Source organism: Ambystoma mexicanum, chromosome 6q (assembly GCF_040938575.1).
Source record: "Ambystoma mexicanum isolate Mex_15411 chromosome 6q, UKY_AmexF1_1, whole genome shotgun sequence".
NCBI lineage: Eukaryota > Metazoa > Chordata > Amphibia > Caudata > Ambystomatidae > Ambystoma > Ambystoma mexicanum.
In genome coordinates, this window is record NC_090937.1 from 1,155,936,516 (window position 1) to 1,156,008,604 (window position 72,089).

Below are 72,089 nucleotides of genomic sequence, written 5' to 3' on the forward strand. Positions count from 1 at the left end.
ATCTCTCTGCACATAACCCATGTTCTGACGGGACTGGCACACTTGGTCCCTACCAACCCCCACATGCACTTCCTGTTCTTTGCACCTGCATGATCTGAATGTACCACGCCTAGCAAGATCGTTTGTCTTGTTTTCCTTATGTCTTCCACTCCCATGCATGATTGCGCTTTGAAACACGTGTACATAAGCACATTATAAATAAACAATCAATCAATCATAAGACAAATAAAATTCAAGCTGCCCGTACCTGGTGGTTAAAATGTAGAAGATCATCCAAGAATTCAAAACTCGTACATCTTGCAACAGAACCCCTACTCCGATGCAAGAACTCTATGATAAGATTGATACACCTTTCAACAAAAATAGCTGCATCAAAGAAAACCTTAACAAAAGACGCTCACACTCTTACATCACAAATGACACTCCACTGACTCCTTCCTACACCTCCTGTAAGGAGCACATGGTCATATGAATAGACAGACAAAAGTGATCACAGTTCAAGGGTGTTTATTAAACTGTATAGGTAGGGTGGAAAACGCCTAATCTAAACCTAAATCTAAGAAGGGAGCAAGCTACAACCATCAAATCAGGGAGTCCTAGTGGTGTCTTGTCAAAATAAAAGGGCCTATACTAAAAAAAAGCTATTGCCAATCCTTACAACTAAATACCAAAAAGAGTGTGGCATAGGATTCACAAGAAAGAATTAAGTATTCACAAATGATAAGTAAGGATGTGCTAGCCGGGGGTGTCCCCTCCCAACGTTTTAAGCCCGGGACAAGGTGGGACTCCTGAGCACAGCACGCGCTTGGGCTTTCCCAGCACAAGACAACAGTTCTGCTTTAGGTATTAGTGCCGTCATTGGTTAAGTCTCTTTTCTACAAAAGGTCTCGTGCCTCCGAGGACCTGATAGGCTCCAAAAATAACAAATAAAAAGTTCCTTTCAAATGTACACTGGGGGATGCTTTCACCCCTGGGTCGCCCTCTTCTGGGCTCACACCCTTCTCGACTGTTTGCCTCCCTCCGTCAGGTTCACTACGACTTTTCACAAATCAATTCTCTTTCGGCACTCACAAATCTTAATGTCTTTTTAAACAGCTCACCATGGACATCCCTCTGTCGGGTTCACTTTTGTCAACACACTGTTCCTTAGGACTTTAGACTTTGCCCCTCTTTATTGACATCCCTCCGTCAGGTTCACTCTTGCCATTTCACAATTCCTTTTACTTTCTTCTGATGCAGGATTCACTTCCCTTGCATTCTCAAAGGTTTGTCGGTCGAAGTCTTTCGGCTGCACAGGGATTTTGCTAGACCCCTATATTACCACTTTGACCTTTTCCTCGCCGCTCCCCTAGGGCCAAATGGTATCAGTAGTTCATTCAACGCGGGACCAACTAGATCCTCTCGAGGGAGCACCCGCGTAGTTATGGACCCCTCTGCAGCTGGTCTTCCCTTAACAATGTACAGTTCTTTGAACTTTCCTCAATGTGCCACTTTGAGACTTTCATTCAACACAGTTCGGTTTCTTTATCGGTTCCCCTTCGACTCACCGACTGTGATGAACTGCTTGGATTTTCAGAATATCGGGAGTCAAGGCCAGTCCAATGGTAGCTGGCGTCTCCCTCTGTCCTGCTTATCAGCGTAGGCAAACTATGTGTACCGTTGACATCTTCTGTTCGTGGTCTTACGATTCCTTCCACAGAGGTCTCGCTGGTCTGGGTCGGAAAGGGCAAGGTTGCTTCTCTCCTTGTGAGCCTTTCGATTCACGCCACCTTTCCCCTCCTCTTGAACTACCGTGCCTGCATAGCTGTCTCGTCATGCGGTCTGCCTTGCTCGTAGTGTGCTCTCATGCTCCACCTTTTTTCCCTGTGGGGATGGGAAAGGGCCATCAGATGTGTGTGATCCTGGTCAATTGCCTGACTTTACCTGACCCTTGTGCTGGGACATGTCAGGTAAATGGCTTTGGTGTTTGTCCATTGTCTTTCGTGGTGTGCAAAAATGCTTGTGTCTGAAAGGTGGGTGTGGGGAAGAGTTTCTGAGCTTCCTGTATAGCAGGATGGGAAAAAGGTATAAGAAGAAGGGGAATACCACGTCTCACCCATCAGTGTCCCACTTCTACTCCCCGAGGAACCCCCATCTAGGTGATCCTTCCTCACTGGTCCACCCCCAAGAACTGGATCCAGTAGCAATGGCCGTGTCCTAGCCACCTGGATGACAGATCCCTGGGGACTAGTCAGGGAGTCACCTTCAGGTGTCTCACACTCCTCTCCGACCTCTTTCCACCTTCTCTCTGCAGAGGATGTACTCAATAACATTAAATCATGCAACCCAACCGGAGTGCCAGAGGTTATACACTCTATGCCACATCTTTCTTTACTTAGGATTCACCCACAGAACCATGGCTAGGATTTCACTAGTACTATCCAGACTAGACTATGATAACAGCTTCTCACCCAGCCTCCCTGACTAACTGACGAGGAAAATTCAAGAGTGCAAAATGCAGCGCATAACTACCCCTCAGAATGAAGAGATACAAACATATCACGCCTGCACTACATATTCTCCACTGGCTGCCCATCGAAAAGGGATAAATTTAAAAACATTGTTTGTCGCTCATCAATACTACCATGGAAGAGGCTCCCTCCCATTCAGAGGAAAGTTCAACATCCAGAATATTAAGGTCCAGAAATACTGCACTAGTCCTAGTGCCTAACTTCAATAAGAAATGACAAGGGGGATCCTCATTCTTCTTTTTGGACACAAAACTATGGAACAACCTACCTGAACATATCTGCCTGGAAGTGAGCCATCAGATGTTCAGAAAACAGCTCAGGACTTGGCGGTTCAACCAACATGAAAGAAATTGAAGAAAAGGGGAAAAAAGAAAGAGTTGTTGAATATTTATGACCCTGGCATCACTGTGAGTAAATGTAGAAGGGGTCCAGCACGTTGTGCAAACATGCCATATTGTGAAGGCAATTTCCTTTCTACCTCCTGTTAGGGAAGAGTTTTCACAAAAAACTCCTCACTGCTTAATATGAAGAGGTGCTGTGCTATTTGAAATTATAATACCTCAATCAAATATTACCATTAACTTTTTAATTGAAATTCTTTAGGAATCTTTTTACTGTAGGTCGAGCAACGCAATCCTCTCTTGATTGCCATCCATGAGATAACCAGTGGGTTTGCTGGGCCCCTGGAAGCGTGGCATTGGACTGCGTCGAAATCTCTCAAAGAAATATACAACCAAGAACCAGGAAGCGACAATATTGTAACCCCCCTTCTCCACCCAACACACTCATCCCTCAACTAACTCCTCATTGCAAAGATCTTCCACCCTTACACTCAAGTCCTTCAGATGGCGCACTAGGTCCTACCATCTTCTATCAACAGCCACTATCAGTCAATGTGTTGCATCTCCGGATCCCCGGGCTGTGATTATGGCTAACCTGCACCAATCTATACCTGTCACAAAGAAAACAGATTTCTCATATCGGCACACAGGTAACAGTAATGACATGCACCCATCAATACCAAAGGTCTTCCGCATCTGCCTTCCCTCTAAGTGACTAACATCCACCAACCACTTTTCTTACAGAGTCATATGCAGCAAGGCTAACATTATTAGAAGGGCGCTACATCAAAACACTTACATAATTTTACACATGCCACAATGTCCTAATTCTTTTATAGCAAATCATGGCGTATTCCAGGCCCATCTACCTTGCCCATTTCCCTGTGAGCTATAACGCTGCAGCCTCTATTTAGTCTCCCAATCTGTCCTTGTTTTTAAGGTAGGGTTGCTCCCCTTTGTCTGTTGAACAAAACAGTGCATCCGAAGTAAAAGGAAAAACTGAGTTGACCTTTCAAGGCCAGTAGTCTATGAGACCAAAGGCTTCGTGGTTTGCCTAGATAACAATATTTATGGAGGTGTGTGATGTCTTCTCTGTTTCTGGACCTCTGCAATATACTATACAACTTTTCAGTGAGCTAGAGATGTGGTACCGCCTTCTGCAGTGTTCTATGGGTAACCTTCAGGTCAAAGGCAGGGCAACTCAGCCTTCTGAGGTGAGTTATATGAAGGTACATTAAAACAGCACAATTAAATGGATTGAAGAATATTATACGTGTAAATCTTCAGTCCAAAACTGTTTTTTATATGAGGGGGGGTAAATCATTTTACAAATAAGTGGAAAAGAAAGCACTTTATTATAAACTTGTATAGGAAAAGTAACTACAAGTTACAAGTATATGCCACTTGTTTTTAGGAAAGGGTAAGAAACTTGTGGATGATTTAAGTCACGATCATGACAAAATCCCCAAAATAAACACCCCAGTTCCAGAGTCGCCAGCACTCCATAACCTCAGGCCTACGCTGAGTACATTTGATTTAAAGTGCATTATGGGTATGAACATGTGTTACATTATCAAATTGTTTAAATGTAAATAAGTGTAGCCACATATGGCATTAAATTAGAAAGGTGAAATCAGGAGGGAAGGCTCAATGTGCATTATGCAAAGAAACTTCGAACTAACTCATTCTAGCTGTCAGTAACCAGAATAATGGTTGCAGGAGTGTAAGATGGGGAAACACCTTCATGCGTACACACGCACTGAGGCAGATGGGATATGTCGAAGGGAAAGCAGATAGAGAGTGGCGATATAGAGGGGTACATGAGTGAGTATTAATGTTAGGACTGATGAATGAGAACGAGAGGCAGGGCTGGACTGGCCTAGAGGGAACTCTGGAGATTTCCCATCAGCCTCTGCGTCCTGGTGTTGTAACCTATTATATGTCCACATTTTCCCATGGGAAAAGGGTTGGGCCAGCTGAAAACATGTAACATGGGGGCCCCACTTTGAAAATGATCTTTTGGTTTCCAGTCCAGCCCTGTGAATGAAGGATTACGAGGATAGATTAATGGGAAGGGCTGTTGGGCCAGAGGGAAGAACGACAGAGGCTGAAGATAGAAACATGAATAAAAGCTGGAGGGCATATTCAAGTGTGGATATATATTGAAAGATAACCACATACATGTGATATGCACCGATGGATACAAAAGTGTGAGTAACGGTGTATCAGTGAAAATCTGATGCTTATGAAATAATCAGTGTGATAACAGCAGTGTCAGGCCCAGAGCAAGGCAGTGTCGTGTGACCCCACTGTTTACCGTGCAGTAGTCATAGCAGAGCTAGTCCCACTCTGGCCTGCCACAGAAACCTTTCTTGCAATATATTCACTCGCAGACAATTTTATTATTGTGGGAGAAAACAGAGCACTTTATTCGGGGCCAGCAGTTGCAGTATGAATCACTACTGTCCACTCTCCATTGCAACCATTAATACGAGGATGAAAATGGATGGCAAATATAAATAAATACAGAATTACCGGAAGTGTTTGTCTGCAATAACACAGGCGGTAGTCCACAAATATCGTTTTGAGTACCACTGGGCTAGTGGTATTTCTGTGACTGTGAGGTATTCTGAAGTACCTCTGCTACGGAATTCATCCAGACTTTAACGAGGCCCTCATGAAAATTGCACAAAATATTCTATGAAGCCACATTGACTACGCAGCATATTTTATTTTAGAAAAAAAGGGAGCTCAATTTGATTCCTAAAGCAACCGAAGCTAGGACTGTGCTAAACAAAAACATACTCTAATAATAATAGTAATAGTGGTAAAAATACTACTGCCAGTAGACACGTTGTTCTGCAATTGCAGCTGCGTGAGCCATTCTGCTAGCACGAAATAAAAATATCGATGGCATTAAAAATAACTGCCAGCCGTAATATATGTCACCTTTTGTGCCATGAATAGTGTCTCTGTACCTTATGACATCCCTCATGCCACCCTTCCTCATATCACTTTGGCTTGTCTAGGTTAGGCAGGCCATTTAAAGTAAAACAAAAGAAGGACAATCACTGAGCTCCAGTCCCAGCTCTCACTACATTTCAACCTGCAAGGGGCCAGGTAAGGTGCCAGCACCCACAAGACCTTGTTTCTGAAACTGCCATGCTGTGGCATCCTTTGCTACAAACGCTCTCCCAGTCCTCCCCACAACAAATTGGCATTTTTTAGAACCACATAGCAGCCTTGCCTGGGCAGCCAGCAAACAGCAAATATTGTATCCACGCCCTGCCACACACCATGGCCAAGGCTTTCCCACGATCATGCATGAGAAGATGCCCTGTTGTGATTTGCTCTCTCGTGTCCCACCATATTTTGTGCCCTACTGCACATTTTCTCCCTGGTGTCCCACCATAATTGGTGACCTAATGGAAATTTGCTCTCTGGTGTACTACTGTGATGTTTATCCTTGGTAGTCTCATCATTATTGATGCTCTACTCGGATTTTGCTCCCCGGAGTCCCACCATTATTTTTGTGCTAGTTTGATGTTGCTCTCTGGTGCCCCACCATAATTTGCACACTACAAAGACTTTTCTACCGATATCAAACCATCATTTGTGCTCTACTGTGATTCCGGTCTTTTTTGCCCCACCCTTATTTGTGGCCTGCTATGAATTTGCTCTCTGGTGTTTCACTGTGATTTTCTTCCATAGAGATCCTCAATAATTGATATTCCACTGTGACTTTGCACCCTAGTTTCCCACTTGAAATTCTGCTACTTGTGGCGTACCGTAATTTGTGCCCTATTGTAATTTTGCTCCTCAAAGCCCCATTATAATTTGTTTTCTACTGTAATTTAGCATCTGAGTACACCACGATCAGTTTTTCCTTTAAGCTATTTGTACTCACTGTGACCCACCGTAATACACACCCTACAATAAGTCTGTTCCTAGGTAGCAAGATAATTCTGCCACCTGGTGCCCCACAGTAATTTTGCCAGGGGTTCCATCATAATGTTGCTCCCAGATGTCGCCCCATAAATTGTGAGTTGTTGCAATTCTGCTCCCTGCTGCCCCACTTTAAATTATGCTATACTGTGATGTTGCTCCCTCTGCCCCACTGTACTATGTGTCCTACTGTAATCTCACTGCCTGGGATTTCCACTGTAAATCATGCCCATTGTCTTTCTTCCTCCAAGTAACCCAAAGCAATCTTGCTCCCAGATGCATATTGTAGTTTCCCACAGCACCTCAGTTTACTCCCAGCTGGTGGACCATATTTTAATTCCATTTGCCCCCCTGTAATCTTGCATGAACTTATTCCATCGTAAGCGCACCCGTAGCTGGTGTTCTCCCTCTCCCAGGAGTCCTGCTGTGAACGTACCTTCGAGCCCAACCGTGTTCTGCTCTTTGGCATGTTGTTTTCACACTTGAAAATCCCATGCAAATTTTTGACCAAAGGCAAATCTGCAGTCTGGTGTGTAACACTTTTGATCACCTCACTACAAGTGCCCCACCCTGCCATTCCCAAGAACCCCTCCCCCTCAATACTCCATCACGGAGAGCTGCTATCAAGTCCTTGGTGTGCTAGCAGGACTGAGAGCCACCTAACAGACTAGAGTTGTCTAGCAGTACTACATACATTCAGCTTCTGAATGATCCACCCAAGGAAAGGCAGCAATCAAGAAGGGAAACATCAAGAACTAACTACACCACTATGAGAATCAATGTCAACAGAGTACAGATCTTCACACCTACTCAGCTCCTAGCAAAACACTGCCCTAGGAATACATGGGGGTAGGGGATTTCAACTAATGTTGAGACCGAGAACTCTTTTCATCTTGAGCTACCTCTTAACTTCACAACACGGTCTACCCACAAAGCAACGAGGAGCCAAGCAGAATGGGCACTGAAATGGCAGCACAACCAGGAGCAAGAGGAGGAAATGAATGACCCACACACACTACATCCTGAATGGTACGTACAAATACAATTCTAGAACATCCACCTTATCCAGTGAGTAACAGACACGTTTTCTATCTACAAAAAATAATAATTACAGGACACAATGAGAAACAATGGAACAGAACAGTAGATAAGAGAACACATCAACCCAATACATAATATACTGGAAAGGTTCAACAAGGAACCTGCCACTAAAGAAAATAGAGTCATCAGACCATCAAGCTCTGGTCTAGTCAAGAATGTGTACACCAAGGCCAAGACTCAATTCAAGAGCAAGAAGAAGAAAAGACAATGGGAACAAAAAGACATACTCCAGCGGAAAATACGATACACTGCTACATAATTAAAGCTTGCTTTAAGCTGAAGAACAGAAATCCACAAGCTCCTCAATGATGGAGGCACAGACATACACTTCATCATGTAAAGATGGCTTTCAGAGGATTACAAGGTGATAGCACAAAAAGCCATACCAACCAACTTCAATCTGTTCCATGACAAGGGAGGTGAGAGAGAAGGAGGAATTAATGTGTTACATAAGGATTATGTCAAGGTACCAGCACCACTACCCACAGGCTTCTCAAAATCTTAGTCACTCCTCATCCACCTAATCCAACCACCAAACACATGTATCCTTCCTGCTAATATACAGACTGCCTTCACACAACCTCACCTTTGACGAAAGACTCACAGACACTTTTATCAACCGCATGTTGGAGCACAAGCTGTCAGGTTAGTGGAAGAAAATGAAAGTCGTACCAGGCTGCTGAGATTCTACCTGGCTAGCCATCACCCTAAAACAATGGTTAAAAGGGCAACATTCTTGGTGCAATTTTCAGCAATGTAGGCCTGACTACTTCAGCAGAACCAATCTTGTACTGTGGTGTGTCTACCTCATGATACCATTCATGATCTATGGCACAGCGCTTGTTAGGGAGAATTCTCCAGAATGGCTAATTTCCCTTACCTACTGAGTCCCTCAGCAGCTTTGCTGGGTTTCTAGGATTTATTTTTTTCACCTGGTAAGAGTGTGAGCCTTTTTTTCCCACTCTTACATATGTTTTGCTGTGTGTGTTTAAAATGTTTGTGTTCATAGACTGTGGACCCTCACCTACTCCATAGGTATCATCTTTTTACAGTGTGTTACACCGGACCTTCAGTGCAGTGACACAGTGCTGTCTTTTTCAAACTTCCCACTTTAAACTCACTTTTTTGGGACCGACCACTGTCTCCTAGAACATGTAAAGTTGCCATTGACTTTATTAGTCTTTTTAACATCACAGACCCAGTACAGCCTATCTTACATAGAGTTCTGGAAAGCGTTTATAGTTATCCCTTTTTGTCTGTTTCTCATGGAACATTATTTTGTTCCCTTTTCATTAAGATTTGGCTGGTGGCAGTGGTATCTACCATATTTTTCCTACTGCGGTTATTGTAAATAGCGTTGGTATTGTTTTAGGCTATCTTAGTAGCCTCGAACTTAAAGCTGCTGGACCACATTTACTTTTATTTGGTTCCGGCTGGGTTTATTCGCCATTTCTTTTTGTAAAAGTCTTTCTCATGTTTTACTCTGCATGCCAAACCAGGGTTGATTCCTTTGTTCGCCGACCTCTGGCGGGCATCTGCACAGAAGCCCTCCCTAGCACCTGAATGTCTGAGGGGGACAGGATGTGAGGGAGAGATTTGAGACTCCCTGCACAGGGTCTCCTTGGAGACCCATGTTGCACTCTGTGTGATTGGCTGTGGTGACTGTGCTGCCGGGACAGCCACCCTGCTGTGTGATTGACAGCCAGGCTGTGTGAATGGGGGAAAACTGCATAAAAAGCAGGTCCATGGGACTGAGAAGGCAGAGTCGCTACTGGATTGAGAGAACCGAAGAGAAGCTGACAGAAGAGGACCTCTACCATGACTGAACCTCACGGTGAAGCCCTGCTGCGGGTCCGAATCTCCAAACTTCGACGACAGGGAAGATCTCTAAGGAATCTTCTCCCCCTGAGCTGGTGGGGCCAACCAGTTCGTCAAACTGCAAGAAGCCAGGCCACCCTCCTCTGGTCAAATTTACTGTGCACAGCTACAGTGAACCGGATAGCCAGGAGGACCGGACCCTGCTTGGGTTTTAAGGAGCGCACCTTTTATTTGTTGCTTTGCTCTGCTGCTGGATTCTTCCCTGGGCAGTGCAGGACCCTCCAGTATTCCTACTTCGTGTCAGTCTGACAGTCGCTTCAGGAACCGTGAGCCTACAGGATCTGCCAGGAACGTCTGCCTCAGGTACATTCTTGTACTCCATTTGAGGTACTGTTCAAATTCAGTCGTTCGTTCAGTCCGACCGTGGTAAAAGTGCTTGAAATATTTTGCCAATCCGAGGGCTTGTCCTTCTCTATTCTTTAACGTAACATTTCGTCCGACCAACTTCGTTGTGAACTCTTGGCAAAGACTTAACCGCAAACTGCTCTTAACTGTGTGATCCTCTGCAAGGACTTTGGTCCATGGACTTTGGCCCAGGCCTCTTGATTTGATTTCCTCACTGTAGTTACTTTTTCTAAATTGCCCTTCTTACTTACTTGTTGGTGCTGCTCAACTTTTGTCTAACTTTGTTTTTCCCTCCCTTTTAAATTAATGGAGTGCCATTTTGCTCACACTTCATTTTGAGATTAACTTGTCCAGAATCTATTGGGGGTGGTGTAGTGTATTAAGATTGGGATTTTTCAACTGCTTGATAATAGTGAAATGTTTTATAACTGATGTGTAAATAAATGTATATTATTTTACTGCGAAACCTTGAGTCAGTGTTTGTTTGAACCATTGCAATTGCTGTCCTTTGTGTAACTATTGATACTGCCCACTTTACTCTTGAGATAAGTCTGGCTGCTCAGTCATCTCTACCACTTTACTGTCTAGTACAGGCTTGTACCAAAGATGAATATGTACTGTGACTTGTAGTCTTAATTGTGTGTGGTGTTACCAAAGGGTACTGCATATGATTCTCCCTAACAGTGCCCACATTCTACTCAACAAACTACAAGAAATCACTACTAGGAGAACTTGAAAAATCCTCAAACAGGAAGAACTTAATAAACTTATCATAGATGCCTAGCTAAAGATTACAGTACTGCATCACAATCACAGTCTTACAGAGGAACAAGCAAAGGCACTTCACATCTGGATTATGGAATCCCTGGACATCCTAACACTTATGGACAAATTCACCTGATTCGAGAAGAAATAAACAGCAAGTTCATTCATCCCTGAACTATGAACCCTCAAGAAAGTCTGGAGGAAACAGCATGACAAAACAGCGTATCAACAACAACTCTGTCACTTCAAAGGAGCAATCGTAATGACAAAGAAATTGCACTTTAAGGAACACGTCAGAACTGCATATTGACCATATAAAGAGAGATTCAAAATCATCAAGGAGATGAGAAATTCTAACTCAAACAACCAAACACTGATACCCTCTCAAAAACTATACAATGACACCACCAGCCACCTCCAACAAAGTTACAAACAACCATGAAGTCGTAGAAATAGAGCAAATCAATCAGAAAGAGGAAATATTTCACAGTGAACCCACATCATCAACCTCATCATTAAACTAATTCAAACCCATCACTGAAGAGGAATTCTCCAAACTGGTGAAGGGAAGCAACAAAGCAAACTCTCCAATCACTTCCTTCACCAAGACATCTACATAGTCATCTGCATACTCAGTAACTCATTAATGGAAACAGGAACAGTACATTGATACTGGGAACCTTGAAGACCCCACAATTTACCAACCAATCTCTGACTTACCATTTCTAGCAAAAATCCTGGAAACCTATATTCAAATTCTGGAGCACATTAAATACAACAACCTCCTGGACCACACCCAAGTACAGTGGTTCAAACAAATGTAAAAGCACTCTTAACAATTTGGCCCAAACTTAATATCATCACAAAGCCAACATCATCATGGCCCACATTCTCCTAGACATCTCAGCAGTATTTGGCACAGTAAAAAATGCATCCCTAGAGACGGGAAGAAACAGCACTGTGCAAAACTGTGCTACAATGGAGGTCAGGCTGGGGGGATAGCTTACGGGCAATGCGTTTGTCTTGGAAGAAAGACATCACATAGCAACACAGGTCTGAATCCGGTCTCACTGGTCTCCAGTGTTAAGCGCCCTATAAAAGAACAATTATAATTCATAATTTCTTACAGACAGTAGAGAAATGACCAATCTAACTCCCTACAAATCAAACTTGTGCAACGTAACCTGTGGAGTATATCAAGGATTGAGCCTATCACCTCTGCTCTGCAACATATACATGATAGCAATCATGAGACTCATCAAAGGTCACAGCCTACCTTGCAACAATACTGCAAAAGAAACAAACATTATTTTCAAAATGACAACCAGCCGAACCATAGCTGCCCCCTAACCAACTGCCTCACTCAGGTAAACTCTTGGAAGAAGAACAACAACCTAAAACCTGGAAAAGATGAAGATCATGATCTCATCAGCCAAAGTTGCGCCACAGGCAACAATCCCTTGGCCTACAGAGATATGATATGATATGATATGATATACTATGATATGATAAAAGTGTATCTTGCAGCCTAGAAAACAGCTGTTGGCGAACTGGATATATAAGGTGGTGTAATTTCTTGTGAACAAAACGTTGGGTGCTGCGAGGGGATCACTAGATCACTCAGACTGCAGAGTGTCACAGGAACTGGAAAAATAATCAATGGTTTTTAGTCATACAGCCTGCGCACCTGATACAAAAATTAGATTTTTAGATATCTTGTCAAAAAAATGTTTTTGCTTTTATTTTCTTTTTTTCAGAATCAATTCAAATGTTCTCTTCGGATTGATACTATTTGTTCCCTCAACACGTGTTTCCCCAAGTTCATTGGTTCATCAGGAGGGTGCTTTTGTTATTAAAGAATAAAGTACTTCATTGTCAAATGTATTATTCATCATATATTGTACAATTTTCAGTGAGCTTTGTGTCCCGCGAAACCAAAACTCAAAGAATGAATCGTTGTTCACCCGAAGTGGAACATTTGAATTGATTCTGAAAAAAAGAAAATGAAGGAACAAATTGTATCAATCCGAAGGGAACATTTGAATTGATTCTGAAAAAAAGAGAATAAAAGCAACATTTTTTTTTGACAAGATCTCCAAAAATCTAATTTTTGTATCAGGTGCGCAGGCTGTATGACTAAAAACCGTTGATGATATGATATGATATGATATTTATAACGCGCCTAAACACAGGTGTTTCAAAGCGCAACGGGTATCTGGCCATAAACATTGAAAATGGTCAAGACCGTAGAGATTTTGATGGGCACTGCAATAGACATTCAACCACAAATTAACGCTGTAGTAAATTAATGTTTTTACCAAGTACATTTAATCAGGCAGATAACCTTCCCACAAAGGACCCTCGACATCACATCACTGGTTTTATTAAGAACGGACTATGGCAACAGCACGTTTCTCTGCATGTCACATCACGTTACTCTGAAACTTCGGCTCATTCAGGACAAGGCTACAAGATTACTCCGACAATAGGAGGGAACAGATCACACAAGATCTAAGATCAGTCCATTTGCTACTAGTGTATGCAAGAATAAATTGCATAACACTGTGCATTGAAAACAGGGCACATCATGACCGTGGAGCTTAATTAATCCAAGATGGTCACTATATACTAACACAGGAGATATATGAGATCCAGCAAAGATGCACTCCTAAAAGTCCTGCAATATGTTAGGAGGGGACGTGTTCTTTCTCCAACTTCATAGCAACACTCTGGGATTCTCCTCCAAAGGGAATTTGCACAATGCAGGATTTATGTTTGTTGAACACTTAGATGTAAGTGCTATACACATTAATACATACAATACCATACAGTACACTGTGTTGCGACCTCTCAGTCATTGCACTACTGTGAGTTTACACCCGACAGCTAGTTATTTCACCAGGCCCTAGATACCACACTTGGATCATGTAGCAAGTGGAGTTGTTCCTAGTGACCCCACTTGAACCCGTTCCCCTTTGGAGTGAGTTTAACTCACCCTGGAAGATTTATCACCCATTGTCACCTTGCAAAGTTGGTATCTACCTGGAAACCAACTCTGCATGCGCCCAATGTCTTCCCTACCTCTTTGTATTTCCCTATTCAGATACAGGACTATCCTCTACAAGATCTATGTTGCCAGAGATACTGGCCCGCACCAGGGCTCTACAAAATGTCTCCTCACAGCAATGCTAACCCTAAAGGCACCACCACTGAGACATCGCCCAATGGGGAGGGCTACCGCAATGTCACACCAGATGAATTCTCCAAGTTCCCTACTAGGCCCTACACCCATCTCGCTTCACAAACATTCTCAACCTGTCAGTTGAAGCGCATGATATGCAGGTTCACTGAGCCATGCACACAAACACACACGCACACAAACACTGCAGTCAGACATCAAACAACATAACCAACTTACTTACCACAGCCCCATCCAGTGCCTCCTAGAGCCACAGGCACATGTGGTTCCCCTATCAACACAAATGCCTCAATGCTATTCACACAAGAAAAACGAGAGGCACACACACACACACAGAACTTGTGCACTTGCCTCAACTCAACAGCAAAGCTATCTTGCATGTTATAATTTTCCTCCTCTCACTCCCATCTCTTTCAGATGCAGCAGAGTGCCTGGGGGACATGCAAGCGCGTCAATGTATGGTATAAACCCAGTAGCATAACATAAGTAAATCCACCATCATCACCCTATTTAGTATAGTGATAAACATGGCCCATGCTAGAGCACCATTAGCAGCTTCTGGCTTTGTCCTTTTTAAATAACATCTCAGAGCATATCTTCTATTGGTAGTCATTCTAAGGATACATGTTTAGTTTAGCTATTAGGTGGCGCTTGCACCACCGATAATCCAGAACTATTACATTAGAGTACAGATAGGGAGAAACGGCATATGACGAGGGACATACAGCTTGCAGGTGTTGTTTGGTTATTTGCCCACCCGTTGACTGCCCATGGCCATGCTAATTACTATCGCCATGCCCACTCTACCTGCTGTGTCGGAAACAGCTGGTTTCACTGGTGCGGCTTGAGATAGAAGGTTGGTTATGTAAGGGTCCTTTCCTCAAGCCTAAGAAGTAAATGCAAATGCGTGCATTCAGTGTCTCGGGTATTTCGGTATTTGTCATCCCGGAAAAGTCCTCTTCATTCTAGGGAGCTGGACTGTGGTGTTTAGAAGCTGTTGGGAGGTGTTCTGTGGAGCTTTCCCAAGGCGGAATCTTGAAGCACCAGTCAGTGCCAGTTAGCGCCAGTTAGCGGTGGAGTGGCCAAGGTACTTGACAGTGGCTGAGAGGTTGTGGGAGGATGTGGAGGCTGTGGGATGCCATTTTGCTCTGTTAGGTCTACAATTAATTCATTAATTTATTTATATGACATTTGTAAAGCACACTTAGCCCAGAGGCATCAAGGCGCATCAGTACTTAGGGTGACGGTTACAGAGATTGCAATGGGTAGCATAAAGTGACAGTTACAGTAAGTGAAAACCATTTGCAATGAAATACTTAAGATAGCTCAAAGGTGGTACTTACAGTAGATGATAACAGGTTACAGTAGAATACTTGAGATGATTGTATGCAGTAGATGCTGTTTGGTACAAGTGAAATCAGCCGCTCAAATGGAATCAGCCACTCAGGTACAGTATGGTATAGTTAAACAAAAATGACATATCTATTTTAGGATAGCGCATCATCCTTGGAGAGTACATATTAGTGTCTAATTCACCAGCGGCTAACATATCAATGTTGTGAATCCAAGCTGAAAAGTCTAGTTTTCAGGCTTTTTGAATGACCACATGGATGGATCATTTCTCAGTTGTGGTGGCAGGGAGTTCCATAGGTTGGCTGCGACTACAGGGAAACTAGATCCACCTGATTTTACTCTCTTGAATCTGGGGGTGGTTATACGGTTGGAGTAAGTGAATCTGGTGGGTCTGTTGGATTGTGTTCTGGTGACTTGGTTGCAGAGATAAGCTGGTGCGTTACTGGCAAGGCATTTGTGGGTGAGGGTGAGGATTTTGAATGTGATCCTGTCGTGGACCAGGAGCCAATGTATGAGTCGCCAAATGGAGGATATGTGCTCCTTCTTAGGTACGTTCAGTGCTGCTCTGATGGCGTTGTTTTGTACAACTTTAAGTTGTTTGATGTTTCTCGTGGTAGTGCCTGCGAAGAGTGAATTACAGTAATCTAATCTCGAGATGATCAATGCTCTTCCTAGAGTAATGCTATTGTCACTTGAGAGGAAGGGTCTACTGGCTCTAATGAGTTTGGATGTGTAGGCCGCAGAAGAGACGATGGCATTGACCTGTCTAGTGAGAGAGAGTTGAGTCAATGTAAACCCCCAATGTTTTTATTTCTGTTGCGACTTTGATCGTATTGCCGTCGATATTGAAGGATTTGTATTGTTTTGGAAGATTGTCTAGTTTGTATTTGTTCCCTATTAGAATTAATTCTCTTTTGTCATCGTTGAGGCATAAAGGGTTTCAGGCCATCCAGGCCTGGCTGGCGAGGTATATTTTGTTGATATTGAGAGTGTCAGTGTCATGAAACCCTGTTACTGGTATTAGTATTTGCCTATCATCTGCATAATTGGTGTATGTATACCCATGTTGTCTAATTTATCGAATAGGAGCTTTGTGAAGGCGTTGAATAATGTGGGTAATACACATGAGCCTTGTGGGACACCGCATGTTACCGGACTGGGGGTAGCTTCTGATGTGAGAGAGAAGACTCTCATTGTACAGTTGGAAAGAAAGGATTCTCTCCATTTGATAGCTTCAGGGGAAAAGTTAACTGCAGTTTCAAGGTGGTGACGTACGATTTTGTGGTTGACCAGGTCAAAGGCAGCAGAGAGGTCTAACAGAAGGAGGATGCAGAGGTCTCCTTTGTCTTTGATCTGGTGCATCAAGTAAGGCCATCTCTGTGCTGTTGCCTGGTCTGAACCCCGAACTGTCTTAATCCTAGTAGTTTATTTGCTTCTAGGAATTGTTGGATCTGCAGGTAGGCTGCGCGGTCAAGGATTTTTAATAAGAAATGTACTGTAGTGATGGGTCCAAAATTAGTTGGGATGTTTGGATCTAAGGTCGTTTTGTTTAGCAATGCAATACCCATGCTTCTTTTAGGTCGTTAGGTATGGAGCAGGAGGAGGATGAGCTATTGATGATGGCAGTGATGAGAGGGGCTAGTTCATGTGCACATTCCTTTATCAGTGTGGCAGGACAAATGTCCCCTTTACATCTGGACAGTTTTAGTCCTTTGATGATTTTAGTAGTTTCTACTGTAGACACTGGTCTAAACGAGAATGTGTTATGCAAGGGTGGTTCTTGGGCCACAGGTAAAGTTTGGTGGTCCAGGTCAAGTTTTCATTTTTTAAATTCAATTTTGTTTTGAAAGAGAGTGATTATGTCTGTTAAAGCATTTTGGTCATTAGTGCACCAGAGTTGATCTTTGATAGATTGGTCTGGGGCTGGGGCCGGTGATTCGAGTACCCGGAGGATGGCAAATAGTTCCCTTGGACGTGATTGGGTATTCTGGATTCTAGTGTTGTATAGATTACTTTTTGCTTTGGTGATTGCTTCCTTGTAACTTACTAGGGCAGAGGCAGCTGTCCGGTAGGCTGAGGCCCTTAACATTGACAACATTATCCCATCTCCTGAATCTATGCTGGCTGACGGTGCCTCGGCTCCTTCTGATATATCAATGCAACAAGCTTTGGAGCGCTCAATAGACCGTTTATACACAGAGAATTGTTTGGGAGCTGACAACAAGATTAGATACTGGAGGTTACAGTTTGGAGTCTGACAAGCAGAGCAGGAATACGTGTCACCAGCAAAGCTTCCCTTATGCCAGCAATTGCCGAGGAGGCTGCTCGGAAGAGCTCCCCTTCTACCAGTAAATCAGCCCAAAAGGGTGCCGCAATTGGACATAATACTGATTTTCCAGTGATCCTGCTTATAAAAAGGATCATTACAGATTTAATGAAAGCACCCGAATCCAGCGACATTAATGCTATTAACAACATTAATGTTCTTTTTGATCTATTGCCCAGGAATGGGCCCTCGAAAGCTGGCACCAATGTATCTACTGAAGGCGGGGCTGAACCTAACCTTCAGGCTCAAGGTGACTTTTGAAACGCCTCTCTGCTGGGCTGGGAGCCCTGCTCATCAGAGCCTATCCATTCATTTGAGCACTTAGGCATTTCAAGCCCCAAGGCGGGTCTTCCCCGCTCTTTTCTCCAGACTAGGCTGTCGTTTAGTTTGGTAAGAAGCCCAGGTGGTGAAGCAGTACATGTTTAGATCGTTTACAGGCTACTTTAGGGGAGGGAGTGTTGTTAAAGAGGCTGTTATCACCTGATTTCTTTAATTGATATTACGCTAAGTGGTTTGGTAGAGCGTTACATTGAAGAATTATGGGATGGGCAGAAGATAAAGCAATTTTTTCCGATATCCAATATGGTTTCCATAAGGATCTGTGCACTGCCGACCACATTTAAAATTTGCATTTGACCTTGGAGAAGTATGTCAATGGCTATGGGGTTCCAATTATTTTTTAGCTATAACGGATGTAACTACTGCTTTTGATTGTGTTAATCATGGGAAATTGTGGGCATCTCTGTGGGCTCTTGACATGCCGACCACAGTGCTAGAAATGTTGATAGAAATGCACAGGGATTTGTCAGTAAAAGTCTGTTATGACAGCTCGGGCCAATTTACAGACCAAATTAAATCAACAATTGGTGTAGTTGCAAGATTGCGTTTCAGCCCTGTTATTTTTTAATATATATATATATATATATATATATATATATATATATATATATATATATATATATATAAATTCACTCTCTTTTAAACTGGTTGACTCATCGAGCGACATCCCCAGACCGGGTGGCCTGTGCATCCCTGTGTTAATGTACGCAGCCGATTCAGTCCTCATAGCAAAAACAAAAAAGGCCTTACAATTATTGGTAATAGACTTTTACGAGTATATGTTGGCACGTGATTTAAAAACCAATATAAGGCAATCCAAGGTTATGTGCTTTGGCACCACCAAAAGTGTAAATAGCGCATAAGAATGGTTTGATTCCTTTTGTTACTTAGGCGTTAATATAACAAAAGGGTTAAAGTTGCAGACTCATGTTGAATCCCAGTAAATAGGCTTGTTCAAGTAAATGGCTCTGTAATACGATAGGGACATAAATTGGGGGCCTTTCGATGGACCACGCAATACCATTTACTATGGTGCAGTAGTTTGAGGGTATCAATGACAAGATCTAGTCCAAAGGAAAAAGAACTGCCTCCTTGGAGCAATTATCAGAGTTAATCAAGGTTTCCAAGGTTACTTGGTACATCAAGAATGTAGCCTGTCGTACAGCACAGACCTCATTCAGCTGCATCCCCATATATATTGGTTACATCTATGGGACAACCCAAGTTTGATCCTAACCAGGCCGCTAATTGAGGGCATCTTGGGCTTTGATGTTCAGTATAGGTCTGCATGGCTAAATTATGTGCAAACGACTTTAAACACCTTGGCCTGGTGGAATGTTTCCACCATAGGTCAGGTGTTAATAACGACGTTTTAAGTTCAGTGATGAAGGCCTTTCTGATTTTCTTCAACAAAGTCAGAGAGAGGAGCATAATAAGGTGAGTGTTCAGCGATACCTCAGAATTAAGCCATTATTGGGTCCCTCTAACTATATTTATTGGTTTAATGACCTCAGGAAGAGGGCGATTGTGTTGCATTTAAGAACGAATGTGCTCTTTACGAAAGGTACTGCACTTTCATTGGATAAAGGTGGTAAAGGAGTGAGCAGATGCTTTTGCAAATGGCGTGGACAACTTATTGCACTTTTTATCAGTATGTTAATGTTTTTATTCTGCGTGCATTGGAACTGAGAATCCATTTATTATAGCATAGATAATTTTAAATTGGATTTTTAATCATCTTTGCAGCATTATTCAATGGTTGTTTTTACTGTGTTTTGCAAGCATTTCATATTTATGGTATTAATGTGTTATACGTTTTTATTTTAACTATATTTTGCTGTTGTCTTTTATGGGCTTAATGTGCCCAACATAAATCATTTTGTTATTCTAATAAAAATGCTATATCTGTTTTGATATAGTGTCAGATGAGAAGTAGAGTCAGACCTGCCAAAACTCAATCTGATGTCATTCATTATTTACATTTGGTTTCCACTGGACCAGCAGAGCAGAGCCAGTTGCGTATTGCATCTTGCCTGGACGTTTTCCCCACACCACATGGTGGGTATTTCCCAGGATGTTCTTTGTTCCCTGGCGGGAAGCTATGACATCTTTCCCACGAGAAAAAGAAATAGCTCCTTCAGGGATGGGGTGAATGCTAGGAGCTTCTAAGGGGCCCTTGCAACACAGTGAGGAGTCCACACCAGGGAGATCATTACTGGATTCCCTTTGATTCCATGTAGACAGGAGACAGGGGGGAGGACAGCGTAGCTATAGAGGACCTTTACTCTGGGGGAAGTGACAGCCAACTTGGATTTGGCAGGCTCCCACTTTCTTCCTGGGGACCCCCTAACTTCCTGCAGACAGGGCACTCTGGAAGATGACATCACAAGTAATAACCCTTGTTACAACAGCAAGGATTGGCCCCTTACAGAAAGCTTGGTGTAAACCAATCCACTGTGGAATAGTGGGTGAGCTCCTCCTTAATTGAACCATCTTTGAGACTCCTCTTGGAGCATGATCAGCAAGAATCATCTTGAAGATCATTTCACTGGAGCCTTGTTGGTGTAAAGGCTGCCCAAAGATCCCATCGATTGGGTGAAGACAATGATTTCAAAGGAAGGTGCAGACCCTCTCTGTGACTGCTTCATGGGAACATTTGAAATTACCTGTTGGGGGAATGCCTGACTCCAACTGGACAACGGTACCCTGGACCCTGTGCCTGGTGAAGTAGCACCCCTGCAAATGTCTCTGGCAGCCTTACTGCCTGGGAAGGGCAGAAGACGGACTCTCATTACCTTGTGAGCTAATGAAGGGCCCCACAGCAACCCAAGTACCAGAGGATGAGAGAGCCTTTGGAGTGCTGCGATTTTGAGCTGCTTCAAGCCGCTGCTTCAAGCCACTGGGGCCATTATGAACACCTTTGAGCTGTAGAAAAAACCTAACAGAGCGGCCTTTGGCACTCGCTCAACTTTGATTGGCTTTGAGCACCTTCGTGTTACTCTGACCTGAACATTGCCACCTGCTCCAATCGTCTTTGAGCCAATTCCTGTAGATGCTTGCTGAAACACACTGCATTGCTAAATCCCATCAAACCACCTCGAGCTCTCAAACCCAATTTGATGCACCAGAAAGTGTCCAGAACCCTCGCTCAATGCCTTTGCGATTTAAAGGGAGACAAGAAGCTCTGTATCTGTGGTTCTGTCCCCCTGGCCTTGTTCTATGAGCCCCACTGACAATTAAGACCCCATTTTATTCTTTAATGACATATTCTGGATCTTGTTTGACTTTCATACCAGACTATTTAAATGCATGCTTCTCTTCTTCAATAACCAGAGTTCCATTTTCTTCCACAGTACACATTATCTCAGCATTCTATTACAGGCGTAGGTTGTTAATGTTAGTTTGTCTGTTCTTTTAGTTTAATGCAATAGAAATTACATTATTTAATAGAAACTTATTTAATATAATTTAATATAGAAAATTATTTAATAGTTTCTTATTTTAATAGAAACTTGATTGGAAATGTCGTGTATTTTGGGACTCACTTTATTTTTTGGGGTGCTTAGATGCTGGCTCACACCCTTGTGAAGTGTGTTGCTGTCCTTGGCCCATGCTATCTTAAAGAGTTGAAAGAGGTGTACCATTCATGTTTTGTCTGTTTCACCTTTATGATTGAGATCACTGCTGGTTTTAGTAGTCATGAGGGAACGAATAGAAGTTGAGAAACCACTACTGATCCCTGTACTCCTGCAGAGCAGTAGATATGTTATCACACCTACCTCTCCTCATGGCCTAATGTGCAAGGGAATGCTACTACCAAGGAAGTCCCTCACTCCGCATAATAGTCCTCAGCACTGCAGTTTGAATACAGGTCCTGGGTACAGTTGTCTCTAAACACAAGAGTTCACATGTTCTATCCCCCTAAGTGCAGGAGAACATGCTCCTGAACAATGGGGCTGGGCACTAGGGAGTGTTTTGGCTAGAGAGGCAGAGGGGCATGAGCAGCCTGCACGCCTGGCAGGTAAGTGGCATAATCATCTGCTGGGCCTGCCCCTATGTGGCCTGTTTCCACTGATTGTAGTGCTGTTCAGCTATGCCAACGATCTGGTATAGAACATATTTGGTGGCCATGCCGTCTTTTCTTGTGCCTGGATTCAGATGGATCACGTTTTTGGATTACATTCCTCCTATTTTTAGTATGTTCCCATGATTTCTAATGTTTATATATTCATTTTTTAGAGTAGGGATGCGCGTTCATGCAGACCTGTGCAGATGCCCACACAGTCTGTAGTTCTGAGGTAGGTCTGCTGCCAAAAACAACCCTGGTATTAGAATGTGCAGATGTGTTGAAAATTCAAGAAATGTACTGTTATGCAGATTGTCTGGTGACTGTTGATCCCGTTGGTTATTGCATCATTTCCTTTTTAAAAATATTTTTCCTCCTGTTGAGGGGTTCCGTTTTCTTGTACAATGTCCTAGCAAGAGCTAGACAACTATCGATCAGAATGGGTGCTATAGGTGACCAAAGGAGAACAAGGCGGCGAATGCTGATGGGAGGGACACCGCTCCAGCCGGCACTTGCCATAGGCGCAACACAAAGTAGACAGACTATAGAGAGGAGGTCTGTCCCACAGCAGTCAAGGCTTGATTTTGGAAAAGAACACACCATTTTACTAGAGAAGACGCAAGTCATGCTGGTCCTGAAAAATATAAATGTGTGTGCACTCTAGACTCATTGGCAGACAGAGCCTCATTATGAAGTCAGTAAAGTATAGAGGACATTTTGAGGGGTGTGGAGTGGAATGACACATATTTTATTGTACGCTGCTCACCCACTGTGTAGTACTCTAGCGTTCTATAGGTATAATTTAGCGAGAAGGGATGCTGTTTTTCCTTGAAGTAACAAGGCAATACAAAGCAAAAAAAAGTATCGTACCATCATTTCTTCCTGGATCACCATTTATGACTCTATTTACGGGTGGGAAGGTAAGGGTGTCATCCATGTCTAAAATGCTGCTGTTACTATACAGAAAAGAAGAGAAAATACCTACCAAGAAGCAGGACTAATACAGCTGCAAATATAAATGCATGGGAGCATGAGCAGTTACAAGCAGAGACAACTCAGATAGGTTCTAGTTATTTACCCTTAAGAGGAGACACAAAACAATATATAGAAACCAGGTTCAAAGCCAGGGCATCTGGGACTGGGTACTAAGCTGGAGCACTCAAATGAAACATATTGGGAATGTGTAGCCCGTAGACCAAAAGGGCCCGGCTAGCAGTGGCTACATGCGTGTGCCTTAAGGGACTGTTGAAATAAAGACACAGGCACTGGGGTTAATACAATTATTTTATTTAGTGTTTGTGTGTGTGTGTGGTTTCTGTGTTTCTGTGTTGGGTTAAACCATCCAGACCACCATAGGGCTGGATTGAATGGAAAGAAAGAAAGAAAGAAAGAAAGAAAGAAAGAAAGAAAGAAAGAAAGAAAGAAAGAAAGAAAGAAAGAAAGAAAGAGAGAAAGAAAGAAAGAAAGAGAGAAAGAAAGAAAGAAAGAAAGAAAGAAAGAAAGAAAGAAAGAAAGAAAGAAAGAAAGAAAGAAAGAAAGAAAGAAAGAAAGAAAGAAAGAAAGAAAAAAAGAAAGAAAGATGAAACGGAACTCCTCTGTCCAAGAGTGAGCTGTGCAAAAAGGAATCCCAAGAGGATTTTGAAAAGAGAGACAGTTGAGAAAAAGAGAAAAGAGGAAGAAATAAGAGCCAAGAGAAGAGGGTAGAACAAAAAGAAAAAAAACTGCCTCCCTGGGGTGGGGTACTGCCTCAAGCACCCCCCCCCCCAAAGCTCAAATACATTTAGGGCACGGGGGGGCTGTGTGTGGAGTCAAAGAGCTCTAACCGTGAGGTCGTGGAAGCATGCATGGCGCTGTCCAGGCCGAAGAAAGGAATAGCCCAGTCCGGGCCACGTCAAGGGGGTGGCCCAAACCAGGCTGCGCCCCTGTATGCCCACCTTGTGGCCAGCGAAGCATGCCCATCTGAAAGGCAGCAGTCCGGTAGGTGAAGAGCAGAGAGTTCACTCCACCCAGGAGGGTGGAGCGGAGCAGTGAGGGAAAAGTCCTAGCCTGGCTCATCGGCCAACCCAGGCAAAGAGGGCGAGGCAGGAAGTCCAGGGATGTCTCAGTAAGGCAGCGTGGGGAAGTCCAGGGCTGCCACGATGCAGTAGCCTGGTTGAAACCCAGCAGTCCACCCCCTGCATCTCCACAAGGTATTTCAGAGGGGGTGGCCAAGGAGAAAACCAGGCTGTGAGTGCAACAGTGACCACGGAGGTCGCTCCTCTTGCTATGGTGATGCCACCTGATGCTAAAATTGCGCCGGTGCGCAGTGGTGAGAGCAGTGGTATCCCCACTCAAACAATATCACCCAGAAGATTACAAAGGGCCACCGGAGCGGGAGGAACCCCAGCCTATGGGGCTCACCCTGGAGATCCACATAAACTGCAGGGTCACAGCAGTGATGGGCGCTGCCCGTAGACATTTTCTATAGCTCAGGCTGCGCAGTGAGAGTGGGTGGCCCCACGTGGTGGATGGGGGCCACACCAGAAGTGAGAACAGGTTTTCAAGGTCCATTCATCTTCATGGGGTCAAAGCCTTCACCAGCCAGCCAATAGAGACAGCACCAAAGGTACTGTGAATGGGTGACTGTCTGCAGCAGTCACCACAATGTGAAATAATGTGTTTAAATGTATTATATGTTGTATGCCATTGTATGTTTTATTTTTTATATATATATATATATATATATATATATATATATATATATATATATATATATATATATATATATATATATATATTTAGTTAAGTGCTTTAGGAATGTCAAGTGGTGTAGTGTATATTCATATATAGTAAACGGTTAAGCATGAGGACTGTACAGTTGGGAAAAGTGTTAGGGGAATATTAAGTAGGGGTAAAGTATTAAGTAGATACATTGGGAGTGGAAGGGGGTGGTTGGACAGACGCAGCAGCCTGCACGAGGCTGTCTAGGGAAATGGGACCATTGTCCATTTATTTTTGTTTTTTATTATTAAGTGCATAGGGCTTACATTTAAAGTTTACACATGTCATCATTAGAGAAAAATGCAATTGAATAAATAATACAATAAGAGGCACACAAATCTCATAAACATATAAATGTTTCAAATACAAATAGTCATCAGATGTACATATACTTACTCAGAAAGAACCTGTGACATAATTTCATCTATACACCTTATGGCTGCAATGATTAGAGACATTTCGAACCCAGCCACAATACTATTCCAAAGGTGCGCAGGATTATAAAAATATTGATTAGATATCAATCTATTAAAATATTTATGTCACAATTGCAGAGTGGATGTGCAGCACGTCATTAGGTGTTCCAGTGTTTCTAACCGATCACTAATTTTATACAATCTACAACCTCTTAGTGATTTATCCAGGTTCTTACAGGCACCTTATACTTGCATGGTTTGTAGGAGATTAAACCTTATCCGTGAGTATTTGGATCTCAATTTTGGGCATGGGGACCTTCTAATATAGGGCTATGTACTTTTGGTATCCAGTCTTTTCATCGAAAAACATGTTTCATCTAAACATTTTCCATTGAATATTTTCCAACTAAAACATTTTCATTGAATGCATTTTTGTGTGCGGTAAAGGGTTAATTTTGTTTGAGAAATGTTTGTGGTGGGTTTCGATGAACATTTTTTCGTTGCAAAATATTCGATGGAAAATGTTTAGTTTAAATATTTTCATGAAAAGACATGTAATCTGTACTTTATTCCCCGATAGGTTCCCATTGAAGAGACTATAACTGGTGAATTAGGGATGACTTTTTATCCCAAATTGGAATTGAACAATGCAAATAACAATCCAGCACAGAGATTTGGATTTGCTCAAGAACAGTTATGGTATCCCATTGGGACCTGCATCTCTAGAATATTTGGAGGCCAAGATTAGAGAACAAATAGCCTCCTCCTCAAAAGATAAATTGCAAGGATCACCATTGAGACTTAACTCCAATCCTTAACTTTCTTTTGATTTGTTGAACAGCATTCACAGATGATATAACCAGGTATGTTCCGAAATGGGATTCAGCTGGCTAGTTGCTTGATAACCCAAATCTTAGTTCAACAGTTTCCAGAATAGTTTAGCATCCCCTTCACAAAGAGTGCACAACATTCACTCTCTTTCTTCTTGCTAGTTGGAGGCTTTTTGCCCCCACACCCAGTTCTAAAAGGCTCATTTTAAACTTCTGGAAATTTTTGGGGGGCTTGATCTTCACAGTTGACTTTTTTCAGAGTGCAGAGCTGATATCTCAGCTCCTTTTTGGCAGCCTGGATTTCTACATCAAACCTCACCTTCCGGTTATTACCACCTTTAAAACCATAGCCCCCACTAATGTGCTATCAGCCATATATTTAAAAAAAGAAACATGTTGAGCTGCAAGACCATCAGTCACTTCCTCCGGAACACCCATTTCCGACCAACCATTCAGTTCCTTATTAAATTTCAAAATGTTACATGGACACCAGGCTATACGATTCCCTGAATTCTTGAGCAAAAGGTCCACTGAGTCACAAACACTCTTCTTATAATGGGGAAGAAGAAGGGAACACCCATGAATCATGTGGTAGCTTCTTACAGTGTCATGGATCAGAAAGTTATTACAACCATTAGCTATGGCTTGAGTGCCAAAGATATAATCAATTTTAGAGGATAACAAACTACACTTTGAGTTTTTTTTTCCAGATATTATCTTTGAAAAATAACCAATTTAAACATATCAAACTCCAGGATTTTAACAAAGACATCCACTGGAGACAGGCCAATTTCACCTTCCAATTACATTTTTCCTTCCAAGTACCCCATCTTCCAATTTCCAATCACAATAACAATTTATGTCACCCACAATAATGTAATTAACACCTCCATAGTCCCCAAACCACATACTCAACAGTCGGTCCACCTCAGCCAATAACTCCCCCCTTGTTCCGCATTGTGGTCCCAATATACATTTATTAGTTAAAAAAGCATCAATTGGTACCCTATTCCCACTAGTTTTAGAGATAACTAGAGGAAGTACTCCAAGATATGGAAAATCAATTATTTGTTTCTCCCACGCAATCTTCTTTTTGAGAGCTGACAATAATCTGCCCATCGGCCTACCTCTATAACGCATTTGAACTGGTTTGACAAAGAGACAGGTTTCTTGTAAATATGACATGAAATTGGCTTAAGATAATAGCATAAGATAATAGCATCTTCATTTCCCTGCATGAGATGCTCAAAGCCCCTAGCATTCCAGGAGGCAATGCTAATACACCATTCGTATTTCTGATACCGTTTGCCCCTGTCTTTGTGGTCATCCGCTAAGCATCCTGGTAGCCAATCACAGACTGATCCTTCACAATCCTCTAAAGCAGAACATTTGTCCAAGAACACAGTTCGCTGATGACCAATTCTAGATTGCTCTTCCTCCCTCCCCTCCTCATAGTTACCACCTTTACTATTGGAGGCATCAGAATTCCACCTCTAAAACCCATCACCTGGAGTGTCTCTGCCTCCAATAGTAACAAGCTAGCAACACATTTTGATCATATGGAGGGATATAAGACCCATGTTCTTCTCATCAGGAAAATCCACAAATCCAATATCTTTAGTCTAGATATTTCGCAGGGAGGGTACAGCATAGAACAAGTCTAGAATATTGTCATGATTCAATACGACCTCTTCTTTAGAGACCAGTACTTGTTCTAGACATAGATTCCACAGGTCTCTCCTTGGTTCAACGGACTGTGTCCTTTACCTTTTTCTTTCACCAGAGTACCTACATTCCTTCTAGTTCCATTGTTCCCTGTCAATTAACATTTTTTCCTTGGCGACAAAACACTTTATGGATTACTAGTGGTTTTGTCAATATAGCATCCAAATCAATACCCTTGGACAATAACAGTGATGAATCATCCACAACAGGAGAGGGTGGAACTATGGGGCCTGAATCAAACTCTGCCATCGATTCATCGCCTGAATTATCGAATAGGGCTTCAGGTACTGTGATAGGGGCAGCATTAGATACAGGGGAGAATTGTATCTCTTCCTCCATCCATGCTGGTCCACGGTCTCATCCTCCTCACCTACCAGACCCTTCTTTTTCCCTTTTTTTCCTAACGTTTTCACTAATTACTAAGCATTCTTGAGCATTTACATCATCATGTGAGTTTAAAAGTGAGTTTAAGAGCTGTGATCTGAATTTTCTGTAGAACGTTCTGGAACCGCAATTCTTGATTTTCGTCACATTTTGATTTGGGGATTGTTTTCTTCCTATTTTTATTATTAATCAGAATGGGGCAATGACTCTGTCCCTCCCCAAAAAGCACACAGACTCCTTCAAATCACCACCTTCTCTCCCTTGAACATGCCGTCTACCATCTGCTTCAAGATCATCTCACACGCCCTGAGATATCTCCAGTCCCTGCATGTTGGGTTTATCCTTTTGACACTATTTCCTGCTCCCACTAAGACCAAGGTCACCATTCTCAGATAAATTGTTCAATACAATTGCAGAGGAGAGAGTTCAATTAAGTTATCGAGATTATGCATCTCACACAGGGGCAGTAGAGTATTACCACATTTCATGCCCTGTACAGTTATAAAACATTCAATAAAAGGTATTTTAGATATTAGTGATCTCAGAGCATACTTATCATTACGCACATCTTCATTAATATTGTCAAAAGACCTTACAAGTGATTTTACTACAAAGTCCAGGGCAATTAAAACAGACCTTTCTGGCCATGTCCTATCCCTAAGCGAAGGGTTCTGGGGATGTTCCCCTTATTTAGAATCAAAGGAGAACTACAGCAGGGATGCTCACTCCAAACACTTCCCCTTCTATTTGGAGACTCATCAGATAAAAAAGTATTCATGGAGGGTCCCATGGAAGTGATAGCAGGGCCAAACAATTCAGGCAATCTTTCAATATCATCTGACTGGTGAGCAGGAGGATTGAGAAAGTCATTTCCTTCAAGTTCGATCCTGATATTAGGAGTTACACTGGGGTGTGTGGGGAAGCTTACTCATCACGCTAGCGCCCAAGATTGTACTGGAGCCAGCATAGAAATGTTCGAGATGAGATCAGTTCCAGGATAAGTAATTTCCCCCGATGTCTTATCAGACCCAGATAGACCCTACGACCCCAACCCCCCCATGTCGCCAATGAGTCCGGTAATACTCGTGGCCAGATGTGTTGCTGGGGGGGGCAAAGGGGGCTATAGCCCCTGGTCTTTTGGTTGTAGCCCCGGATAGAATCTCAGAAACTACAACCAAAAGGCTAGCGAGCCCCCAGTCCCAACATTAGTGTAGCCCCAGGTCTTTTGCATACCTAGGAACACCGCTGCTTGTGGGCCATTTACAGGGGAGCGTGGTATTCTCGTAGGCCCACTGTAACATTATGGACCGTGACAACAGCCATAATTGCCAGACTGTTTAGAATTTTCCGCATTTTACCAAGTAGTTGGTTCTTTTATTATTCCTCAATCCACCTTTTCCAGGGACTGTCAGAGATGTATTGATTATTTGTGGACAAGCAGAACCAGTGCCAGAGTTAGTAGAATAGTGACATATTCTCCCCTAGCCTCCACACGAGCATATCACTTGTAATTGGTTCTTTATAACGTGCTTAATACTGAAGAGGTTTCTAAGCACGACCGGGATTCGAACCTGTGTTGCTCTGTGTCATCTCATTTCCAAGATGAGTGCGTTGCCACTGAGCTATACTACCCGTGCACATTATTGTTTGCTGCACAAATCATACATATTTTGAGGCATAAGACACTTACGTTACAAGACCCAGCAAAGAAACCCCATGGACACAGGCACCAGAGCAAGTGCTTAACTGCGCTTCACGCACTTCCACGCTGGAAGCAGCTTTTAAAGAGCCGCCTCTCGGCTGCTGGGTGCGACATCCCACACAACCAGTCAACATAGAACAAGGACTCTCAGTAGTCTCAGTGATTCACACTATACACCGAGCTCACAAGCTCGCACAGTGAAATACCAATAGCAGTCGGCACACCAGCAATGCAACCTTCCAGCAGGGGGGCCACTACTTAACTGCACTTCACACACTTCTGCCTGAGGCTGCCTAGGCAAATGGGACCACCCACAGAGGCCATTGTCTGGCCTTGCACTCCATGTGGGTGGTACCTAGAGTTAGAAGACGGGACTTTTGCGTCAGGCTGACCGTATGGGTCCCTGGAATGTTAGGAAGGGGTCAAGAAGTGCATTAAAAAAACTGAATATGTGTTTTTATAAATAAAGAGGGGGTCCCAGTCGGGATCCCTATAAAATCCACTATGGTATCTGTGCCCGTTTAGTTAGCTAAAAACTCAGGGTGTAGCCCATCTCTTGCTAACAGCAATTTTATTTCACAGGTCTAGTGCACCTCCCCATCCAGCTGGCCTAGGAGGTTGGAGTGGTGGTTGCCATGGGGACTGTCCCTGATCTTGGATGAGGGAGGTGTACACGTGTACCCGGACCAAAGCCGAAAAACATGGGTTACAAAATGCAGAGTTCAAAGTACAGCTAATTTACACAAAAGGATATTTGTTTAGCAAATCACAGGTAGCAAACGGGGATTGTTGAGGGGTATTCGTAGCACTGTCTCTGAAGTTCCTGAAACACAAGAGTAAACAGCTGAGTTGATGAACAAAGTTTTATGGGGGAAAAACAAGGAAACACAAAAAGATACCAAGAACTGCCTTTACACTTCCTCTAGAATAAGGTGACACGTGGGGCATGTCATTGCTCACCATCACACTGACCTGAGAATAAGATCCGTAGGTCCCTGAAGACCGCTGCAATTCTATCCTAGGCCACGTCAACCAGTCCATTAAAAAAAAAAACCTTTAGGAACGATGCCTCCCAGAATGCCCCTCTTCATAAGAAGGAACACCTAAAAATAACCTGTAAGAGTCAAATACAGATTTGGGAGAAGGAAGTCTGTGAGGACCCAGAAGCTATGAGGACTCCGAAGCCATGATGGATTCTGGAGAACCTGCTCTAAGTCCCTGTTACCTCCCTCTTGCAGAAGGAAAATCCAGTTCTGATTCAGGAAGTGCAGTTACAGATTCAGAGGCGGATGTCTATGGGGAAGGCCTAAGCACTCCAGAGGAGTCCTTCTCACACTCGGAGAAAACATTCACGGGAGGACTTACATCCCTCACCCATTTAATACTTAGCGAGATGGGGAGAAGTGCAGCCCTTCACAGCACATCTACCTAACCCACAGAAGGGACTCCACCACTACCCCACACCAAATGGATAACTGACTAGAGCAAAGCAAATGTTTCCTGCTCAGCTGCAACCACGACGGGGAGAAAGCCTCCAGGGATATCATTTGGGCTGCAGTCTCCCTGGCTACCCCTTAAAAAAGATTTTCTTTTTTCTTTTTTTAAATGGAAGCTCCTACGCTCTGGCCAGCTCCATGTGGCTCTTTGTTTCTGGAGTGTCTGGCTTTCTTGGTCAGACCTCTTAAAAAAACAGGGGGTTCCACAGGTGTAACACTTTGGGTAGTGACCCTAAATAAGAAAGAATAGGAATAACAAATCATTTGTCTTTCTGGAATTACATACAATAATTGCTAGACTCAGTAAAGGTTTTCAGGCATACTTCAGTGGGGGAGTCTCTGATTTAGTCTGTTCTTAAACACTTAAAATTCACAATTCAGACAAAAACCTCCAAAAAGCATTTAGGCTGGAATAAGCATCCATTTCGGAATATGTATTTTGCTTTTTGCAAGTTGCAGTTTTAGCATTTTTTTGCCATTGTCTCTCTTATGATCATCACAAGAAATTCCATCTTGTGTCCTCGGTCACTTGACAAAATCTTTGTGCCTAAAAGTTTGTGTACAGTGTAGAAATGTTTGACCGTACCACATAAAGTGGCCTTTGATTTAATTGTGCCACAATTAATGCTTGGTTGCACTGTGTCTATCTTTCCTATCTCCGTAGCATGCTGTTCAGGATGTTTGCATGTATGAGGTGACGAGTGCCCACAGTACGGGATGTCATGTGATTGTGCTGCTTTCCCTGTGCTACTCTAAATTCTTTATTACACAGGTATGAACCCTCCCAATGGTATGTACTTTGCCAACCTCTGAAGCCTGAAAATTAGAACCACTCAGGCTTGACATGTGGCCAACTTTGCACCAGACCTGTAGATGAACTGGCCTGCTGTTAGTTACCAGTATAATGGTATCCACTACAGAGTGTAATTTGCTGACTGACTTTGAGAACATTCAGGCATGTAATTCTTCACTTTAGTACAGCAAGTAAGTTAGCTAAAGCTGCTAAGAAATGTCAGTGTGTTGAACGCTTGCTTCTGGATGTGTGTGTGTTCTGCAGGTTCGAATCCCAGCAAGGCCAACTCAGCCTTTCATCCTTCTGAGGTTGATAAATGAGTACCAACACAGATTGGGTGATGTTGTATGTATATTTGTTCTAGATTATGCGCTTAAGCATAAGTGCTATCTAATAACCCATCATTATCATTTGTCCTTGGGCGTTTGCTTGCATTAACAGTAATTTGGTAATATGGGCCTGTACACACAGATATTAACGATAGATATGGTGATCCATTCTTGTATGAAATGAATATCACATTACAGTGATATCGTAACCATATTTTTCGTAATGTGCTTAGGAATGTGATTCCACTGCCTGTTTTGTCAAGGGGTGAAAGGTTGTGTTCCATTGATTCCCGTGATGTCACTTAGGGGTGGGGTGGCATCCCCGAGAGCATCCAGCAAATAACCTCCCCCAGTGGAATCAATGAGAGAAATACTTAAAATACAATACAGTAGAAATGAGGTTTCAGCTTCGCAAGTGCTTAAAAGGACTGAACAGTATACATGCTGACATGCTGGCTACAGAGGTTCACTAAATCAAACCCCAGAGAGTAGAAACCCTCCAGCCCTCCACACTGGGAGCCCCCAACAACAGGCAGGACATAGATGCTGCCCATCAACCAAGAAAAACTGACAGATAAAATATCCAAAACGGAGGCTGGCCTATTTGAAGACGTCATGCAGAGAGTCAAGACTACAGAGCATCCCAGTCACTGAACATGATCAAACAGAGCTCATGACTCCTCTAGCCAATTAGAGGCAAGCTATTAAGCACAATCCCAATATAAAAGCCAGCTCCCAGCACTGCAAACAAAGGAAGCTTGGAGTGATGAGTCGTAGTTGTATAGACCTGTTGCAGAAGGAGGCCAGGAACTCTGGAGTAAGCAGCAGGCAGTCTGAAATACCTGGAGAACAGAAGAGCAGGCACTTTGCAAGACATGGAGAGCAAAGAAGAAGACAGATTGTAGGACATGGACAAAGAGGCAAGGAGAACACACACAGTGGTGTGGAGGATAGGAGTGCCGATACAGGCAGAGTGAGAAGAGGCAGAGTGGAGGAAAGAAGAGTTGATGTTGTAAAAGCAAAGGAGACATGGAGTAGAGTGTAGGAGAGGTGGACCAATACAGGAAGAGTGAAGGACAGGAAAGAAGTAGGAAAGACAGAGAGAAGAGGAGATGATAACAGAGGAGGATGGGAGGGAGGAGGTGGTAAAAAGAAAGTGGAAAAGAACTCTGATCAAAAGGTGTAGTGACAGAGAGCGAAAATTACCCCAAGGAGAGAAGAAGGAGGGTGAGGCACCTGTTCCTCAAAGCGGTCAGACAGACACAGGAGGGGGAGTGGTGACGTTTGTATGTTCATGTGAAGAGGAGAAGAAAGTGAGAAGAGCACCTTATCCACAGAGAGAAGAGCCTAAGGCAGTGCCTACGAACAGACGGTGATCCAAGGAACAACCTCAAAGGTAAAGGTAACGGGCGTGGACAAAGATGGGGGTAGGAGAACGAGAACAGCAGCACAGCCCAGGTAGAGATGAAAAAGGTGAAGGCCTGGCTTACGAGGGGTTCATTAAAGATGCGGCCAAATCACTAGCTGCAGGAAGGGCAGAGAGAAGAAGGGCACAAGCCATACCCTCAGACAAAGCCCTGATGAAAAACGTCAAACTCTGGCCCAGATCCAGACACAGGAACAAGAGGTGTACAGCTTAAACCACGCACAAATTATGCACACGAAATTAGTTTACAAATGACATCCCAACCTAAATAACGTTGGTATTAATACTCATACTCTGAACGATAATAGGTTGGTGTTATTGTTACTTTCATTGTCATTTATTGAGAATAATACAATATATACATATACATTAACTATTAAAATAAATTATGCAAAAATGACATACTTGCAGCTTAATCACAAAAGCAGATGGCGACAAATAGCGATGCGATGGAAAGTGCACTGCACATGACTAAACATCAATCTCCTGAGGGCAAACAATGAATGGAAGGAAAGGACATTATTTTAAAACTCTGTATATAACATTGCTACATCCCATGTATGTCAACATGCATGTTTCAAGCCTAAGTGACAAGCAACCATTGGAAGTTTCCTCAGGATGCTATTCTCTCACAGCTCATATATCTATAATCAGTTGTACTCATTCTAGATGTGTGGTGGCCATATGCCCCTCAGCCATCTACAAGCCTTCTACTTGTTCTTTCCTTTCACATGTCCCATTTAACTTCAAGGGCATGTTCATCTGGGGTTGGCCTCAATTGCCTTTGTATTCTTTTCAAACCATGCAAAGCATTCATTTATGGATGAGAGGTGGAGTGGAGCAGTGGAAAAGCAAGATAGGAGGAGCAGAGGAGAAAAGAGGCGGAATGGATGAAAGATGAGTCCCTACAGGCACACCAGTGGACAGGGGAAGAAGTGATACTGGAGGAGCGGAGGAGAGAAGTGTTGGAATGTGGAGATAAAAAGAGTACATGATAAAAGGGATGGGTACCAATGAGAAAGGAAGATGATCTGGTACCTTATCCACAGACTGGATAGACAGAGAGACAACGAGAAGAGGGCAAGCTGGTAGGCCTAGCCCAGAGGAGAAGAAGGGGAGTGTAGCACCTTATCCCTGGAGATATGAGCCGGGGGTAGTGCCCTACAAACAGACAGAGAGTGATTCAGGGAATGGCCACCACGGACAATGTGAGGGTTGGGGCCATGCAGGGGCTTTAGAGAAAGGCAGTTGAAGTCCTAGCCCAGAGGCTAGAAATGCGAGTAAAGTCAAAGGATCTGGCCAAAGAAGAGCTAAAGAAAGAGACGTGGTCAAACCTTTAGCCAAGGCAAGGATATAAGAAAGAAGGGGGTGGAAGCCATGGACCCAGACAGAGCCCCAATGAAAACACTGAAACTCTGACCAAGCACAAGACACAGAAACCCTCAAGATGTCCTTATCAAGGAAAGGGCAGAGAAAGCAAAGGTGAAGACTCTGATCCAGAAGAAAGAGAAAGCTAAAGAGTCATCTGAGGCAATTCAGAACGGTCATCTGAGGTCTATGCAAGAATGAAAAAGCCAGAAGACTTACCCGGGGACTGCCCAGGACACAGGCAAGCCAGAAAGGTCACCTGGGGGCTAACCAATGACAGAAAAGAAAGAATAGTTACCTGGGGACTTACCCCTTAAGAAGAGGACAACCATTACAGAACTGTGTGTATGGTGTCAGGTTGACTTAAACCACCTAGTCAGCCTGTCAAGCAAAATGATCTGTGTAAGTGAGTATTTGGTACTTTTGGTGTCTTATATAGAGATTTGCGGCTCAAGATAATTCAGGTGATATCACTGATGTAGTATCGTCCAGTCCTTGGCTTCCCTTTCAAAAATTACTGGAATCGTCCTATGTGTTCAGCATTTGTTAAGCATGACTGCATTTCCTAAAATACATTTGCTGAATGAAACCATAGACTAGAAAAGTGGGTCCCTGTGGAATGAAATTGTCTGGTCATCTTAAGGAGGTCTCAGCAATGCCATCTGCTTCTTGCAGGAAGCAAGGAGTACTAGTGCCACTTGTAGTGATATTTATCTGAAACGTAGTTACTTTTTAATAACTAATTCATTTTACTGAGAAATATCCCTTGTCTATTACCACCCCGCCACAACAATCCCAATGCAAAATCTGGTACAGGAAACAGGCTATTTTTAATCTGAATTTTATTATTTAAAATAATAAATCAAGAAATTAAAGGTGGTCCTCTAAATTTCAAATATATATATATATATATATATATATGGAAAAACAAGGAAAGGTGCGCACTCCAATTCTCTGCATGACCTTCCAGGCCACTGGTGTACTCCTCCGACCGGTTTCTGTGCCAATACACGTCGTCAGGGAGGCTGGGTGGACTTGCAGCTCACCGCAGGTGCAGGTGGTAAAAATCTGCTGCAAGGGCTACTGGTAGATGTAGTCATCTGGTCAGCAGAGAAAACGCTCACGCCCAATCCCACAGTGGAGAAAGGGGGGGAGTGTAGCCTCAAGTGAGGCACTCCAAAGCCGGGCATATATAACCCTGGTGCGGCACCCTGTCAGGTCTTGAGGATTCCACCCCTCAAGATCCTGCAAAATATGGAAAAACAAGGAAAGGTGCGCACTCCAATTCTCTGCATGACCTTCCAGGCCACTGGTGTACTCCTCCGACCGGTTTCTGTGCCAATACACGTCGTCAGGGAGGCTGGGTGGACTTGCAGCTCACCGCAGGTGCAGGTGGTAAAAATCTGCTGCAAGGGCTACTGGTAGATGTAGTCATCTGGTCAGCAGAGAAAACGCTCACGCCCAATCCCACAGTGGGATATATTCACTGATGACATCTCATCATACATGCAAAACCATCCAGCCATCACCTATTTTGTTTTGCTTTATCACATCATACATGACATCACTGATGAGATCAATAATTACCTCAAATGTGACATTACTATTTCAATGAGTTAGAATATTTTTGTTGACCTCGTTTTGATACATATTATGGCATTCATGCCCACTCAAAAGAACAGTCCTGTACGGTAATGGCCAACTAGCCTTAGCTAAATTACCAGCCATGTCCGCCCTCCTGAGCCGGCATTACAGCCATTCGCACCCCGGGGTTCATCCGGGTAAGAATGGCTCTCAATATTTTTCCTCATAAGATTTGCGCACATATCTCCCAAGGAATAAAATACAAAAAAAGATGGCCGGGAGTTGGGAGTAGCTCCGGTCCCGCAAGTAAGTGGGGATGGAGGGTCGGGGTGGCAAAGGGGATCGGGAGATTAAGGGGGTTGATGTGGGGAGGCAATAAGGAGAGGCTCCATTTTGCCTCTCCACATTAACAACAACAAAAAATGGTGTCACCCGGGGAAGGATCTCGAGTGGATGGGACAGTAGGCTGGGAATGTGTATTCTCGGTCATTGTTCGAGCCACCTGATTGGCTGAGCCCCTTTCCAAGGGTGCACATTTTGTTTATTACACTAAACATCAATAAGAAACTGACATTGAACAATACACTGATACAGAAGTATTATATGATTACGTGTGGAGCATTAGTTTGTAGTACTTATCAACTTATAAACTTTAAAATAAAAATATGTAATTTTGTACAAATGGTTTGCATTTCATGTATTAATTAGTAAACAATTACAATATTGCATTGCAAGGAAAGTGCCTGATATTGGTAAATTAAATTTCCGGTATTTCCATAAGTGTATGTAGTAGTAAAAAGAAAAATAACAATAGATAGAATTAGAAACAGGTTTAATAGGTAGTGTTATGAAAATAGTCAATGTTCACATTTAAATTTACCATTTCCTTAATGTAATAACAATACATGAAAGCTCTTTTCTAAATGACACATTTTATCAAATAAAATAACATACAAAAGAAAGTACTTGGCAGTGTGCATTGTGATAGTATAGGAATTTGAAGTTTGGCTAATATGCAAATTACATAAATTACATTTATAGAATAGAAATGAAGATTAGAAGAACTAATATTTTTTTGTCTTATCTTTTGAAAATAAATTATGAATTTGTATTCCAATATATCAGATTACCTTCCAAAGTGCATAAATGCTTATGCAATATTCTTCTTTGTAATAATGTCTGTATGTATACTACGTGTTACATTTAGAGAAACACAGGCAGATTACATTGAACTGTGTAAGTATGAAAAAAGTACATATATGTTATGTTACAAAGCAGAGTTGTCATAAGTCAAAATGTAATTAATCAAACCAGTGACAGCGGTGATGGCATACATGATGTAATAAGAGTGCCATCAGTGATGTCATGTATGATGTAATTACTGATGTCATCAGTGATGTCAGCATTGTAGTCACAAACTGCGCAACAGGCGGCACATAGTTAAGGTGGACTTGCTTGAAATGCGATTACTGACTTTCCAGGGTTTTGTTGCGTTAAATCTGATTACCTTAACTCTCTCTTGACAAAGATTTTTTTCACAGAATTTCAAAGGTTTTGTTGCTATGTATTTTTCACATTAAATCTGATCAATTTAACTCTCTGTGAACTAAAGCTTTTTCACTGAATTTCAAGGGTTTTGTTATGCTATACTTTCTTCGGGGGCCCACTAGCCATGGCCTCTGCCCATGACCACTGTACATATCACAAAAATAGATTTCCTTTGGGCCCACTAGCCGTGACCTTCGACCTTTGGGAAAGACACCCTTTCTGAAACCTCTAGCCCTGACGACTCTGAGAGCGAAGCAGAGGCCCCAAATATAACGGAAACCAAATCACTAAAAATGAGTCTAAATCCCATAAAGATTTTGAACGAACACCTAGTGAATCATCAGATTCAAGCGGATCTAAGATACCAAGAGGGATTTGATAGACTAAGGGGGTAATTCATAGAATTTAGCGCACAAGTGGCGCACGCAGCTGGCACACAGAGTGCGCGTGCGAATCTCTGCGCCAGCCGCGTGCGCTAAAATCCATTTCCGCGCAAAGCGTATTCATGGATTTCAGCTACCAAAACCAGCCGTGGCGCACAGTGGCGCAGCGACCCTGCAGCAGCGCCAGTTTCGCCCCCAAGAACTCCCCTCGCGCAGGTAAAAGCCATCAAAATCCCCAATCCAGTGCAAAGGGCTGCGCTAACCCTGTACAAGCACGGCAAGCGGGGTACGTGTATTACTGGGGTTCGCGGGAAGTTTCACACGCGATTGGCCCTGTGCAAGCGGGGTACATGTATTTCAGGGGGTGCGCAGGAAGTTTCACACGCGATTTCAGCAGGGTACGTGTATTACAGGGGTGCGCAGGAAGTTTCACATGCAATTTCAGCAGGGTATGTGTATTTCAGGGGTGCGTGGGAAGTTTCACACGCGATTTCAGCAGGGTACGTGTATTTCAGGGGTGCGCGGGAAGTGTCACACGCAATTTCAGCAGGGTACGTGTATTTCAGGGGTGCGCGGGAAGTTTTACACGCAATTGGCCTGGGTACGTGCATTTCAGGGGTGCGCGTGAAGTGTTACACGCAATTTCAGCAGGGTACGTGTATTTCAGGGGTGCACGGGAAGTTTAACACGCAATTGGCCTGGGTATGTGTATTTCAGGGGTGCGCGTGAAGTGTTACACGCGATTTCAGCAGGGTACGTGTATTTCAGGGGTGCGCTGGATGTTTCACATGCGATAGGCCCTGTGCAAGTGGGGTACGTGTATAACTGGGGTTCGTGGGAAGTTTCACCCACGATCTCAGCTGGGTACGTGTATAACTGGGGTTCGCGTGAAGTTTCACATGCGATTGGAGCATGGTACGTGTATTACGGTGTTCGCGGGAAGTTTCACACGCGATTTCAGCAGGGTACGTGTATTTCGGGGGTGCCGGGGAGTCCTACACGTGATTTGGCAGCGTGGTTCCTCCCAGGTGTTCCCTGTACACCCTCCATGGGCCCCTGCAGGCAGCTCACAGCACAGGGGACTACCCTGCACCCCTGGTCATGTCCCGCAGGCAGCCCACCCAACATGGGCATGCCCCCCAGCAAAGCCACATGTCTCCTTGCACTACTAATCACCAACTCATGTCCCCTTGCACCCCCACCCCCCACCTGTGCAGGGCACCTGCCAGCAGGACCCCACTCATGTCCCACTCATTTCCCCTTGCACCCCCACCCCCCAGCAGTGCAGGGCACCTGCCAGCAGGCCCCCACTCATGCCCCCTTGCATCCCCACCCCCCAACAGTGCAGGGCACCTGCCAGCAGGCCCCCACTCATGTCCCCTTGACCCCCACGCCCCAGCAGTGCGTGGCACCTGCCAGCAGCCACCCACTCATGTCTCACTCATGTCCCCCTGCCCCCAGGTCATGACGATCCTCATTCATGGCCCTTATGGCCAGCCTCCCCAGCCCAAAGACCCAACCAAGTATTACATCCACCCACAAAGAAAAGGCAATTACATGTTACAACCCCAATGGCAAGTATGTAACTGAACACATGTCCAAGTGAATGTGAAAACCCATATCATGACATGCATGAAACCAATGAGATAATACCACACATCGAAGTATGAAGAAAAAAATGTATTAAACACAACATGAATGTAATGAAAATCAAACAAACAACAATGGTAATAAAAAAAGAAAAGCTGCATGTCCCTTAAAAACTGAAAAACAAGAAATCATAATCCAAAGAAATCCAAAGGAAATGGTGTCCAAAGTCACAGTCCTACAAAGCAAATCCAAGGGAAAAAAGAAAAGTGAAAACCATTGCTCCATGGTGAAATAAAAAAAAAGAGAAGAATCCAATGGTGAACTATATACAGATGAACAATCCAGGGTCCATGAGCCCAACTGAAGAAATGAAACCTATCAAAAATACTACCTAATAAAAAACTATATACAGAAACGTCGTGCATTGTCCAAGCGCAACCAAAATAAAGAAAAAACAAAAGGAGACCTAACATTAACTATATACAATGGCGGCGGGCAAGTCCAGCGGCTCACTCTGTGGTGTCCCGGCCAGGGCATCATCGAACTCCATGTTGATGTCTCGGAGGCGGGCCTCTGCCCTGGCCCCGAGGTCTTGCAGGGAGGCACTCATGGCCTGTTCCAACTCCCTGCGAGTTGCCTCAAGGCACTCTGCCCGCCTCAACACCTGACGCATGGAGTTCTCCGCCCTGACCATCCGCACCTATCTGCTGGCCCAACCGCAGCCACATGGAAGACACTTCCATTCCTGGGTCCTCCTGCCCTATGGCCGATGCCTGCCCCTCCGATGTTGATGGCCCCGAGCCATCATTGCTCCCACCTACAGCCTGCTCCTGCTGTTGCTGTCCATGTGCCCTGTCCGATGGTGCCTGCACATCCTCCATCTGCTGGTCTCCAGTTGTGGTGTCCACCCCTGCTGGACCGCCAACTCCCGACTGTGGCAGGGATGGGATCTCCACCAAGCTAGCTGTGTTGGTCAGGCCAGGTCCACAGGGGGCCCTGGTGAGATCTGGGCCGGAAGATGATGTGGAGAACGACCGGCGCATAGCCTCCACAGAGGAGGAGAGGTCTGCCAGAGTGCGCGTCACATGTAGGAACCCACCGACTAGGGCCCCTCCCAGCAGTGCCACGTCACGACACTGCTCTTCGTGATGGCGTGCGTTCTCCGCCCAGGAACAATGCATGTCATCACGAATGTCACGTGTGCGCAATGTGACACCCACCAGGACGGATCCCATACGGTCGCGAGACAGCTCGCCCGCAGGTAGTGGAGAGGCAGGTGATATGGCGCTCTCCCCTACATGCGGACGGGCCTGGGACAGGGCCTCCCTGCTGGTGCATGATGGTGCAGTCACAGGGTCAAGGACAGTGACATGCACAGGCCCCTCCGCGGTGACCTGTGCTGCCTCCTGACCCTGGCCCTGGACTGCACCACTTGCACCAGTGGTGCTACCCCCACCAGGCCCCATGTGCGGCTCAGTAGCGGGCTCCTCCTCCTCTGTGGAGACCACCAACCTGGATGTCTCCACACCATCTTCCGTCATTGGAAGCCCCTGTGGGGGCTCACCCGGCCCTTCCGCCACAGCCATTGTGGCGGACGCGGCACCAGCCCCCTCGCTCCCGGATGATGATAATTCCTGGGAGGGTGGCTGGGCCTTGCGTCGCCGCCCGGTGGAGGCATCCCCGCCGCTTGGCTCCACAGCGCCGTCTCCGCCCTCTTCTTCACTTGACGCTGCGTAGAGGGAGACATAGAACACAAGCATCAGGGTACAGCAAAAATACCCTAGACAGGAAGCAATAACACATGAGTGGCACTGTCAAATGTCACTTCCATCCTGCCCTTCCACAACACATGGGTCAATGCATGCCACACATGCAGAAACACTCCCGGCGCCTGCAATCAACATCAACACCCATGTACAAGGGCCCCTGTAAACCAAGATGTTGCCTTCAAAGTCACATGCATCCATGGCGTTTCAAAGTCAAACACACACTTCTCTGGCGCACACACACACACACACGTGCACCATACATGTACATGACATCAGCACCCATTCCTCACCCCCCTCCATGTCCAGGAACAGAGACTGCCATGCTTTTAGGTGTGCATTCTGCATTGAGGTCCCCATGTTGCATTAAAACACATGCACCTACCATGTGGTTCACACATAACTGGTCCCACATGCATGACCATGATGTCCCTGCACACACACATCCATACATGGCCTATGTCACACATACAGGCAAGTATCAGACTACCAGCACACTGAAACAAGCCCTGTCTCACACAGCAATGCTTGGCCACTTACCGCTCAACTCCAGACGGGTCTGCCTCTGAAGGATCTGGGCGTGGAGCGCTGGGCCTACTCGTTCAAGGACCCTCATCTGGATGTTGCTCAGGCTGACCCGACCCCCCTCCGCGAGGCGCCGGGCCTTGTTGAGGGTCCTGGATCTGAAGTCCTCCCAGCGCTTCTTGACATGTTGGTAGTTGCGGGTGCCACCCCCTCCGCATTGATGGCAACCACTATGTCATCCCAGATCCTCTCCCGTCCTTCCTTGTTGGCGCGTCTTGTTCCGAAGAGGGCATCATAATGCCCCAGGACATGCTCCAGCAGGGCACCAACTTCGGTGGCAGTGAAGCTGGTGGCCCTCTACCTCTCTGGTTGGGGGTTGCCAGTGGTGCCAGATGGAGATGCGCCCGACATGGCAACCCCAGAGGCAGGAGTGGGTGGGCAACTGGGTCCTGGGGCTGGGCTGTGGAGCGATGGAATCCCAGTCGGGAGTCTTCTGTTCCAGCAGGGGTGGACACAGCAACTGGACCCCTGCAGATGGCTGACGTGCAGGCACCAAATAGCAGGGCACGTGGGCAGCAGGCATGCAGGCAGCAGCAGATGGCTGGTGGGAGCGTGCTCGGGGATCTTGGGGGCAGGAAAATGGCCTTCAGGGCAGGAGCGTGGTCTTCCGTGTGTACGCGTGGCCAGCTTGATACGGAGTGATTTGGCATGTGAAAATCTTGCACGTCAGCGTGTAATTCGAGGAAAGGCCCTTAGCGCGTAAGCGTATCAGCACACGTACGCGATATCATTGGACCAAAGGCCCTTAGAGCGTAAGCGCATCTGTGACGTATTGTGCACGGGCGTTGCCCTTTTGCATGTAAAACTTGGCCGGCACCCCTGAAATACACGTACTCCGCTCGAACAGGGCCCTTTCGCGTGTGAAACTTCACGCGAACCCCGTAATACACGTACCCTGCTGAAATCGCAGGTGAAACTTCACACGAACCCCAGGAATACACGTACCCTGCTGAAATCGCGGGTGAAACTTCCCGCGAACCCCAGGAATACACGTACTCCGCTCAACAGGGCCCTTTTGCGTGTAAAACTTCACGCTGTACCCCAGAACTACACGTACCCCGCTTGCTCGCACAGGGCCAATATTCCTGGGGTTCACGTGAAGTTTCACATGTGATAGGCCCTGTGCGAGTGGGGTACGTGTATTACTGGGGTTTGTGTGAAGTTTCACACGCAATAGGCCCTGTGCGAGTGGGGTACATGTATTACTGGGGTTCGCGTGAAGTTTCACCCGTGATTTCAGCAGGGTACGTGTATTACAGGGTTTGCATGAAGTCTCACACGCGATAGGCTCTGTGCGAGTGGGGTACGTGTATTACTGGGGTTCGCGTGAAGTTTCACACGCGATAGGCCCTGTGCGAGTGGGATACGTGTATTACTGGGTTTCGCGGGAAGTTTCACACGCGATTTTGCTGTCAGAGGGGGGTACGTAAATTTCGGGGGTGCGCGGGGAGTCCTACACGTGAATTGGCAGTGTGGGTCCTCCCAGGTGTTCCCTCTACACCCTCCACGGCCCCTGCAGGCAGACCACACCACAGAGGACTACCCCGCACCCCTGGTCATGTCCCGCAGGCAGCCCATCCACCATGGGCATGCACCCCAGCCAAGCCACCTGTCCGCTTGCACCACTGATCACCAACTCATGTCCCCCTGCACCCCAACCCCCCAGCAGTGCGGGGCATCTGCCAGCAGGCCCCCACTCATGTCCCCTTGCACCCCCACCCCCCAGCAGTGCAGGGCACCTGCCAGCAGGCCCCCACTCATGTCCCACTCATGTCTCCCTGCACCCCCACCCCCAGCAGTGCGGGGCACCTGCCAGCAGGCCCCCACTCATGTCCCCATGCACCCCCATCCCCCAGCAGTGTGGGGCACCTGCCAGCAGGTCCCCACTCATGTCCCCTTGCACCCCCACCCCCCAGCAGTGCAGGGCACCTACCAACAGGGCCCCACTCATGTCCCACTCATGTCACCCTGCACCCCCACCCCCCAGAAGTGCGGGGCACCTGCCAGCAGGCCCCCACTCATGTCCCCTTGCACCCCCACCCCCAGCAGTGCAGGGCACCTGCCAGCAGGCCCCCACTCATGTCCCCTTGCACCCCCACCCCCCAGCTGTGCGGGGCACCTGCCAGCAGGCCCCCACTCATGTCCGCTTGCACCCCCACCCCCAGCAGTGCAGGGCACCTGCCAGCAGGCCCCCACCCATGTCCCACCCATGTCCCACTCATGTCCCCCTGCACCCCCACCCCCCAGCAGTGCGGGGCACCTGCCAGTAGGCCCCCACTCATGTCCCCTTGGACCCCTCCCCCAGCAGTGTGGGGCACCTGCCAGCAGGCCCCCCACTCATGTCCCCCACAACATGTCATCACGATCTACAATCATGGGCCTAATGGCCACCCAAATCCCACCCCACGCCACCCCAGTCGAAACACACAACCAAGTATCACATACACCCCACATTGAAATCCGCATCACATGAAACATCCCAAATGGCAAGTATGCACATCAATACATGTCCATCACACACACACAATGGGTGCAAGTGAATGAGAAAACATGCATTGTGACATGCAGGAAACCAAGGAAAGCATACCACACAATGAAGTTTCAAATAAAAATGTATTAGACACAAAAACAAGGGAATGAAATGAAATCACGCAATAATATAAATAATAAATAAAAAGCTGCATGTCCAAAATATGAAAAAGAAGATGTGTAAAACCAGAATAAAAATCAATCCAAAAGCAAATAGGTCCAAAGAGTCTGTCCGTCAAATCAAATCCAAAGTGAAAAAAAAGAAAAATCCATTGATCCATGGTTAAACAAAATGGCAAATGAAGTGAAATCCATTGTGGAACTATATACAAAGTACAAATCCAGGGTCCATGAGCCCAACCATTGAAAGGAAACCTACAAAAACCCTATATAATGAACAACTATATACAAAAAGGTGGGGCATTGTCCAAGCGCCCCAAATGAAAAGAAAAACAAAAGGAAACCTAACACTATATAACTATTTACAATGGCAGTGGGCTAGTCCAACGGCTCACTTTCTGATTTCCCGGGCCAGGGCATCATCGAACTCCTGCTCGATGTCCCGGAGGTGTTCCTCTTCCATGGCCCGAGGGTTCGCAGGGACGATGACATCTGGACCTCCAGGTCCCTGCGAATGGCCTCGAGGCACTCGGCCCGCCTCAGAGCCCTATGTATGGAGTTCTCTGCCCTGACCATCGTGAGCCGTGCCTCTTCTGCCCGCTGCAGCTCCGCATCTATAGCATGGCCCAACCGCTGCCACATGGAAGACACTTCCCATCCTGGGTCCTCCTACCCTCTGGCCGATGCCTGCCCCTCCGATGAAGGCCCCGAGCTATCATGGCTCCCACCTTGTTGCTGCTGCTGCTGTGCCTCAGCCTGTGGCCTGGCTCCTGCTGCCTGCACATCCCCTTCCGGCTGGGGTGCAGTTGTTGATGTGGCCACCCCTGCTGGACGTACGCCTCCTGACTGTGGCAGGGATGTGTCCTCCACCAGCCTGGCCGCAGGTCAGAGGCAGCTCCACAGGGCACCCAGGTGACACATGGGTGGGAAGATGGCACGGAGAACGACTGGCGCATAGGGGGTTCAGTTGAGGAGGGGGTCGGAACAAGGTCCAGAAAACGGAGGAATCCGGCCCTGGTGAGCTGTCCCAGTGGGTCAACGCGTCAACGAGCCATGCGAGAAGACGTGCAGTATCCTCATGAAAAGACTGCAGGTCAGCTCGCATGGCACGTCCACGCAACGCCACCCCACCCAGGACAGGCTCAACCAGGTGCCGGATAGCCACATCCGCAGGGAGAGGAAGGCCAGTTGGTGTAAGCCGATCCCCTCCCTGAGAACGGGTCTGGACGTAGGCATCCCTGCCTGTGCGGGATGATGCGGTGACAGGATCAGGGACAGGATTACACACAGGCACCTCCACGGCGGCCTGTGCTGCCTCCTGTCCCTGCCCCTGCACTGCACCACTAGCACCAGTGGAATCCCCACCTCCAGACCCCGTCTCTGTCCCTTGCATGGCCTCCTCCTCCACCAAACCCCCCACCAACCTGGATGACTCCATGCCATCTTCCTCCGTCGGGCCCTGTGGGGTCTCAGCTGCCCCTTCTGCTGCCGAGGAGTCCAACTCCGACCTCCGCCTCTTGGACCTACCCTCGGCAGCTGCAGCCTGGGACGCGGCACCGGACTCCTCACTCCCCGACGAGATCACAACCTGGCAGGGGAGCCGGGCCTTGCGTCTACGGCTGGTGTTGCGATCCCTGCCGCTGGGCTCCACAGCACCCTCTCCGCCCTCTTCATCAGTTGATGCTGCAGACAGGGAGAGATAGGAGATAGGCATCAGGGCACTGTACAATGGACTGATACACACATGACAGTTCCACATGAGTGGCAGTGTCAAACTTCAGACATGGCATCACAATCCCCAACACACATGTCATTTGAAATCACACACATGAGCTATTCCACAGCCATATCCCAACGGCCAGCACCATCCATACACATACAACAGCATGAGCAGCCAAAGATGAGCCAGACATCACATGAAACACAGGGAGTGCACTAGACATGCACACACGCCACCACACTTACATGCATGTGTACACCTCCACCAACTGTCACAGTGATGAGATCGGCATCCATGTCACATCTGGCAATTAGCCTTCTACATATCAGTGTCACATGTATCCATGTCGCATCACTGTTGCACCCTTCTCAAATACACACACATGCACATGTACACGGTGCAGATACATGCAGCTGGAACCAACATCCATGTGTGACACCACTACCATGCCAATTTACATACACAGTCATTCAAACATGTGTGCTCATACATATGCATTTGGCCTGCATGCTTACCCACACATACACCATCCATGTGTCTCAAACATGAGAGGACTCACATGTGTTAGCCTCACGGCCCTATACATACACATCCATACATGGTCCTACAAAACCACATGTGCAACCTGCATACTACTGCCACACCACCACACGCACAGTTTCCAATCAGTATGCATGTACACTTACCGCTCGACTCCAGACGGGTCTGTCTCTCAAGGACCTGGACGTGGAGTGCTGGGCATATGCGTTCCAGGACCCTCATCTGGTGATCCGACAGGTGGCCCCGGCGCCCCTTAGCATCCGCTGCCTTCAAGAGGCGGCGGGCCTTGTTGAGGGTCCTGGACCTGAAGTCCTCCCAGCGCTTCTTGACATGTTGGAATTTGCGGACTGCCACCCCCTCCGCGTTGATGGCAGTCACGATGTCCGTCCAGATCCTGGTCCGTCCTTCTTTGTCGGTGCGCGAACTTCCGAAGAGGGCATCATACTGCCCCAGGACTTGCTCCACCAGGACACCAACTTCGGTGGCAGTGAAGCTGGTGGCCCTCTGCCTCTCTGGCTGGGGGTTGCCAGTGGTCTCAGATGGTGGTGTGCCCAACATGGCAACCCCAGAGGCAGGTGTGGGTGGGCAACTGGGTCCTGGGGCTGGGCTGTGGAGCGATGGTATCCCAGTCGGGAGTCTTCAGTTCCAGCAGGGGTGGTCACAGCAACTGCACTCCTGGCTGATGTGCAAGCAGCAAATAGCAGGGCACGTGGGCAGCAGGCAGGCAGGCAGCTGCAGATGGCAGATGGGAGCGTGCTCGGGTCTCTGGGGGGCAGGAAAATGGCCTTCAGGGCAGGAGCGTGGTTTCCGTGTGTTTTCACGTGGCCAGCTTGATACGGAGTGATTTGGCACGTGAAAATCTTGCACGTCAGCGTGTAATTCGAGGAAAGACCCTTAGCGCGTGAGCACATCAGCGATTTCATTGGACGAAAGGCCCTTCGCGTGTAAACGCTTCTGTGATGTGAGGCGCGGGGGCGTGCGCGGGCGTTTCCCCCGTGATGTGGGCATAGTGGATTAGCACGCGCGCAAAAAAAAAGCACGTCCCCGTGTGAATGCGTGTAATCCGAGGAAAGGGCCTACTCGTGTAAGTGACGTGAAACGTGCAGGTGTTTCCCTCAGCATGGGTTAAAGGTGAGTGGGGCCAGCAGTTCGCTATACGTGCCTTTTGTGGAGACCGATGTGTGTTGCTGCTTTGTGTTGTTTCGCGCGCCATCACACCTTCACAGCTATCAAGTACGTATCTCTTCTTTTGGTGGGGGTATTGGCTACGCGTGTTTTTCTGCATCGCGCTAGTCAGACGGTGAGTCGCGCACGCTATTTTTCCCACTGCGGTTGCCCCTGTGTATCGAACCGTTTTTGATGTCATAGTAGCCTGCATGTCCCACGCTTACGTGATTTTCATGTTACTGGGTGCCACCGCGTACTGCAGGAGGTTGATTCCACGCACGTAGGCTGCAGGGTTTTCCAGCAGTTTTGGGGTGCTTGAGCGTTGCGTGACCCGTCACTACATCACCGGGGTCACATATAGCCCTGCAGGTGCAGGGGGGCTGTTAACATCTTGCTTCCCACCCCCTTCACCCCAATTGCCCAGGTCAATGGTCAATTGGGGTGTACACTTCCCATTGGCACTACTCCATCTTTGCCGGCACTACTACATCTGTGCCATGGTTGGGAGGACACCAAAGGTGAGGGGCGCCTCAGCTGGGCGTACTCCTTGTGGCGGGCGTGGTCAGGGTCGTGGCCGGGGTGACCAGGGAGTAGGGGGACTCCAGGGTGTCCAGGGCAGCCGCAGAGGGGGAAGAGGCAGGGGTGCGCAACTTGAGCACGATGTCATGCCATGTGTCGGTGCAGTCATGCCACCACCCCCTGTGGTTCCGGGAGATGCAGCTTCTGCATCTGGCACTGGCGCCCGTGTGACCCGGCAGTCCGTTCCATCGACTGCCACGGGCCCAAGGGTAGTGGTAGCTGCAGGTGCAGCTGTGGACACCGCCGTCCAGGCTCAGGGTTTGCCAGCGCAGCCTGCGTTGGCAGTGGAGGAGCCCTTGGAAGATTTCCAACAGGCCAGGAGGGAAACCGTAGGGGCATGCAGGGCTGCCCTGACCAAGACACGTGTCCCTGGGGCAGTTATGTCATCTGCTGCCCCAAACAGCCGGGTGTTGGCAAGTGCAGGGGCAGATGCACCCAACAACACCCCGGTTGTGAGTCTGCCAACCAGGACAGTTGCAGTCAATGACCTTGCCACAGCGGATGTTGCTGCGCAGTGTCCATTAGAGGGCACCCAGCTGCCACTGACAGAAGTCAGGCCTTTGGTCGTCCCTCCACCTCCAACTCCCTTGGCTCAATCCACCGAACCCACTGGCCATACTGGTCAGGGTGGCATTAGCCTGCCAGGGTCTGAGCCACATTCCAAGAGGAGGAAGGTTGCACCTGCAGCACAGGCCGGGACCTCACACACAGCCACAACCTCCTGCACGTCGAGGAAGAAGACTTCTGCAACCAGGAACTGGACTTCCTCGTGGGCTATGTGCGGGGCCACAGCCGTGACATGTACACGGTGCAGATACATGCAGCTGGAACCAACATCCATGTGTGACACCACTACCATGCCAATTTACATACACAGTCATTCAAACATGTGTGCTCATACATATGCATTTGGCCTGCATGCTTACCCACACATACACCATCCATGTGTCTCAAACATGAGAGGACTCACATGTGTTAGCCTCACGGCCCTATACATACACATCCATACATGGTCCTACAAAACCACATGTGCAACCTGCATACTACTGCCACACCACCACACGCACAGTTTCCAATCAGTATGCATGTACACTTACCGCTCGACTCCAGACGGGTCTGTCTCTCAAGGACCTGGACGTGGAGTGCTGGGCATATGCGTTCCAGGACCCTCATCTGGTGTTCCGACAGGTGGCCCCGGCGCCCCTTAGCATCCGCTGCCTTCAAGAGGCGGCGGGCCTTGTTGAGGGTCCTGGACCTGAAGTCCTCCCAGCGCTTCTTGACATGTTGGAATTTGCGGACTGCCACCCCCTCCGCGTTGATGGCAGTCACGATGTCCGTCCAGATCCTGGTCCGTCCTTCTTTGTCGGTGCGCGAACTTCCGAAGAGGGCATCATACTGCCCCAGGACTTGCTCCACCAGGACACCAACTTCGGTGGCAGTGAAGCTGGTGGCCCTCTGCCTCTCTGGCTGGGGGTTGCCAGTGGTCTCAGATGGTGGTGTGCCCAACATGGCAACCCCAGAGGCAGGTGTGGGTGGGCAACTGGGTCCTGGGGCTGGGCTGTGGAGCGATGGTATCCCAGTCGGGAGTCTTCAGTTCCAGCAGGGGTGGTCACAGCAACTGCACTCCTGGCTGATGTGCAAGCAGCAAATAGCAGGGCACGTGGGCAGCAGGCAGGCAGGCAGCTGCAGATGGCAGATGGGAGCGTGCTCGGGTCTCTGGGGGGCAGGAAAATGGCCTTCAGGGCAGGAGCGTGGTTTCCGTGTGTTTTCACGTGGCCAGCTTGATACAGAGTGATTTGGCACGTGAAAATCTTGCACGTCAGCGTGTAATTCGAGGAAAGACCCTTAGCGCGTGAGCACATCAGCGATTTCATTGGACGAAAGGCCCTTCGCGTGTAAACGCTTCTGTGATGTGAGGCGCGGGGGCGTGCGCGGGCGTTTCCCCCGTGATGTGGGCATAGTGGATTAGCACGCGCGCAAAAAAAAAGCACGTCCCCGTGTGAATGCGTGTAATCCGAGGAAAGGGCCTACTCGTGTAAGTGACGTGAAACGTGCAGGCGTTTCCCTCAGCATGGGTTAAAGGTGAGTGGGGCCAGCAGTTCGCTATACGTGCCTTTTGTGGAGACCGATGTGTGTTGCTGCTTTGTGTTGTTTCGCGCGCCATCACACCTTCACAGCTATCAAGTACGTATCTCTTCTTTTGGTGGGGGTATTGGCTACGCGTGTTTTTCTGCATCGCGCTAGTCAGACGGTGAGTCGCGCACGCTATTTTTCCCACTGCGGTTGCCCCTGTGTATCGAACCGTTTTTGATGTCATAGTAGCCTGCATGTCCCACGCTTACGTGATTTTCATGTTACTGGGTGCCACCGCGTACTGCAGGAGGTTGATTCCACGCACGTAGGCTGCAGGGTTTTCCAGCAGTTTTGGGGTGCCTGAGCGTTGCGTGACCCGTCACTACATCACCGGGGTCACATATAGCCCTGCAGGTGCAGGGGGGCTGTTAACATCTTGCTTCCCACCCCCTTCACCCCAATTGCCCAGGTCAATGGTCAATTGGGGTGTACACTTCCCATTGGCACTACTCCATCTTTGCCGGCACTACTACATCTGTGCCATGGTTGGGAGGACGCCAAAGGTGAGGGGCGCCTCAGCTGGGCGTACTCCTTGTGGCGGGCGTGGTCAGGGTCGTGGCCGGGGTGACCAGGGAGTAGGGGGACTCCAGGGTGTCCAGGGCAGCCGCAGAGGGGGAAGAGGCAGGGGTGCGCAACTTGAGCACGATGTCATGCCATGTGTCGGTGCAGTCATGCCACCACCCCCTGTGGTTCCGGGAGATGCAGCTTCTGCATCTGGCACTGGCGCCCGTGTGACCCGGCAGTCCGTTCCATCGACTGCCACGGGCCCAAGGGTAGTGGTAGCTGCAGGTGCAGCTGTGGACACCGCCGTCCAGGCTCAGGGTTTGCCAGCGCAGCCTGCGTTGGCAGTGGAGGAGCCCTTGGAAGATTTCCAACAGGCCAGGAGGGAAACCGTAGGGGCATGCAGGGCTGCCCTGACCAAGACACGTGTCCCTGGGGCAGTTATGTCATCTGCTGCCCCAAACAGCCGGGTGTTGGCAAGTGCAGGGGCAGATGCACCCAACAACACCCCGGTTGTGAGTCTGCCAACCAGGACAGTTGCAGTCAATGACCTTGCCACAGCGGATGTTGCTGCGCAGTGTCCATTAGAGGGCACCCAGCTGCCACTGACAGAAGTCAGGCCTTTGGTCGTCCCTCCACCTCCAACTCCCTTGGCTCAATCCACCGAACCCACTGGCCATACTGGTCAGGGTGGCATTAGCCTGCCAGGGTCTGAGCCACATTCCAAGAGGAGGAAGGTTGCACCTGCAGCACAGGCCGGGACCTCACACACAGCCACAACCTCCTGCACGTCGAGGAAGAAGCCTTCTGCAACCAGGAACTGGACTTCCTCGTGGGCTATGTGCGGGGCCACAGCCGTGACATGTACACGGTGCAGATACATGCAGCTGGAACCAACATCCATGTGTGACACCACTACCATGCCAATTTACATACACAGTCATTCAAACATGTGTGCTCATACATATGCATTTGGCCTGCATGCTTACCCACACATACACCATCCATGTGTCTCAAACATGAGAGGACTCACATGTGTTAGCCTCACGGCCCTATACATACACATCCATACATGGTCCTACAAAACCACATGTGCAACCTGCATACTACTGCCACACCACCACACGCACAGTTTCCAATCAGTATGCATGTACACTTACCGCTCGACTCCAGACGGGTCTGTCTCTCAAGGACCTGGACGTGGAGTGCTGGGCATATGCGTTCCAGGACCCTCATCTGGTGTTCCGACAGGTGGCCCCGGCGCCCCTTAGCATCCGCTGCCTTCAAGAGGTGGCGGGCCTTGTTGAGGGTCCTGGACCTGAAGTCCTCCCAGCGCTTCTTGACATGTTGGAATTTGCGGACTGCCACCCCCTCCACGTTGATGGCAGTCACGATGTCCGTCCAGATCCTGGTCCGTCCTTCTTTGTCGGTGCGCGAACTTCCGAAGAGGGCATCATACTGCCCCAGGACTTGCTCCACCAGGACACCAACTTCGGTGGCAGTGAAGCTGGTGGCCCTCTGCCTCTCTGGCTGGGGGTTGCCAGTGGTCTCAGATGGTGGTGTGCCCAACATGGCAACCCCAGAGGCAGGTGTGGGTGGGCAACTGGGTCCTGGGGCTGGGCTGTGGAGCAATGGTATCCCAGTCGGGAGTCTTCAGTTCCAGCAGGGGTGGTCACAGCAACTGCACTCCTGGCTGATGTGCAAGCAGCAAATAGCAGGGCACGTGGGCAGCAGGCAGGCAGGCACCTGCAGATGGCAGATGGGAGCGTGCTCGGGTCTCTGGGGGGCAGGAAAATGGCCTTCAGGGCAGGAGCGTGGTTTCCGTGTGTTTTCGCGTGGCCAGCTTGATACGGAGTGATTTGGCACGTGAAAATCTTGCACGTCAGCGTGTAATTCGAGGAAAGACCCTTAGCGCGTGAGCACGTCAGCGATTTCATTGGACGAAAGGCCCTTCGCTTGTAAACGCTTGTGTGATGTGAGGCGCGGGGGCGTGCGCGGGCGTTTCCCCCGTGATGTGGGCATAGTGGATTAGCACGCGCGCAAAAAAAAAGCACGTCCCCGTGTGAATGCGTGTAATCCGAGGAAAGGGCCTACTCGTGTAAGTGACGTGAAATGTGCAGGCGTTTCCCTCAGCATGGGTTAAAGGTGAGTGGGGCCAGCAGTTCGCTATACGTGCCTTTTGTGGAGACCGATGTGTGTTGCTGCTTTGTGTTGTTTCGCGCGCCATCACACCTTCACAGCTATCAAGTACGTATCTCTTCTTTTGGTGGGGGTATTGGCTACGCGTGTTTTTCTGCATCGCGCTAGTCAGACGGTGAGTCGCGCACGCTATTTTTCCCACTGCGGTTGCCCCTGTGTATCGAACCGTTTTTGATGTCATAGTAGCCTGCATGTCCCACGCTTACGTGATTTTCATGTTACTGGGTGCCACCGCGTACTGCAGGAGGTTGATTCCACGCACGTAGGCTGCAGGGTTTTCCAGCAGTTTTGGGGTGCCTGAGCGTTGCGTGACCCGTCACTACATCACCGGGGTCACATATAGCCCTGCAGGTGCAGGGGGGCTGTTAACATCTTGCTTCCCACCCCCTTCACCCCAATTGCCCAGGTCAATGGTCAATTGGGGTGTACACTTCCCATTGGCACTACTCCATCTGTGCCGGCACTACTACATCTGTGCCATGGTTGGGAGGACACCAAAGGTGAGGGGCGCCTCAGCTGGGCGTACTCCTTGTGGCGGGCGTGGTCAGGGTCGTGGCCGGGGTGACCAGGGAGTAGGGGGACTCCAGGGTGTCCAGGGCAGCCGCAGAGGGGGAAGAGGCAGGGGTGCGCCACTTGAGCACGATGTCATGCCATGTGTCGGTGCAGTCATGCCACCACCCCCTGTGGTTCCGGGAGATGCAGCTTCTGCATCTGGCACTGGCGCCCGTGTGACCCGGCAGTCCGTTCCATCGACTGCCACGGGCCCAAGGGTAGTGGTAGCTGCAGGTGCAGCTGTGGACACCACCGTCCAGGCTCAGGGTCTGCCAGCGCAGCCTGCGTTGGCAGTGGAGGAGCCCTTGGAAGATTTCCAACAGGCCAGGAGGGAAACCGTAGGGGCACGCAGGGCTGCCCTGACCAAGACACGTGTCCCTGGGGCAGTTATGTCATCTGCTGCCCCAAACAGCCGGGTGTTGGCAAGTGCAGGGGCAGATGCACCCAACAACACCCTGGTTGTGAGTCTGCCAACCAGGACAGTTGCAGTCAATGACCTTGCCACAGCGGATGTTGCTGTGCAGTGTCCATTAGAGGGCACCCAGCTGCCACTGACAGAAGTCAGGCCTTTGGTCGTCCCTCCGCCTCCAACTCCCTTGGCTCAATCCACCGAACCCACTGGCCATACTGGTCAGGGTGGCATTAGCCTGCCAGGGTCTGAGCCACATTCCAAGAGGAGGAAGGTTGCACCTGCAGCACAGGCCGGGACCTCACACACAGCCACGACCTCCTGCACGTCGAGGAAGAAGCCTTCTGCAACCAGGAACTGGACTTCCTCGTGGGCTATGTGCGGGGCCACAGCCGTGACATGCTAGTGGGTGCCAATAGTCAGACTACGGCTGCCCAACGTGATACCCACTGGAAGCATGTTGTGGAAAATGTCAGTGTATTCGGCCATGAGGTGCGCACAGCGCAAGAGTGCAAAAAGCGTTGGAATGACATCAAACGCAGCCCTAAGGCTAAGCGTGCCTCAAATTACAACTTGACTCTGGTGACTGGCGGTGGGCCTGCACCAGAGGAGGAAGTCCTCACTCTGCATGTGTCACTTGTTGCAGAGTTCATACCATCTGAATCGGTCGAAGGAGTGGGAGAGATGCCGGACTTTGATGCCCCGTTCAGTGAGTGTTGATGCGTGTTTGTTGAGGACGTGTGTGTTTTACTTGTGGGATGTGTTGTGCATGATTGCCACTACATGTGAGGTGTACATGGTTCGGATGTGCAAGTAATGCAATGCTTCCGTGATGCATGTCTGCTCTGCTGGATGGTGGACATGTGGAGCAGACGGGGACTGTCGGCATCAACACTATTGCACCCTACTCATATGCTGGTTACCAGTATGCCCCTCCGGTCCATGTCCCAGCTCACTGGCCCTTCTGCATGTAGCGTGGGGTGACCTTCGTCTCAGCCCAGGCACGATGTCATAGCATGACTGATGTGCATGTGTCCTCTGCCTGCATGTGGGTACTGCATGTAGGCATGCTCCATTGCCCCTCCACCCCCCGCTCTGCACCCCAATTCCACCTTTGCACTGGTCTGCTTCAATATTGCTGTTGGGTGCTTGCCTGTTAATGCGTCCTGTGTACATGCTAACTTCCCGCAACCAATCTGCCAGACATATGCTGTGTGGTACAGCCTTAGTTCTTGATGCAGGGTATCTCACTTGTACTGTGCAGAGGTCAGATGCCCCGCAGGGACATGAGTGCCCATTCATGCTCCATGTGCATTGCACGCATGCCCCTATGTTTCCTTGACTGGATGATCACTGTAATACAAGTACTGGGTGACATACATTGCATGGCATTTCATCAGCCTGCCCATGTCTACTGTGGCTCAGTACTGCGTTGCACACATGTTTAGGGTCTGACAATCTGGGTGGGTCACAGGCCTCAGCCTGTTTAATGGCCAATGACTCTGTCCAACTGGTGTAGTGTCCTTTTCACAGGTGGGTGGCCTCCAGACGTTTCATCATGTGTCCTGCTTACTGTCCCATCATCATTTGCAGTGTTGTCACTTGACTCACATGAAGCTGTTGATGCTAGTCAACACTGCCTGTCAATGCACAGGTCTATGGTCAACCTTTTGATAACATACTAGGGTTCTATGCTTTTGCACTTGGGTGGAGGGGTGCTTTGCTTGTAGATATGCTACCCAGTGAATGCACATTGCACGTGATGCCTGAGGTTGACCTTGCACTGCCTTCACATTTTCTGACACACACCATGAAGTACTTGTACATGTAGGTAGTGAGTAACATACACATTGGCTGCACTGCATAGACCCACTTCAATGCAAACTGCCACCTTTCAACAGGTCTGATCACAGAAGCAAATTTAAGTTGACCCAGTATGCATGCCAGGTTCTATTTTCTGTGTCACATGTCTGCCTGATGTTGTCGGTGTGTGTGTGTGTGTGTTGTGTGCTTCTGACATGTGTAGTGACCTTTTTTCTCTCTATTTTTCAGATGATGATGCAATGGAGCCGGAGGATGGTGTTGTCATGCCAGGCACAGGGTTGGTATCACTACATCAACCCGGCACAAGTGGGGGTCGTGGGGTGGCAGGCCACGAAAACCTCCAAGTGCTACAGGCCATCTTGTCTCTGGCTGCCTATGAGTCCAGCCCTGATGACGACTCTGACGTCCATGTCGAGTTGGATGAGGATCAGGTTCATGTGTCAGGGGTGAGTGATTCTGATGTGGACACTCCTCTGTCCGCGATACCTGCACTGAGGGGTCAGACAGTCTTGGTACCTCTGCCTGTGGTGGATCGAGACGCAGGGTCACCCTCCACACCAGTCACTGATGTGCCTGGGACATCACGTTGACGGGGGCATGTAGTCGTGCAGCCGCGGGCGGTGCCAACACGACGAGGACAACCGGTCCTTGGGTCCCGCAGGGGTCAAGCCCAGCAATGCGGTCGCCGCGCTTAACCGCTGTATACTGAGTGGGAGCAAGACATGACTGTCAATTCAGAACGGCAGGGGGCAGCAATGGAGAACATCGCTGAGAGCATGGAGCGTGTGGCCCGATCCGTGCTCCCCTCTGCTAGGCAGGTGCTTCTCCAGCAGCAGGTGGCACAGTCCATGGCCCGCTCGCTCAGGCTGGGCATGGCGGCCTCAGACAGGGCACGCCAGGCTGAAATGTCGTCTCTGCGTCAAGGAATTACTGCTCACGCAGAGGCACACATGGAGGCTCTGAGGGAGGAGTATGCTTCCCTCAGATCCACTCTGGGTGTCCTTCTGATGTCCCAGAGGGAGCGGTCAGAGGAGAGGTTTGCACAGCTTGAGCGTACCATCTCGGCTGAGCTACAGGCTTGCCGGGAGGTGCAGCGGTTGTCCAGCCAGGTCTTGCAGGAGGAACTCCATGTTACACGTGCTACCTTGCAAGAGGAAGCACGTGTATCACGGGAGGTTCTGCATGCAGACCTACGTGTCATCGCCACACAGAAACAGGCTCACCCGTCCGGCAGACTTGCTGCCGACGAGGGGCAATCTGCGGCTAGGCGTGGTCAGGCTACTGTGCCACGTCCTCCTTTCCAGGATGAGCCAGACTCGGACGACCATCTATCTCCCATATAGGTTGGGCTGTGCAGGCGTTGAGCCCATGGAGGTTTTCTTTTTGGCTCAGCATCATCGCATGTGGGTGTTGAGCAGCACCCTGTACCACCCCCCTCCCGGGTACCCCCCCCCCTGGGTCGTATGTGGCCATTTTTGATTTTTTTTTTAGTTTAGTTAGTTAAGTTTCTGTTTGATAGTTAGTTTAATTAGGTAAAGTAGTTTTTTCGTAGTTAGTGCAATTAGTTAATATAGTTTAAAATTGCTTGTCTATTGTGCTTTCATGTGACAGTGTGGTGCTTTGTGGCTTTTGAAAGCATCCACTGTCTGTTCCAGCTGGGCCCTTCAGGCTTGTCTTGTGTATGTGTTTGCTGCTTGGGGTCCTTGACTCACATATGCCATTCCTGCTTCCCTTATCCATGGGCTCGCAAGGATGGTTCGGTGTAACAGCCTATTACACAAGGGCTTTGGACTGTCATATCTGTGGCATGTCTGCTGCTGTGGAACTTGTGTTAACACCCCTAGTGGGGATGATTGGGGTGTTATTGACCACTGTTCTGCTTTTGCTAGATGGGGTGTTTCATGATTCATGTGTACATTCATTGCTATGCATTGTGTAGTAAGTTTCTTATCTTTACTGTACATGTGCTTGTTGCAATTCATGCCGTAGATAGTGTGTTCCACACTTTGGCTGTGAAAGACGGACTGTGGTATGATTTCTGATGTACGTCTCTGACATGGTCCAGTGATGTGATGCCTGAAGAGACACACACAGGTGAATGTAATGCATTAATCATGTGTTTCATGCCCTTTCTGCAGGGGGATGAGCCTCCAGACCACCTTTGCCAGCAGACATGGGCCATTGGACGTCTGGAATCTGGACACGTTTGGTGGTGCCCACATGCACATGTGTGCGCAAGCAGAGGCACAGGGATTGCAATCATACATCCAAAAACTGCTGACGTGTTTCAAGGGACTCCAGGCAAGGTGAGCAGCACAGGGGGGCCACAACACACCAAACCTTCCACCAGGCCAGTTGCACATGCATGCTTAGTAGCAGCACTGAGGGTGAGCTTGGACGAATACTGGTGTTGAAAAGCACAATACATCTCAGATGTGTTGGTGGACTCATGGCTAGTTGATTGTAAGGTTGTCTGGGGCACCTGCAGGGGCAGTGGCACATTCCCTCCGGTCCACCATGGTCCATTGAGGCACTTGTATCACCCAAGTAGCGTTCCGAGACATGGAAAGAAGCAGCTGACAGGGACAGACGGCAAGGGACAGACTCGGGTGCAGTGCATTTCATTTCCATGTAGAATTTGAAACATGCACTGCCTACTTTATTTGGGTCATGGTGGAACACGACTTGTTTGGAAGTCATACCTTGCTATATGCGCCTGTCTGCTTACCCAGAGAACATTGCATGTTGTGTGATTCGTGACACATTGGTGTTCCATTTGCCACTCACCCACCGGTGCCTGACTTACTGCATTGACTGTGTATGAACCATCACAGGGGTAATGTTACGTATGGGTACGAAGCATCCACGCCAGATTGTCTGTTTGTAGAGTAGTTTGTTACTTTGGGGCATATTTGGTGGTGTGTTTGTGTGTTATGGGCACGCACAGATTTTTAACTGTGGCTCTCTTTGCAGCATTGAGGTGCTCCTGTTACCGGACCTGAGAGTGCGCAGGCAGGAGGCCAGCACTCACCCCAGAGATAAGTTTCTCTTTGACTTCCATTTCAGTGAATTGCTGCTATGTTTATGATGTACAAGTTTGGTATGATTGTGTATGTGTTAATGTGAGTACTACATTCTTGGCCATTCCCTCCTTTCCTGTGTCAATCCTACTCCCCTCTCCTGCCCCTCATTCCGGTTATCCAGTATGCCAACGCCTGTCCCGACTCCATATACCTGACCCTCCTTCCCCACCAGGGTCTCAGAGGCCTGTGTGAGTTTGACCTTGCAGCCACCCAGACCACGGTGGGGGTGGTTGGTTCGTGCCACCCCTGCACCTGTACACGGGAGCAGTGACAGTACACATCTGTTTGTGGTGCTTCATTCTATGTTATGTACCACACATGGTACACATCCTGTTGTGACATTGTTTTACTGTGCTTCCTTGGTTGTTACGTCATTGTGGTAGTACTTGGCCTTTGTGAGGTACTGCTACTTCAAGTCATCTACTGGAGGCTGTTCTGGTTAGTTTTTCTGCCTGCAGGCTTTTTGCTTGGCTTCTGTGTTGGCCTGCTTTGAGTTCTCTTGGATGTAGTGTTTTTGCAAATCAAGGTGGACTCTGAGGGTGGAGGCAACTTTTTACACACAAGGTGGGAGATGGTGACAAAGGGGAAGGGTGATCATGTGGCCAGGTGAAATTCAAGGATGTAGGCTCCATAACCCCGGTGCAGTTGTTCAGTGGGTCATGGTGATTTGTGAGGGAGGGGTGGTGCTTGGTTGGTGATAGTTGCCTTGCCCTGCAGTGTGATGAGCACCCTGGCATTGTAATTGTGGTATCCTATGTACATGATGTGTTCTGCTGATCAATGCCTGTTCATGGGTTGTGTTTACCTTTGAGGTGTGAGGGGATAGTTGTGGTTTGACATGCTGGGGTGTACACATGGTGAATGTTCACATGTGATGTGTAGAGGACACTGATGGTCACTTGATTGCACATGCATATGTTGAGTGCATGTCCCTACTGACCCACACACTCCCACTATAATGCACTACATGTACAACCACCCTTCCATGTCCACGTGTACACTCTGTTTTCCTTCTGGTGCCCACTGTGTCCCTGCAGCACATGTCCTATGACCAATTGTGGATCCTGTACATGCCTAATTTGCTTTTTGATGTGGTTTGTTGCTTAGATGTGATGCTCAGGGTGTGCATCACACGCAATGGCTGTTAACTGTGCTGTGTACTGAGCAGTATGTTGCAGGAGGTGGACACGGCACACAGAAGCTGCAGTGTTGATTTTTCAATGCACAATGTGCATGTAGACAGGCATTCATTGTTATGTTACAACTTCGACTTTTGGAATGCATTTGTGTTGACTTCTTTTGGGTGGGAGGTTGTTGGTCAGTCATTTCATCTGATTCCATGTCAGGCATCATTGTCTGATGCCACTTTACATTTTTCACATGGCAATGTGTACCTTATTGGTACTGTGTTGGTGTATGGCTATTGCTTGCCATGTCATGTTGTGCTTTGGGAGGGTTTTAGTGACATACCAGTGATAGTCATGGCCTGTTTTGCAGGTGTGTGTGATTCACACATTGCATGTGTGCCTTTTGGTCACACAGGATTGCTTGTGTTTAAGTAGCTAGGGATGCACACAATGTGGCACTTCCATGGCAACAATCTCAGGGTGGTAAGGTTTTGACAGTTGACTGTCTCTTTGTCATCATCGATTGTCACCTGGTATGTGCCAGGCCTGTGTGCACTCCGCAGGGGTGGGAGTTTAGGTGAAAAATGTGTCCACAAGCTGGGTCCGGGCATCCTCGCAACGTGCCCTATCCCCACCCATGGGCAGCGCCTGTGCCTGTGGTTGGGGATGTGGGGGCACCACCATGTCCACCGGTACGCCCTGCCGTGTTGCAACATTGTGCAGGACACATGCTGCCACAATGATCCTGCACACTACTGGGGGTGCATAGAGTAGCTGCCCACCAGAGCGGTCAAGGGAGCGGAAGCGTGACTTGAGCACTCCGAATGTGCGCTCCACTATGGCCCTGGTTGCAATATGGGCCGCGTTATATCTTACCTGGGGTGGTGTGGTGGGGTTCCGGATTGGCGTCAGCATGTGGTTGCTCAGAGGGTAGGCACTGTCCCCTGGAGAGGTGATAATGGTTGTGATTATTGGGGTTTGTGTATTTGTGTGTGTGTGTGTGACATGCATGCATGTGCAAGGGCATTTGTACTCACCTAGGAGCCATGTGTCGCCATGCTGCCCAGCTTCCAGGGCCCGGCTCAGGGCAGACATTCTGTATATGAAACTGTCATGGGTGGAGCCAGGGTAGTTTGCATAGACAGAGGTGATGATTCCCTTTGCATCGCATACCACCTGTACGCTGATGGAATGCAAGTGCTTGCGGTTTCGGTAGATATGCTCAGTGGCCGTAGGTGGACATAGGGCCACATGGGTGCAATCTATGGCACCGAGCACTTTGAGGAAGTGTGCCACCCTGTAAAAGTCCAGGACAACGGCCTGCCTTTCTGCGGGTGTTCTGGGCATGTATATGTGCCTGCGGACTGAGGGGCACGCTGTCATGATTGCCAAACCTGGTGTAGGCAGCGTGACTGCGTGGCCTGTGAGACCCCCCACTATGGCAGTAGTGCGCTGAAATGACCCAGTGGCCAGAAAATCCAGGACATTGAGCACCTTCTCCAAGGGGCTCAATGCTTGGGAGCAGAGGGTGGGAGATGTAAGGTCATCTTCCCACTCCCTGACCAGGTCTAGGATGATACGGGGTGGAAACCTATACCTGCCGTAGACCTGGTCGTCAGGCATCCCAAAAAGGCTTGTCCGTGGTGAAAAAATGCATGCCCTGGCTATTCTCCTCCTCCTGCGGTGTCCCACGATCAGTGCTGCGACAAATGGGGCATTCATCGTAGCTGTATATACGTGTTTGTTGTTTGCGCGCACTTTTATACTGTGCGCGGGGATGCTTCCGCCTGCCTTTGTGTGGCGGATGCATTCACGTCTGTGTGCGTCTTTTGCCGTGCGCGGCTTTCCCGTATTCGTATCCATGAATACGGGTTGTTCGCGTGTGTGTGGGCGTTCCGTGTAGTTCCCTGCAGTACTTCCCCAGTTACGCCTTCTTTTTCACGCGTTATTCCCCATTCTGCGTGTTACGCCCACTGTTCCGCCTACTTTTGTTGTGTGCACTGCGCTATGTGCGCTTTTGCTGTACGCATAGCACACGCCGTTTGATGACGTGTGTGCCCATGTGCGACATGCACCGATTTGGCGCACAACCAGTGGGAAACAAGTGCAGCGCCTTCCTTGAATCGCACGCGTGCACGTGCGCTTGCTTTCTCACGCTTGCACCACCTTGCGCCTGCTTGCACTGGGATTTTCGGCACACGTTTTTTCCACGAATCAGCCCCTAAGTCTCCAACAACGACCCATCCTTCCACGTGGCATATTACATCCTGACGTGACGAATGAAGATCTAGGACGTCTCTTCCTCAACTTTGAAAGATTGGCCCACCAATTTCAAAGGAATGAGGACCTCAAGGTATGTTATCTAGCTCCCACCGTTAAAGGGGGAGCTACAGACCTCTTATCAAACCCTGAATCCCCTAGGAACAACACCCTTTGAAGATATTATGAAGGGGTTATTACATTGTGTTGGGCAGACAGAGAATTTTTACCATAAAAAATTCAGGGAGATAAAATTAAATCTGTATGAGTCTCCAGTAGAATTGGCAGACTGCATCAAAATACCTCAGCTCTTTGGCTATGAAAAAAAAAACATTCCCTGAAGTAATGGAAGCTCTCTCTCTAGAACAGTTAGTTAATAATCTCTGCCCATTATTACAAAGGGCAGTGTTACAACTAAATAAACCCTCTCTTTCTGCAGCGGTCAACACTGCTCAAACCCATGCTGAAGCAGCCAAATACCTAGGTCCTTACACAGAAGGGATGAAGAGGAAAGAGAATTTAAGTCTATTCCCCAGCAACTACCAAGTAATGATCACAGAGTAATAAATAAAGAGGTTCCATTGGGAAAACATAAAACCATGGAGAAGGAAGGGCTGGTGGAAATACAAAATGAGACCTACCCCATTAGAGAAGAACGAACACCTGGTCCCCATAATACCTTGTTTTCCATGTGGGGGGGGGGGTAGGACATATGGCGGTAGGGTGGATGACTGGACAGGAGTATGAGTTTATTCCTGAATATGAGGAGGATATTGAAACCACAAGTAATTACTTCTTTACCTGAGAGTCTTTTAAAACACATGAAGCAGTCAGGGTAAACGGGAATCCCACCTATGCCCTAATTGATTCAGGAAGCAAGCGTACTGCTATTAGAGCCGACCTGGTTCATGCCAAAGACACAGAGCGGGGTAAACCAATTAGAGTGATCTGCGTTCATGAACATCAAGAGAGTCTCAATTTCTGTCAGAGGCAAGGAGGTCCTCATGAATTCCGAGATCATCCCCAGTCGCCCTGAGGAAGTTACTATAGGAACCGATTTCCATAACTTTGCAGAAATAATAAGTAACCTTAACAATCCCACCAGAAAATATTCCCCTATAGACACCTGGGAAGAAACAGAGATAAACAAACACCTGCCTATCTGGGTCTGGGAAATCCAGAGTGAGAAACTTTAGAGCAACAACCATATTCCTAAAAACCCTCAGGGGTACCCTATGGGTGGAGGCCAGATGGAAAGGGGAAAGGTATGAGACAAATCTCTGGCTGTTGTCCCTTCCCCCCTAGTGTATCCACAGTACAATTGTCCCTCTGAGGGTGGTGCACCAGGGGTGGATCACATGGGAGAGGAAGCCCCTTAAGGGATTAGGGATGACCCTTCCCAGAGAATTCTGCGTACCTCGCTTCATTAGACCCTCACTCTTTCTTCAAACCAAACTCTCATTCCCTGTTCCCAATCAGTGGCAATGTCCTTTGTTGTAAGGTCAACCAACCTAGTGTGTTATACCTGAATAGCGGTCCTGAAAATACAAACTGCTTTCCATATAATTCCAATACAAGTACTGTGAAGAAGAAGATGACCAGCAGTATGAAGACCACTCCAGAGAACCAGAGTGAAGTGTAACGGAAATACAAAACATCACAGACAAACCAACATGGAGGGAGCCATCCTCCAATGAGAAAACCTGGGAGACACCAACCTGGCGGACAGGGGACCGCAGAAGGAGACGTCATGCACAGAGGCTAACGGGAGCGTGAAGATAGTCCAGGGAGAAGGAGCTACTTTGCAGCTTGCCCGAACAAACCTCTGTGTATCCCTAAGTGTGGTAAACTGTCGGAAAGCAATGTGTGGCCTGAGAAGGGAGCAGAGACTGGCGCATCGACTGCTGATGAGAAGAGGAGCCCAAAGGTGGCTGGAGACAGAAGGTCCAGCATGCGGAAGAAGAATTGACTGCCTGAGACACCACCGACGGGAGAGAATGTCTGAATGCTGCCAGAGTCTCAGAGCAAAGCAACAATGCTCGTAAGATGCGAACCACAAAAACAGGTCCATGTGCAGACTGAGAGGTGTTGGATCACCGGTTGGAATCGGGGAACAATGGCAAAATATAAAATAAGAGGGTGTGGCACCCACACCCAAATGAAATCCAGAGAATAAGAGGGTCTGAGACCCTGAGACAATGGGAGACAGTACAGAAGGATGAATATTCTTGTCACGAGAGTAAATCAAGTTATTGTGACCCTGAAACCAAAAGAGACAGATCTTAAGAAAGTATACACATGGCAGGAGAATACACCAAGCTGGTATAAACAGCATTGTGAATCTGGGAATTGCACCCATATGAAAATCTAATAATACAGTGAATTTCTTTCAAGAGGATATGGGGTCTGGGACCTAAGGAGATAAGAAAATGAAAATAAACTATATAAGGACAAGCCATGCTCCTAAAGTAGAACCAGAAAGAGCTGACCCCTAATCCTTAGGGTAATATATTTTGGAACATTTAATTTGTCATTTTGACCCCCGAGACATTGGGAACTTTTCTGTTGATAAGAACTGTCATTAACAATTTAGTTAGGAAAAGAACACCCTTGCACATTAGATTTATGGCATTAGTGTTAGGGTCAGAAGTAGGTTTTGGTACACAACAGTGACTGACTATTTGTATAATATCCTGATGTTTTCCTTAATTTCTTTGAGGTAGGGAAACCCCTCTTAATTTTAGGGACAGGAAGGCTGTTTTCCCCAACCCTTTTACTGAATAATGTCTATTTTATTTAATTATTTTATTTATATATTGGGTATTTATAATGCACCTATAGACAATGTATTTCAAATTTAGACAGAGTAACAGCTATACCCATATTGTGTTTCACAGTGTGAACATATTGCAATAACCTTCTGTGATTAGCTGTGCCCAGTCCTACCAACTGTACTTGGTAACTTGGAATTTGGCAAGAGAAATACACTATGAGAAAACGAAAAAAAACACAGCAATGTTATTCAATATAAATGCAGGATTGCATGCACATTAAAAATAAACATCACATAATGTGAAATGTTCTACTTAGCCTTGACTAACTGATCCCATTCAACACAGCAGTTCCTCACTTAGCTTATATTTACCTAGAATGTTGGTGAAGTTTCTGATTCAGTTTAGCACGGAAATCTTCATCAGTCTTTCCACCTGTCTCACCCAGGGTCGCTCAGATAAGAACTGCTCCAGCATCAGACGGCCTCCAGCACTGAGTTTCGTCTGCCTGGTCATCCTCTGTCACCTGGTCTCCCCGTGCCCAAAGATGTCTGAAACTACTCCCTCATTCAAAGCATTTTTTATTAGATCTCCCTGCCACTCCAGGGAAATACCTCCCCTAGAGCAGATAATTCCACTGAAAATGGCACGTGATTTAATTGTTGGAGAGCAAAAGATACATCTCTCCTTGCTTCCTGCTTCATACAATGGCCTGTTTTCAGTGAAATGGAACCTCAAATATTTTCATCACCACGCCCAATTCAGCTAGCATGTTTAATTTCCCATTTTAAAGAGCATCCTGCATTTTCCAAATCTGCATTCAGGCTATTTCCACATCTACTAATTTGCACTAAATGTTATTAAGGGATTCAGTTACATGTTACTGGGGTTGGGCTAGTATGTTAATTTATATTAGTATTAGGATTATTGCAGCTCAGTCAATTGAAATAGCATCCTGAAGCAATGTGCAATTTTAATCATGTGCTCTGTGCATTGGAATTTATTTAATTCTGCCTGAGACTCACACTCTTGCCCCTATTGCAGTTCTAACCCACTCTAATATGTACATGCTAAAATGATAAAGCTGAAATATAGAGTCCCATTACTAAAATTCAGAGCTCCTTCTCCTACACCCCTCCTTTTTTTACTGCTGTGATACGACCTGAAATCACTGCAGGAAAAACAAACCCAAATTCTCTAAAACAGATGTGCTTCTCCCAACTGAATCTCTTCTTATCATTTGAAAATAAATAACACGTAAATGACCAAATTCATATATGAGAAACATAATGTATACATTTCCAGTCTTGAGCAAAAGAATTATGAGTCTTGATCAAAACGAAACAACAAAACATAAAACAAAAATATCTTCAAGGAAAAAATATCTCTGATCACTTTTATCCTTTTATCTTGTTTTTTTGGTGATCTGATTTTTTTAATGTTTCTTTTTTGAAATTCTTTTTTTGTTTTAATTTTTGATTTTGTTGTGATCTTTTATTCTTTTGATCACCTTTATATTTTCATCGTTTGTTATTGGTGATGCAAGTTTGCTATCTTCTTCTTTTTATTATTATTATCATTTTCAGGAAACATACATCCACCAGAACTGTGTCATTGGCTTCAATCTAATGCAAAATCCGGTAAACAAATAAAAAATATAACAAATCAGTTTATGATAAGAATCAATTTGTGATATACATAGTCTGTAATAAAATAGTCTTTGTAAACATAGCCTGAAAAAAATAGTTTGTAATAAAAATTGTAAAAATAGTCTGTAATAGAAATAGACTTTGTAAATACAGTTTATGATAAAAACCAATCTCACAGGAACCCATTCTCGGTGGAACTCCGCCATTCCGGGACTTCTTAGGACCTCTTTCGAGGTCATCATCTCCACATCTTTTGGGTTCATCATCATCACCCCCTTCTTAGGTCCATTGGGGCTTTCCAGGGGACTCCAATCCAGTGGTATCATCCAGGGATCCAGCGCTCCAAGAATCCGCCGACGGCGAGGAAAACAGTTATTTTGCTAGAGTAAAAAGAAAAAACATATTAAGTATCATGCACATCAAACCTTTTACTTTACTTTCTCACTGGAGCATCTGAATCCAAATTTAGTTATGCACACAAATACAAATTATAGAAATAACATGCCATGCAGCCAAGACATTTTCTGAGTAACTATTTGCACCTAATCACTTGCTACGGCAATTCTATTTTTATTTTTGTACTCCCTGTTAGTTTCAACTCGCTCTAATCTTTCCACTTCATGTCTAGGGTGAACAGGTTTAATTTGATTAACATGGACAAACTGTTCCACTGTTAATTCTCAGTCCTTTATAGCAATTCTGTAGACCTGGGGTGAAACCTTATGTACAATTCTATATGCCCTTGCCATGATACAAGAAACATAGAGTTTTTATGTTTCCCCTTCCCGAAGTTAAATTTGTAAATCTTGTCTCCTATTTCATATTCTCTCACAGATGCCTTCCTATCATAATATGTATTTGCAGCGTCAGTGACCGTTTCTAAATTTCGCTGGTGCAAATGCAAACAGATGTTGCAAGTGCTTTCTCCATTCCTCCACATATTCATGAATTGTGGACGCATTTACAAGCACCTGTTCATTTGTTCTGTAAAGTAAGTGTTATGGCAAAACCATTTTGCTTCCTGTCAATATTTCATGGGGGCTGAAATTTGTTGATTTAGAGGGCGTCGACCTGATAGCCATCAGTACCAATATAAGCCTCAAATCCCAACTAGATCCTGCTTCAGCTACAAACTTTTTCAACATATCAACTATTTATTTGTTACACCGTTCTACTCCCCCTGAAGAGGAGGGCCAGTAAGAAATGTGTAGCTTTCTCTTAAGACCAAAGAGCTGCCATATCTTTGTCATCAATGCACTAGTGAAATGACTTCCATGGTCTGACTCTATTCTTTGAGGTAAACCAAATCTTGAAAAAATTAAAGTGGCCCCGTTTGCGCACTGCAATCTAGAGCTGGAATGCACTCCACCCATTTGGACATTAGACAAGTTACTGTCACCATGTACCTGTTTCCCCTTGCTGATCTTCTTGCAGGCCCGACATAGTCGATGTGCAAATCAGACCATGTGAGTGCCACGCCTCTTTTCATCAATGTTGCTCTATGAGCAGGTGACGCAGGTTGAAACTGTGCATATACTAAACACCCTGTGGTGGGATATGTGTGGTGTGGGGTACATTTACCAGCCCAGCAGAACTCCCCTGCATCACCAAACTGCATTTTCAGCAGTTACAAGAATAATGGCTGCTCTATAAAAATAATGGGTCTGCTGGCTCTGCTGAGCACATATGGAGCAAGATGGAACATAGAACACCCCGAAAATGGCTGCATTTATTTTCTTCATATGCACCAAAGAAAATAATTCAAAGGCAGCCTGGCTCAGCGCAGCTATGCTACCAGCTCAAAACTTCCAACTGAAAGAGAAAATGTTCTGTGTTTAAAATGACTTTGCACTGATGCTATTTTCATCTTTCAACATTACACAGTTTGGTTCCAGTAAAACACAGCCATGCACATGAAAATTCAGGATGAACACCATCAAATGACGGCCAGTCCTCCCGGAAAGGGATCGTGGTGTCTAGTAAAATCTGTGAAAGAGCAGAGAAATTAATTTCTTGAACATATCCCTGTGTACAGAAATTGACTAGAGCTCTGGAAGCTTTCAGACAGCAAAATGTGAGGAAAACCGCATTTTGTTAAATGGATCAAAATAAAATGAACCCGTGCTACTTTGCCTTGCAGAGAAATTAAAGGACATGATTGAAGCTAAATAGGAAAGAATACTGTTCAATTCCCAGAAACACAACTGTACATTGGGGAAAAAAAGCTGAAAAAATATAGGTATATTTAACTATTTTCTTTTCTTTACAAAAAGAAGTTCAACAACATTGCTGACTCAGGCATCCCTTTTAGACCAGCGTGGCTCAAAGGCCAAAATCTCGCACATCTCCGTGATTTCCCATTGCCAGGGCAGGGACCTAGTTCTGTGGACTGCCAAGTGTGATAATTACAGGGTGCCTCAGACTGCATGGCAGGGATGCTCCCAAGAACACACGGGGACTCCAACCTTTGTATTTTCCTCAGAAGTGTGGAAATCCTCTGCATTCAAACTAAGGACTTCAAAGGAGAATCCATGGTCTCTTCTGGGCAAGGCTGACCAAGGAAAGACATTTGCTGCAAGGTTGGGAAGACTGCCCACTTTTGAGAACAAAGCCGGCTCATGAGAATCAAAAGACTTTTTGCATTAAAACATTCATTTCAGTGATATGAAAATGCAGTAATGTAAGATTGTGATCGTTTTAATATAATTGTAGCACCATTAAATTAAGACGATGTGGATCTTCCCAGCATGTGGGGGTGCAAACGACAGTAAAAAGATATTTCTGGAAAAAGCATACATGACACGGTTATGAAAGTTAAATGAAAATATGCCCAACATTGATAAGCTCCTGTGTATCCATTTGTAGATTTTTAGGGGATATATTTTCCATAGAAATTACAAAAGGTTGCAAGAAGGACAAAACAGCATCATACAAACTTGGGGTTTGGAATGGCAGATTCCTTGCAAAATATGGGAGCAGCCTATCTGAGTTTCACGAGGCTAACAATTATAAAAATTTGCATTTTGTGTCATAGCTGATTTTGGCAAAAGTAACTGTGGTATAACAATGCACATCATAAAACACACACTTCCCTGGGTCCAATCTGCTTACAGGGAGGCCGCGACATCCACAGGACTGACCTATCCCTTCTTAGAGGTAGGTCTAGCTTAGTTCTGCCCACATAGTAAAAATCCTCTGATGTCATCCGATTTATAAAAGGAGGAAGCTTAGGGAGAGTCAGGACATTCAAGAATCAGGACATTTCCTTTTCAGGTATTGTGGCCTTAAGTGTAGTGCTCACTCGCTTAGGCTCAGGCAACTTGCTGTCTGTTGCATTAGTCGCTGACTGCTTGGTTTCCCTTTCTCTGCCAAACTTTCTTTATTGCTTCCAGTGGTCTCTCAGTGCTCACCATCTTTGTTCCACTACGTGCTACCTTGCTTGCAAGAAGTTACCTCCTTGATACATGTGTGAATCATTTTGTGTGCCTGACAGAGAGCAAGTACTCTCACATGTGCCTGTTGTAGTCTTCGCAGACTACATAACCCAGAATCACTTGCTATTTAGTGGGAGATCAAGCGCTTCGGTGCCAGCGCTTCTGCGGCATGCCGGTCTTCGCCGGTCATCGCCGCAGCTCACTGGCTTGACACACCCCTCTCTCGCAAAGACTTTCTCTGCAAAGCCGTGTTCATCTGCATCTATTTACTGCGCTGGTAGGTCTATTTTAGTATCTAAACCCTACTGTACACCTTAATACGTGCTTTGAGCACCATGTCCCTCAAACAAGCATCGCACTCTCAGGTGCCAGATTTCAAAACATAGCACCTTTGCTGGCTCTGTCACTTTCACTGCTGAACACTCGCTCACTTTTTAAACATGGCATTGAAATCGCTGACCATGTTACTGCACATAACCCTGATATTTTTGGAATTACGGAAACTTGGTTTAACTCTAATCTACCCACTCAAGCCACGCGCTCTGCGCCTGATGACTACACTCTTTACAGAGCAGATCGCACACAAGGCAAAAGAGGAGGTGTCTCGCTTATGTGCAACTCAAGCCTCAATTGTCATGTT